Genomic DNA, 72,089 nt, shown 5'->3' on the forward strand with positions numbered 1-72,089 from the left:
CATTAAGGAAAGCGGTTTTGACATCCATTTGCCAAATTTCATAGTCATGAAATGCGGCTATGGCTAACAGAACCCGAATAGACTTAATCTTGGCTACCGGAGAAAAGGTCTCATCATAGTCCACTCCAGGAATTTGAGAGAAGCCCTTTGCAACCAGTCTAGCCTTATAAGTGTGTACTTTACCATCCATGTCGGTCTTCTTTTTGAAGACCCATTTGCACCCTACAGTCTTTCGACCTGGTACATTCTCAACCAAGTTCCAAACTTGATTGTCATACATGGATTGTATCTCGCTATCCATAGCCTCTTTCCATTTAGCAGACTCGGGGCCTGCCATGGCTTCCTCGTAGCTGTTAGGGTCATCTTGACTTACTAGTGTCTCATCACTAATAAGTGTCTCACCTTCTGCAGTAATATGGAATCCATAGTAATGCTCAGGTGCACTCCTAACTCTCGTGGAACGCCTCAGAGGTACAGATTCGTCAATTGGCTCAACAGGAGTTTCCTCCTCAAGTTGAGGGCTAGAGTTTGAAGTTCCTTCACCACTTGATTCTTGAATTTCTTCAAGATCAACTTGCCTCCCACTATCTCCTTGGCTTATAAACTCTCTTTCTCGAAAGACTCCTCTTCTTGCTACAAAGACCACGTTGTCACTAGGTCTGTAGAAGAGGTAACCAAAGGAATGCTGTGGGTAGCCGATGAAAATACACCTCTCGCTTCGGGGTTCGAGCTTATCATGAGTCTCGCGTCTCACGAAAGCCTCGCAGCCCCAAATCTTGATGTGGTCTAGTTTAGGTACTTTACCAGTCCACATCTCGTGAGGAGTTTTGGCAACTTTCTTTGTAGGGACTAGATTGAGGATATGGGCGGCAGTCTCTAAGGCATACCCCCAGAATGAGATTTGTAGCGAAGCTCGACTCATCATGGAACGAACCATGTCCAACAAGGTTCGATTACGCCTCTCAGCCACACCATTCAACTGCGGTGTCCTGGGAGGTGTCAATTGTGAGACAATCCCACATTCCTTTAGATAGTCGAGGAACTCTGAACTAAGATACTCACCACCCCGATCGGATCGAAGCATCTTAATGTTCCTACCCAATTGATTCTCGACTTCCTGTTTAAATTCCTTAAACTTCTCGAAAGTCTCTAACTTATGCTTGATTAAGTAGACATATCCATATCTACTGTAATCATCGGTAAAAGTCAAATAATAACGATTAGCATCCCTTGTGGCATGTTTGAATGGTCCACACACATCCGTGTGTATAAGGTCCAACAAACCTTCACCCCTTTCACATGAGCCTGTGAAGGGTGACTTTGTCATTTTTCTAAGTAAGCATGATTCGCAACTATCATTTGACTTTAGGTCAAACGACTCCAAGACTCCATCCTTTTGGAGTTGGCCTATGCGTTTCTTGCTTATGTGTCCAAGACGACAATGCCATAATGATGCTTTATCCAAGTTATTATTATTAGTAGAATCAATACACAAAACATTATTCCCTAAGTTATCTACAATAGATACAGCTTCATACACACCATCACAAGGTAATGCTTTAAAATAAAGTACATTATTAAAGAAAGCATTAATCGAACCAACTTCATTATTAAACGAAAAGGTGAAACCTTGTTTGTACAATGCATGAAAGGAAATAATATTTCTTGCCATTTCTGGCGAATAACAACATTTATTCAAATCTAAATTTAACCCACTACTTAGCGATAAAGTATAAACTCCAATCTTGGTGACAGGTGTAACTTTCCTATTCCCCATGATTAAGTTTATTCTTCCTTGCTCCACATTCTCACTTCTTCCTAGTCCCTGCAAGTCACAACAAATATGAATTCCGCAACCTGTATCAAGGACCCAAGATTTCGAATGGGGTGAGTTATTAGAAATGATAGTGTAAATACCTGCATGGTTGGGTTTGACTTTCCCATCCTTTACATCTTGCTGGTACTTTGGGCAGTTCCGCTTCCAATGAGCTTTTTCGTGGCAATAGAAGCATTCAGCCTCTTTTGGGTCAGAAGAAGGAGTAATGAAACCTTTCTTGGTTCCACTTGAAGTAGAGCCATCAAGGGTCCGAGCCTTGGTACCCTTTGAAGATCTCTTTCTCTTCCTCCCTCGACTCTGCCCGATTGCCAAGACCGGAGTTGTTTCTGGAGTAGGAGTGATAGCAACCGACTTCCCCTTAAGACCTGTTTCTGCGGTCTTGAGAAGTCCCTGAAGTTTGCTGAGGGTGACCTCTTCCTTGTTCATGTGATATGTCATGCGGAATTGATCATAGCACGATGGTAAGGAGTGCAAAATGATATCTATTGCAAGCTCCTCAGGGAAGTTCACATTGAGCTTCAGCAACCGATCCACATACCTTTGCATTTTCTGCATGTGGCTCGTGACGGACTCTCCGTCCTTCATCATGGTTGTTATCATGGAGCAGATGACTTCGTACCTCTCTTGTTGTGCACTTTGATGGTATCTTTCCATCAAATCTTGGTGCATTTCATAAGGGTAGAAGTCTTCATAAGACTTTTGGAGTTCAGCTGTCATGGTGGCTAACATGATGCAAGCCACCTTGGTTGCATCTCTTTCATGAGTATGAAAGTCAGCGATCTCCTGGGGAGTTGCAGTGGACTCGTCAATTTCCTTAAGCTCCTTGTCAAGGACATATTCTTTGTCCTCGTAGCGGGTAATCATCCTGATGTTTCTGATCCACTTATTGAAGTTGGATCCATCAAAGGTGACTTTCCCACATAGACTGATAAGAGTAAAGGAGCCATTAGGATTCGAGCCAGAAGCATTGTTTGAAGACATCTGAAAAGAAGAACAAGTTTAGTTTAGATTTAAGATAGTCCTTAATAAAACACCCAAATGTAATATTAAGGCTAGGATCCAATCACAATATAATATAACTTAGAAGAGGTATGCCGTAATCTAAGCTATACCATATTTGAAAGGTATGTGAATGACGATTCACCAATTTCCACCACGAAAACCGAAATATTAAATATTTAGTTTTTATTGGTTTTAGAAATTCCTAGATTCTTTGAGATCCAATGAACTTTTCAAAGGCATGTTTCGATCTCGGGAGTGCCCTCCAGGTTTTGTGACTGGGATGCCGAGGATCACAAAACGAGGTGTGAAGTAACCATGCAAATCACTTGGTACCCTTAAAGTTTATCACTCAATCGATGTGCCGGTAAACCACACACGCTCCACCGATACTATAATAAACCTTAAGTCACCCTTTACCTACCTTGTTAAGTCCAAGTTAGTGTGCCGGTTAACCACACACGCTCCACCAACGACTTTGACAAAGTGTAAAGTGTAATTTCATGGATTAGCACCTTATTCACATTTTTCCTAAAGTAACTAAGATTGGGAATTTAATAAACATTTAGTTACTTTATTATATTCATCATACTTTGAATGAGAATTTATAAGTCCTTGTCTTACCCGTTCGGCTAACGACCCTCCACCAGTCAAGCAAGCGGTGGGTGAGAATATACACCCATTAAGTCACCATTTTATAGGCAACAACCTTATACCCACCTTATAGACCGGCTTCGTGAATGAGGCGTACTAGCGGTAAGACGACTTGTTCTTATACATATATATATAATTATTAAATTATCATAATATAAGTATAAGGGTTGAATTTTAACTTTTAAAATTCTAGGGGTTGGAACTAAAGTTTTAACTTAACTTTACTTGTTCCAAAACTTGAGGGCAAGTTTTGTAACTTTCAAAACTTTTCATTTCTTGTAACTTATGAGTTTAATAGAGTCATAAAATGAAGACTCTTCATTTTTATAACTCTTGTGTTTTCTTAATGGTTTTTAACTCAAGTGACTCTTGGTTTTCCATAACTTAAGGATAAGTTATGGACTCCATTAAAACACATTATGATCAAGAATTAAACTACCAAATAGGTTACAAATAATTCCTATGATCATCTAAAACATTATAAGAACAAGAACATGAATATGAACATAATCAAAAATTACATAAAACTTTGTAATTTTGATAACTAGTTGTTGTAAATGAATTAGCAAAACATTACACCACCAAAAACAAGTTTATATTTACTAAAACAGTTTAGGGTAATGTTTCTAATTCATTTTCCAGCAACTGAATCGAAATTCTGCACTCATTCGACCCTACTTGCCGAGTGCATGAACATGACTCGCCGAGTTGGTTGAAGATACACATGGACTCGACGAGTCCCCCCTATAGACTCGACGAGTCCGATCGCAGACAGCAAATTTCCGATTCTGTTTTCAACTTTTAAGCACAAATAAGAACAAACAAGCCTAGGCTCTGATACCACTGATGGGTTTTGAGCATTCTAACACTTCCTAAGTGTACATGCAACCCTAATAACCTTGGATCTATGTTTGTCTAATTTGTGATGCAAAGTTGAATTCCAAGGTTATATTCCTATCTAGCATACATGGGGAACAATTTTAACATAAAGGATAGATAGAATAACTTACCTTGTTGTTGCTTGTGTTCCTTGAAACCTTGTGAGCCTAGCACCTCAAGTGGTGATGCCTCAAATGCTTCACACAACACCAAATGCTCTTGGAAGAACTTATGAGAGAATACACACTCTTCAAAATCGGCCAAGCCCCCTTTTTCCTTAGTGTGTATGTGTAACCGATTTGGGAGGAGATCATATTACTTATATAGTGTTGACACATCTAGGGTTAAACCCTAATGTGTCATGACTCTTCATTTCCATGACCCATGGGTTTGTAACTCCCATGGAGCATCCATGGAGCATCCTATGGGTGGAACCCAACTTGATGATCCATGGAGCCTTTTAGCCCACTATAAAAGATATGGATGATTTACTTAATCAACCCATATATTTAATTAGTTATCTTTTGATCACTTAATTAATTCTAAATTAATTCTTGATCAAACTAATCAAATAATATTATTAATATATTAGAACTTATAATATATTAATAATGTCCAAGCGTTATTTCTCTCATTTAGTTTATCCAATTGCATGGTGCCATGCAACCCAAATGGACCATGCCGGGTCGGGTCAAGTACATACCAGAAATAGTTATGGACTTAGACACCTTATCCAACATGAAGGAATTCGACACATCTTCTATAGTAAGGATACTCTGGTCGAATTTCATCCCCTTTCTTCTCTCTCAAATCATCCTCTTTGCTAGTTGGTGTTTGTAAGCCATTAGAGGAGTGATAATTGTGACTCTAGAGCTCCAAGACAACAAGATCAAACATGAGAATCAAAGGTATGTTTCTAGATCTGGTTTTGTGTTGTTCTTACACCTAATATGTCATTAGAAGCCTTGGATTGAAAGCGTGTTTAATAGAGAAACCTAGATCCAAGCATTAGGGTTTGTATGTGCACTTAGGAATGTTCTTATGTAAAAAACCCATCACAACGACCCTGCAGATCATGGATGGTCGGCAGGGCAAGATGGATGCTCCAGTGGTGAGGAGCCGAGCCTTCCAGTTGACCACTGAGGAGGTGTATGCCGCACCGGATGTGGTGACGGGTATGTTTTCTTCTCCCTAACTTTTTATTACATGTTAGTTGTGATATTTATGTGCTATGTTCATGTGTTTTGTTTGGGATCTTTCCATGTAAACGACATCCCAATATAGGTGTTATTTAACTCGGGGGCTACCCGGTCATTCATCTCTCTTGCTCTTAGCAAGAATTTTTCGGTGTCCTCAGACATGTTCGATTTTCCTTTAGAGGTCGAGATTGATGATGGCCGATCAATACAAGCATCAGAGGTTTTTAGAGATTGTGATTTGAGGTTGTATGAGGAGTGCTACCAAGTTGAGTTGGTTACCATTCCGTTGTGTGGGAACAACGGTGTCAATTTATGACATGGCGCGACAAAAATACACGACACGAAACGTAATCGGGATGAAATCAAAATTCGAATTCGTGTTTGTCTCATGTTTGTGTTAAGTTTAAAAAACACGATCACGTGTTGTGTCATGTTCGTGTTTACAAACCAAACAAATTGACACGATTGGGCATGTGTTTGTCGTGTTTTTCGTGTTTGTCATTTTTGGTGTGTTATATATGATTAAATATGAATTATATAAACTAATACTTATGTAATATTATCATTGTTGTGTTGTATCATGTTGTCATGTTTTAATTGGTTCGTTTTTGTGTTAGTGAAAAAAACACGACATCGTGTCGTGTCGTGTTCGTGTTACACAAAACATTTTCGTTTCATGTCGTGTAAGACAAAATCACAACACGACTTTCCGATTTGACAACCCTAGGAACAAGGTTATCATAGGCATGGATTGGTTGAGCCCTAATGGGGTAGTGACCGACCGTACACAACATATTTCGAACACAGCTTCCATTTTCTCTATCCATTGGGATATAGCCATCACTCCCCCAATCCTATTAAAGGGAATGAGTTTGTCGTTGGTGAAGTCTTTGTAAGTAAATTCCCCGAAACGACCTTGGCTTTGGCCATTTGTAAAGCTGCTTATTCCTCCTCCTGACTCGTTGTTACTCATTTGTGTCATCGTTGTGGTTACAGCGGCTGTTACAGCAGCCTGGAACATAGCTGCATCCATAGTTTGAGGGGGTGGTGGAAGTGGTGTTGGAGCTGTGTTTCTACGTGATGATCTACGGGGAGGCATGTTTTGGTAGAGAAATAACAATGAAGACCATAAGTCTTTAATGATTTGACAATCGTGCACTAGAGGGTTAGTTATATTTGTAATTTTTTTTGACTTTAGTTATTGGTTTCGAAGTAGATATAGCATTTTAGATAATCCGATGAATTTCGAGAGGTATGTAAAGAAATACTTCATATATATATATATATATATATATATATATATATATATATATATATATATATATATATATATATGTCAAACGTACGTTCTGTTACATTTTTCTTTGTGGTTAGGAAAATTTGACCTATCTAAAGGTCTCTGATTACAAGTTTAAGGAAGGTAAAAAGTTTATCCAAGGTCCTATTCTATATCAAAATTGTTGGAGTTGGGCAAGTCCTACTTGCGGCGTGTTGTGCGTTTGGAGCTAGACTATGCATCCGATTGTTTGACTCCCATTAAACGCCTCTCAAAGACCGCTTGTTGTTCCTTCATCTCTCTTATTTCTGCAAGTGCTATCTCCACTTGGCTTTGAAGCATCCCTATGTGGAGTTGGGTACGAATTCGGACCGCTGGAATTCCCGACTGGTAGGTCTGGTTGGCTATTTTGCCCACAAGGATGGGAAGCGCTCGATCGGCTGAACCTCCACCACTAATGTCATAGAACTCCCGAAACATGCCAAAGGGAGGGCGTACACCCAGTTGTTGGCTCCAATGGTGGAGATGGCTTCCCTAAATGGGAGTGGGACCTTGGTAGCCCATTCTAATTGCGAGAGAACGGGGAGCTCGTGGGTTGATTATTTCCGGCTCGGAGTCTTTTCCATCAGTACTTTTCTCTTCCTCCTCCATAGGCTCTTCTTCCTCATCGACTTCGAATTCCTCTTCCCCTTCCTCTTCGATTTCCTCTAGGTCTTCATCCGGATCTTCTTCTATCCATCCACCATTACCTTGGTTCGGGTAGTAGGGATCTCCTGGTATATGGAATCCGGTCATTATGTCTGTACTAGAATAGAGGTATGAGAATTTTATGAAAATTCTGGGGAGAAAAGAAATTTTTATTCGACGACATCCTAAGTTTAACCAAATCTTGAGGTGTGCACGATTTTTTTTGTCCTTATTTTTATAATACACTCCTACAATATTTCAAATTTGCAAGTTTAATATTTTTATTTGGTAAGTTTTTGACTTGTTGTCCACTACGACAATTCCTCGACGTACGTTGGTCAAATCCAGGATAAATATGGTTGATCAGGCTATATTTATTCTCGATTTGAATACATACCCCGAGGCCCAGTTGTAGTGTCACAACTTGCCTTAATACTTTTTAGAAAACTTTGCTATGATACGAGACTGATGCATGTGTGTAAAAATGTATATTTTAAAAAAAAAATTGTTTATGAAAACTTTTTGTAAGAGGGTTTTTGGTCCCTTTTGCATTTATAGTTTATATATCTTATGTGGTTCGATATACTTAGTTCACTATAAACAATGCTCTGATACCAATCTATCACACCGCCAAACCAGAATGGTGGAAACATTCGGGGGTGGGTGACTTCACGTAGTACCATAACAATTGAATATCGTAAAGAAAGTAACACAACCATCATATATATAACAAAAACGTACATTGTTGCGTAATACATGTTTCCAAAAGAATATTACAAATATGATGATTTACAATGTTTTAATAATAGACGCCTTAGCGTTCCTTCTTCAAAAGCTAGTGGTTACCTGTATTACTAATTCCCTAAGAAATACAAGTAGTTTCAAAAAGTGTCAACAATAAAGTTGGTGAGTTCATAAGTGTTTTTGTACTGAAAAAGTATGTCTGTTTAGAAGAAAACAGATGAATGTGACTTCCAGAATATCCAATATTTTCCACATATAGTTTGAAAAAGTCCCAAAAGTTGGAGGGCGTTAGTATCTTTCGTACCTAAATGATAAAGGTGAATTTATACTCAAAACAATGTAAATACTGAATGCATTCATGAGTCTCGTAAATCAAGCTTATTTTTATAGTTCCATGTGAGTCTTATAACCATTCTATTGACACAGACTGCCTGTAACAATGTTCTTCAGGTTGTCACCCCAGACCTACCGGTCTAACTGTAGCTAACACTTTAGGTGCGGGATTGTCAATCCCGTATAGGTCTATACACAAGTATCACGCTCTCCCTCCAAGAGATTATGGTTTATAATACAGGACTTGAAATGCATACTTGAGTGTACGTTGAAGTTGAATATCTCACAACCCTTAGTATAAATAGATTTACGAAAAGAAAGTCTTTATTTCACTTCAGATGAAAGTATTTCGTTTTTCAAGATGTTTACGTAAGAATGTGTTAATAACTTGCAAACTATACCCATTATATTTTTTCCGTAAGTGTGTTCCATTTGCTGATAATAACTCGATGAAATACTAACTTTTTATACAAAGTAAAATGTTGATATCGAATAATAATAATATAGAAGTTGTATTTAAATCTATATAAAGCGATACGTTTTCTTGTATTGCACTTGTATTCCCCCCCCCCCTCCCTAAAACATGAAAAGACGAGAAAAATAGGGGTATGAACTCACTTGTTTGGTTTGAAGAGAGTGAGACTAGAATCGAGCAGAACTTCAACTGTTGAAAGTTGCGTCTTCGAGCTTCTCGGAGATCTCGGTAGCGTAGAACCTTCATCGGGGCTCAAGTATGGAACCGAGGGTGTCGGGATGGCCTCTGGAGCTCACAAGTGAGTGAAAGTGGGAGAGAGTTTGAGAAAAGTGTGCCAAAACCCGGAGCTCATGCCCTCTATTTATAGGGTTGAAAGTGGGAGTACGTTGGGCGTACTTCGATTACGCTGGGCGTTCATATGCGTCATGGCTTACGACTCGAGTCCAGCTAAGTGTAGAGTCTGCTAGCCGATGGGACTCGACACTGCGCCTGAGTACGCTGGGTGTACTCTTAATTTACGCTGGACGTAATTCGTGTTTCAAACTTCTAAATTCCGTAACTTTCGCGTACGGGCTCCGTTTTTTGCGTTCTTTATATCCACGTGTAGGTGAGACTATGCTCTACAACTTTCATTTAGACTCCATCGGCTAGTTTTGACTTTATTTTTAATATTATGTTTTTAGTAGGCCGGGACTGCAAAAGTCCGTTAAAAATTCATAACTTCTTTATCCGATGTTTGTTTTCATCTATCTTTTTACCATCTTACTGCTGTTGTGGAGACCTTCAATTCTCGTTTAGGTTGTGTTAGCTAAAAATCATTCGATCTTTAATTCAAGTTTTTAGTTCTCTACTGCTGTTACAAAACTTAGAAAATTCGTAACTTCTTCGTACGAGGTCCAATTTGGGCGATCTTTTTATGCACGTTCACGGTTTAACGTAATCTACGACTTTTGTTTAGATACCTAAGGCTAAAATGCATTTTATTGGAATCTCACTTTTTACGTTTAATAATGTTTTACCGGGTGTGTCGTGAATATTTGAGTGGTCATAATCTTTTCATTATAACTCGGTTTTGAACGTTCTTTATGTTTTTGGAAACCTTGGCACGATATCTAACATTTGATGCATCCCAAATTTAGATTTTTGAACACTTTATTTTTGAGGTTAATTCCGTTGATTCCAAATACTTCATTGTATTTTACTTTTGAGTGTTACATTGATTTGGAAAAATCTAGGGTTGTCACAGAGAGCGTGTAAAATGTGTATAGATATATACGGGAAGTCATGATCCCGCGCCCTGATTGTTAGCTACAATCCTTTGGGTGACAGTTTGTCATAACGTTTTGACTCCTGAAGACCGTCGCCATAGGCATATTATGTTTAGTATGGTTATAAAACTCACCGGATGGACAATTATTATGGTATTATGCTTTTATGAATGAGTAGCTATTAAAATTATTCTTCAACTAACAAGTGCAATCTTCTTATAACTTTAATATATAAAACTATGCCTCAACCTTTTAAGCATGTTAGTTGCTTACGATTTCCGGTCTTGGACATTAGAGATTGCCCGTTACTTTAGGAAAATAAGGGATTTTCTTGTATCCAAAACAATCAACTAATAGGAAAATAAGGGATTTTCCTGGTACAATTATTTACATTTCATAGCACGAACATTCATATGTATTTCATACTTTTATAAGGAAATAAGGGATTTTCTTGGAAAACACACGAACTTTGGAATGGTGTACATTTTCTCAAAACCGCTTATAAACTCACCAACTTAATTGTTGATGATTTTTCTTTGAAATAACTTGTATTCTCAGGGAACCCCTAAGCAGGTTTGGAAACCAACTCTTGGGGATTAACGCTATGGCATTAATTACTTCTTTTGAAAGTTGTTTATGTATTTATCTTTTGAACATGTAACAAATACAATTATGTAAACATTTTGAAGCCTTTATGTATGGTGGTGTGTACTTTCCTTACTATGAACTGTTATGATACTGAATATGACGTCCTCCGCCCCCGAACGTTTCCTCCATTCTGGTTTGGGGGTGTGACAGATTGGTATCAGAGCAGCGTTTATAGTGAATTAAGTATATCAAAACCATTTTTGGTATACAACTATAAACACAACTGGGAAAAAACATTATGCGTAAGAGTCATACTTTTAAAATTAAATTTATTTAATTTTTTTAAAGTAGGCATGCATTCATTTCATATTAGTAACAGTGTCATAAATAGATCAATATAGAAGTATTATAAATAAATTGTGCAGTGCAGGTGCCTTGGGACATGTAATCGGAAATGGGATGAATATAGCCTGATCAACTATATTTAACCGAGAGCCGACTAACGTATGCCAGGGAGTGTCTGCAGTGGACAAAAAATTTAAAACTTACCAAGAGCATATCATTAAGAATACTATGGGAGTATTTGGTTATCTTCAACCATCAAACATAAGGGTAAATTTTACGTGCTATTAGCTTATAGTCAATTCTTAACCCTATTCTCGTATAGACTCAATGGCTAGATTTCATCACCACGGCGACCCCTACTACCCCAACCAAGGTAATGGGGGATGGATTGCAGATGACCCCGAGGAGGAACCCATGGAAGATAGCTCATCCTCAGAGCCTGAGGTAATCCTTTCAGGATGAGATTTCAAGGACAAACTCCCATCTGGGGAAGCCACATCCACCATTGGAGCCAGCAACAAGGACTGCATCCTCCTTACGGTATGTGTCGGGACTTCTACAATGTCAGTAGAGGAAGTTCAGCTGATCGAGCACTCCCAGTTGTGGTAGGCAAACTTACCAATCAAGCTTCTCAATCCGGAGTCCAAGCAAACCGGATTCGCAAGGTTGATATAAGGATGGAAGATAACACAGCTGATATCCGTTGCCTAGACATGCTACAAGGGAATGCTCAACTCCACACCAACTCCCTCCAGGAGCAAATGACTGCAGGTCTCTCTGAAATGAGGGATTTGAGGGAGCAACAAGCTGTCTTTGACAAGCGTCTCATGGGAGCCAAGCAATTAGATGCGGAGTCAAGCTCCAAGCATAATCCGCGCAACTAGTAGTGCTCGCCTAACTCCCAAATTTTGATATAGAATAGGATCATTGGCTAAAAGTCTTACTTTCTTTAACTTTCTGTAATCGGAGACCTTTAGAAAGGTCAATTTTTTTCTAACTTCGGATGTAACGCAACCATATGTTTAATATATATATATATATATATATATATATATATATATATATATATATATATATATCATGTGTTAATTCTGTGCATTTCATTCGATTTCATGAGTTTATCTTTTGCTATTCAAAATACATTTCTGAATCAAACTCAAAGCCCTGTGTAGGCCAAACCAAATTCTTGAACTATTAAAGATAGTTAACTCATTATCATTCAACCCTCAACCACCAAAACTAATAATCTTTCATTTTTATTTCTTGGTAGTGTGATGCCTCCTCGTCTAAACCTAAGACCCAGACAGGGCACGATACCAACAACACCTCCACCACCAGCTTATGATTCGGCCATGGTCTAGGCTGCTATCACAGCAGCAGTAACTGCCGCCCTTTCACAAATAAACTCCAACGGAAATGGAGGGGCAGGAAGCAGCATGAATCATTCCAACCATGACACTGGTCATGGTCACGTAAGGGAATGTACTTACAAGGAGTTCTCCAACGCAAAGCCAAAAACTTTTAATGACACTGGGGGAGTCATTGCACTGATGCAATGGTTCGAAAAGACTGAAATGTTCTTTGAGATCTGCTCTTGCCAAGAAGCGAGCAAAGTCAAGTTCGCCGCTTGCACCCTCACTGATCGAGCCCTCACCTGGTGGAAAAGCAATGTAAAGTCCATGGCTCTCACCGTGCCAACGCCATAAGTTGGGAGGACTTGAAGATCCTACTACTAGAGGAATACTACTCAAGGGGAGAGATACAAAATCTAGAGCAGGAGCTCTGGAATCTAAAGATGACTGGGTCTGACGTAGTCGCCTCACATCCAGGTTCAGCAACCTTGCTGCCTTGTGCCCTGCCATGGTCAACCCAGAACCAAAATATGTTGAAAGGTACATTTGGGGATGTCACCCCAGATTCAAGGTCATGTCTTGGCCTCCAACCCTATCACTTTCAACAGTGCTACGCGCCTGGCTCAGCGACTAATCAACCACGGGGTCAAACAGGGTATTGTTGCAGCTACTGTCAATTCATCAAAGGAGGTATAGGGCCAGGGAAGGCCTTGGAACAAGAGAAGGGGAGAAACCCTACAGGGGAACCCCAAGAAACAACAAGTGGTAGTGGCTCATGTTGTTACTGTTCCTACCACCACTACACCCACAAGTTCATATAGTGGCAAACTTTTGAAGTGCAACCAATGCAACTCCCACCACCACGGTCCTTGCCGTGACTTCCAATACATCAGGTGCAATAAGAAGGGGCATACGGTCCGCTTCTGCAAGGATCCAGTCCAACAAGCCGCCCCCACTGCTAATGCTGGAGTTAGCCGCTCCTGCTTTGAGTGCGGAGCCATGGGGCACTACCGCAGGGACTGCCTGAAGTCAAACAACAGGAATACCAGTGGAAGGGTCCTAGTGTTTGCAATGGGACAGGATGAAGCCGTTGCAGACCCCATTATTGTTACGGGTACGTTTCTTCTCGATAACTTGTATGAATGCATTTTGTTTGATAGTGGAGAAGAGAGGAGTTTTGTGAGTCATAATTTTAAAGGCCTGCTGAAACAAACACCCCAATCATTAAGTGAACCGTTTATAGTAGAAATGGCCAACGGTAAAACAGAAGGCACACAGGAGATATACTTAAACTATACCCTAACTCTAAATAAGTATCCATTTCCAATCAACCTCATGCCAGTCTCGATTAAGAGTTTCGATGTCATCATAGGCATGGACTGGCTGAGTTCTCATCATGCGGACATTTTATGTTACGATAAGGTCGTTCGCCTTAATCTGCCAATCGGCGAAACCCTCATTATCTATGGCGACAAACCCAATACCACTCTTCGTATTATCTCGTGTATCCAAGCTCAGAAGTACCTACGCAAAGAATGCCACACGTTTTTAGCACATTTTGTGGATGTGAAATGCGAAGTCCAGGACATCAAGAGTGTGCCTGACGTATGCCAGTTTCCCAATGTTTTTGCTGAAGATCTTCCAAGAATACCACCTGCGAGACAAGTCGAATTCAGAATCGATCTGATTCCCGGAGCTACCCCAATATCCAAAGCACCCTATCGATTAGCCCCAACAGAGATGTAGGAGCTATCCAGCCAACTAAATGAGCTACTCAGCAAAGGATTCATCAGGTCGAGCTTCCCGCCTTGGGGAGCACCAGTGTTGTTTGTGAAAAAGAAGGATGGATCATTTAGGAATTAGGATGTGCATCGACTACAGAGAGCTCAACAAAATTACCATCAAGAACTGATATCCCCTACCATGAATCGACGACTTATTCGACCAACTCCAAGGAGCCAACTACCTCTCCAAGATCGATCTGAGATCGGGATATCACCAGCTGCGAGTCCTGGAGAGTGATATTCCCAAGACGACCTTCCGAACAAGATACGGGCATTACAAGTTTGTAGTGATTCCGTTCGGACTAACCAATGCCCCTGCCGTGTTCATGGACTTAATGAATAGGGTATGCCGTCCATTTTTGGATAAATTTGTGATAGTATTCATAGATGACATACTCATTTATTCAAAGAGTAAAGAAGACCATGGTCAACATCTGAGACAAGTTTTAGAGACATTACGAGCTGAGAGACTCTTTGCAAAGTTCTCAAAATGCGAGTTTTGGATTAGGAAGGTGGACTTCCTAGGTCACATGGTCAGCAAAGAAGGAATCCACGTGGACCCATCTAAAATCAAGGCTGTCGAAAATTGGTCTGCACCAACTACACCAACGGAGATTCACCAATTTCTAGGCCTTTCTGGTTATTATCAAAGGTTCATTCCGAACTTCTCCAGCATCGCAAAGCCTCTTACCTCCCTAACTCAGAAAGGTGTGACCTACAAATAGGGAGAAAGGCAAGATGTTGCATTTTAGACTCTGAAAAAGGCCCTATGCAGTGCACCCATTCTTTCTCTTCCAAAGGGGATCGAAGATTTTGTGGTGTATTGTGATGCCTCTAATCAAGGGTTGGGATGTGTACTAATGCAGCGAGGAAAGGTTATTGCGTATGACTCATGACAACTGAAAACATATGAAGTCAACTATACCACTCATGACTTAGAACTTGGAATTGTGGTCTTCGCTCTAAAAATCTGGAGGCACTACCTATACGGTACCAAGTGCACCATCTTCACATACCACAAGAGCCTTCAACACATATTCGAGAGTTAAACATGAGACAAGAACGTTGGGTCGAATTTCTCAATGACTACGAATGTGAGATTCGTTACCATCCGGGAAAGGCGAATGTAGTGGTTGATTCCCTTAGTAGTAAGGAGTACTCTGGTCGAAGAGTGAAGTTATTAACCATGTCGATCCATTCGCATCTGTCAACACAAATCAAGGAAGCTCAAATAGAAGCCTTGAAACCCAAAAACGAGACAGGTGAAACCCTTAGAGGGATGGACAAGAATCTAGAGATCAAGAGTGATGGAGTGCGCTACCTCATGAGCTGAATCTGGACACCAAAGTTTGGTGGGTTCAGAGAGATAGTTATGAATGAAGCACACAAAACTCTATAATCCGTACACCCTGGTTCAGATAAGATGTATCTGGATCTCAAACAACTCTACTGGTGGCCAAACATGAAAGTAGAAATTGCTACCTATGTGAGCAAGTGCTTGACTTGCGCCAAGATAAAAGTAGAACACCAGAAGCCCTCATGTCTACTCCATCAACCCGAAATACCTGAGTGGAAATGGGAACAGATTTCCATGGACTTTATAACAAAACTACCCAAGACTCAGGGTGGTCACGATACCATTTGGGTGATCGTCGACAGACTAACCAAGTCTGCTCATTTCTTACCGATCAAGGAAATTGATAAGATGGAAAAGCTAATGAGAACCTACATCTAAGAGATCGTGCGACTTCATGGAGTGCTGATGTCTATCATGGGAACAAGGTTGGATATGAGTACAACCTATCACCCACAAGCTGGCAGACAGAGTGAGAGAACGATCCAAACTCTAGAAGATATGTTGCAGGCATGTGTGATCGACTTTGGTAAAGCGTGTGATGTTCACTTACCATTAGTTGAGTTCTCTTACAACAACAGTTATCATACTATTATCAAGACAGCTCCATTTAAAGCCCTTTACGACCGTAAGTGCAGATCAACTCTGTGCAGGGCGGAAGTGGGAGACACGCAGTTGGCAAAAGGTCTAGTCCATGATAGCACTCTCACTGGTCCAGAGATCATTAGGGAACCAACTGAAAAGATCGTCCAAAATCAAGAGTGCCTGAAAACCTCTAGGGATAGGCAAAAGAGCTATACCGACAAAAGACGAAAACCCTTGAAATTCTAGGTTGGTGACCGCGTGCTACTAAAGGTGTCACCCTGGAAGGGCATGATACGCTTTGGGAAGTGTGGAAAACTAAGTCCAAGGTACATTGGACCCTTCGAAATTACTTCAAGGATTGGTCCAGTGGCTTACAGACTTCAACTTCCAATCGAGCTTAACAAAGTACATCCACTGTTCCACGTATCGAACCTGAAAAAGTGTTTGTCTGACAAAACTCTTGTGATTCCACACGACAAAATCGAACTTAACGAAAATCTTAATTTTGTGGAAGAACCTATCGAGATCATGGATAGAGAAATCCAAACGAACTAAACATAGTCGCATACCAATAGTGAAGGTCACTGGAACGCTAAGTGAGGACCTGAATTCACTTGGGAGCGAGAAGATCAGATGCAACAAAAGTACCTGCATCTCTTCCCTAGTCCATTGGCACTTATTTTGTAATTAATTCGAAATGAAATTCCCTCTAACGGGGGGATGATGTAACAACCCGTTATTTCAGGTCAATGTAATGTTTAAAAGTCAAGTCTTGTAATCTCTTTGTGAAGTAATAAGAATATCATCAAAAATGAAATGTTCAAAAAGCACCGTTTGATAGCACTATGTGGTAGATATCGAGATAAGGTTTCCAAAAATATAAAGAACACTAAAATCCGAGTTATAACGAAGGAGTTATGTCCAATCAAAGATTCGTAACACTACCGATAAAGCGTTGTTAAGCATAAAACGAGAAATTTCAATAAAATACTTTTAAACCTTAAGTATCTAAATGAAAATAGTAGATATCATTAAAACCGTAAACATACATAAAAAGAACGCCCAAATCTGATTTCGTATTGGGAACTTATGATTTTTCGAAGTTTCGGATGTAGCAGTAGACAGCTAAAAACTCGAAATAGAGATCGAGAATTTTTTTACTGAAACAATATAAATGAGAATCGAAGACCTCAACAATGGTAGTACAATGGTAAATAGTCTGTCGAAAACAGACATCGGATAAAGAAGTTACGGAATTTTAACGGACCTTTCGTGTCCCGACATGTTAAAAACAATATAATTAAAATAAAGTCAAAATTAGACGACAAAGTCTAAATGAAAGTTGTAGAGTACATTCTCACATACGCGTGCATATAAAGAACATCAAAACGGAGCTCGTATGCGAAAGTTACGGATTTTACAAGTTTAAGGTGCACAAACCGACACGAGTTACGCCCAACGTACCCTCGTACGCCCAGCGTACTCGGGTGCTAGGCTTCGGATCGTCCACATCGCCCCTCTACGCCTCTATGCCCCATCCCATCCGAAGTCTGCCAAACGAGGATGCGCTCATGCATGACATCCGGTAAGCCCCGCGTAACCCCGTACGCCCCGCGTACCAAGGGTTTCCAACCCCTATAAAAGGGATGCGAGGGTTCCGGGCAAAACTACTCATTTCCTCTCTTTTTCCTGTGTTTTTACTCTGTTTTGAGTGCAAGCAATATCCCTAAGCCCCGGTTTTCATATCCAAGTCCCGAAGGAAGTTTTACGCTCCCGAGATTCTTGAGAAACCCATTTTCTCCTGTCGAAGTTCTGCTCGGTTTCCATCTCACCATCTTCACTCTATCAAGTGAGTTCATACCCCTTTTTATACACCTTCAAATACTTTATAATGTACTTTTAATACATTTCGGGGGAGAATATAAGTAAACACACGCTTGATCCCGAGTGAAAACGTGAAAACTCTTGTTATACTTTGCATGCATTAGATTTATACAAAATGCATAGTATCCAGTGTAGCCATCCTTGTTAAACCATTTTATGCATTAAAAAAACTTATGATTATGCTTTGTCAAACATTGTGAAAGAGGATAAACATTGTATACAAAACTGTTATTTTAATACAGACTTAGTTGAGAATCCATGAGACGATTACATCTTTAATGCTACCTTTTCGTTAAAAGGTACTACCTAAAGTCCTGTCTATTATAACCAGAGTCTCCCGTTTGGAGAGTGTGTCAAATGTGTATAGATCTATACGGGAAGTCATGATCCCGCGCCTTGACTGTTAGCTACAGTCCTTTGGGTGACAGTTTTTCATAATGTTTTAACGCCTGAAGACCATCGCCACAGGCATATTATGTTTAGTATGGTTACAAAACTCACTGGATGGGCAATTATTATGGTATTCTGCTTTTTATGAATGAGTAGCTATTAAAACTATTCTTCAACTAACAAGTGCGTTCTTCTTATAGCTTTAATAAATAAAACTATGCCTCAACCTTTTAAGCATGTCAGTTGCTTATGATTTCCGGTCTTGGACGTTAGAGACTGCCGGTTACTTTAGGAAAATAAGGGATTTTCCAGTGTCCAAAACAATCAACTAATAGGAAAACAAGGAATTTTCCTGGTACAACTATTTACATTTCATAACACGAACATTCATATGTATTTCATACTTTTATAAGGAAATAAGAGATTTTCTTGCAAGATGCGCGAACTTTGGAATGGTATACATTTCTCAAAAACGCTTATGAACTCACCAACTTAATTGTTGACATTTTTTCTTTGAAATAACTTGTATTCTCATGGAACCCCTAAGAAGGTTTGGAAACCAACTCTTGGGGATTAATGCTTTGGCATTAATTACATCTTTTGAAAGTTGTTTATCTATTTATGTTTTGAACATGTAACAAATACAATTATGTAAACATTTTGAAGCCTTTATATATGGTGGTGTGTACTTTCCTTACTATGAACTGTTATGATATTGAATATGACGTCCTCCACCCCCGAACGTTTCCGTCATTCTGGTTTGGGGGTGTGACAAAAGGTCTTAATATGACGCTTAATGGTGGAGGAAACTTAAGCCCTAGTGGTGTTTCCTTTTTTAGTAATGAACTTTTTTTCTCTCATAAAAATAATGTACTTTAAATCATAACTTGGGTTTGAAATTTTTATTTTAACCTCTTAACATCTTGCTACTATTAAGAGCTTAATTTCCATCTTTTTAGTTGATTTTGGTTATGACTTAATGGGTTAAGTTGTCAATTAACCCTTAAAATGCAATGCAGGAAAATTCTGAAAAATTACCAATTTGTCCATGTTTTTGAAAAAATATTGAAAAATAATCAAGAGTCGTATTAGGGATACATAAACATTCAAGGTTTTCATTTTGATTCTACTTTGTCCATGATTTTTCCCACGATCTGATATTGTCTCTAACCAAGGTGAAAATCATGTTTTTCCCTGATTGGTCAGAAATTAGTTGCACAGACATTTTGTCTTGTAAAATTCATAGAAAATTCTATAAAAGCATCAAGACTTGTACAAGAAATTTATGAAAAGCTGAAAGTCTAATATATTGGGATATGAAAAACGATTTCAACTTATTCAAGTCTATGTTGGGCTAAAGTGACTTTGAACAGGCTGTTGTTTCAGGTCAAAATCTGAAAATTTGACTTAATAACCAATTTGCATGTTTGGGTAGTAAATGTCCACTCTTTGTTCATTTAAACTTCTAGTAATCCATATACTTGTGTTTAACTAGGGTAAGGTTTGATACCTCAGGTCCTACAATATTTGAAGTGTGGAAAGGGTGCTTATTTGATAAAGGTGAGTCAATCTTTGTGGTTGTTTAAAGTACTTGTTAGGGATTACACATATTTGAGGGATTGGAATGAACCAAGGTCACTTAGGTTGAATTTTCCCTAATTGTGAATGATATTTTGAATTGAACGATGTTTCCTTCATGCTATACTTTGTGGTTGCTATTTTGATGTGATGGTGTGATAGGTTCATAATAAAATGAGAGATTTGTGTTTCTTATGTGTGAATATATGCATGCAATAATTTATTGGTAATATTTTTCTATGTTGGATAGGATGATGCATGTTAGTGATATAATATGCTTTAATGATGAAGTAATGATATGAGCATGATAATATAAAAGATGTAAAATGCCCTAACTTGTGATTCCTTGTCTATGTTTACAAAATGTAAAGTATGGAAGTTAATATGCCATCTAATATTATGTTTTACATGCAAAAAGTTGAGGTTATTACCTTTAAAATGACTACTCTCATGTTTTCATACGATTTTTCTACTATTTTTGGCGAATTTTACAAAACTGCCTATCAAATTTGAAATAATTTCGGACCAACCTGTGAAGGTGAGCAATTTCACACTTGTTAGAGGCCAATAAAAATTATGAAAAAAATTGTGAACAAGTTCGACAAAATTTCCAAACTTCCAGAATTTACGGATCCAAATTTCGACTTACGATGATTTTTCTACAAATTTTCCAACAACTAGGTCAAAAAAGCCAAAAACCAGGAAAATGTGTATTTCACAAAAATCAAGCCAAAAATGATATTTTTGACAAAAATGGGTTTAAAATGTTATTTTTACCACAAACTAATCAAAAAAACAAGTTTTGAACAAAATGGGGGCTAAAGTGTTATTTTCACTATAATTGGGCCTTAACTGAAAACTTTGTGGCTTATTGGGCCAAGAACGTCACTTTTACAAAAAGTGCGCTTTTATATCAATTTTGTAAATAATCAAGCTAAAATAAACAAAACAATAACAAGCGGGTTAAAAACGATATTCTTATCCTTATTGGGCCTGGAAATAATATACATGTTTAGTGGGCCTTAGTGTCCTTTTTACATGTATATTGGGCCCAAGGTAGACATTCATATTCCTTGTGCCTGGAAATAATAGATACGTATAGTGGGCCTTAGTGGTCCACTTACATGTTTATTGGGCCTAGGAATGAGTTTTATATGTGTTATTCTTTCTTTTCCATGTAAATTTTCTATTAAGGGTCTAGTGAGACCTGTCGGTTGACACCTTTAAGTGTACAATCATAGCATGTAGCTATAACCAGAGTTTCCTGGAGAGAAAGCGGGAGATTGTGTATAGATCTATACGAGGGTGACACCCCACACCTGAGTTGTTTGCTACAGTTAGACTAGGCCAGTCTAGGGTGACAAAAACCTTATTCTATTCCGTTGGCGTCCCAACGACGCAAAGACAGGCGAAATTGTCATTATTTAGTATGGTTATAACGACTCACTTAGAGTAATTAACGTTATAAGATTTACGAGAAACCATTCTATTTTCTTTTTGGGATAAAACAAGAAACCATTCTATTTTCTTTTTGGATAAAACGGGAAACCATTCTATTTTATTTTTGGATAAAACGGGAAACCATTCTATGTTCTTTTTGGATAAAACGTGAAACCTTCTTTTTGATCAAATGGAAATCTATTCGCACCGGTACTAAACCACGGGGGTTGAGATTCCAGTATCACCTATCGCAGACAACATTGGCTTGTCTGGAAATCATTCTCTTTCTATTTTTCGTAAACATTAACACACATGCATTAATATAAGATCAAACACAAATATTTCAAACCATTTCTTTTTAAAAAATATCGGATTTCTAAAAACGCTATGAAAACTATTTTAAACAGGTAAAAAAAACATTTTTATACAAAACTGATTATGAACTCATCAAATTTTTAGTTGATGCTTTTCAAAACGACTTGTATTATCAGGAATTCTAGTGGCAGGTAATAAGTTCGACTATTAGATCAAGTGGTGCGACTTCAAGAAATTTTACTTTCTTACTTTTGTGTAACTGATGAACAAGATTCAATATGTAAACTATGTAAGTGCGTATTTCCAATGTATGATGTTTGGTTTCTATGCTTCATTTATATTCAATTGTTATGATAGTGTACATGAAGTCATCCGCCCCCGGACGTTTCCGCCGTCCAGGTTTCGAGGTGTGACAAGTTATGATAGATTGCTAGATAATATGTGATATCATAGTTTTCATTTAAAGTTGCATTGTAAGGAAAAAGTTTTTCCGCATTTTATAAATAAATAAAGTTTTGATTTTATTTTAGTTTATATCTCCTTGCAATGGCTTTTATTGAAATTTGATATTTGTATGTTTCTAGCAATAATGGAAATGTGAACTTGATTCTTTTATTTGTGGTAATGTCTAAATTTACCAAATAAGGAAAGATTCTCATCACTCAAGTTTCAATTGGACCGAAACTTGGAATCATGCAAGTTTTAGAGTATGATGAATGAGAATTTTGTTCTTTGGAACAATTAAGACTAATTCCTTGTTCACATGTATATGTGAGTCAAGTGAATGACCGATGGATCGAGTACATATTCTTGTGCACTGATCAAGTCCACCAAAAAAGATCTATCAGTCTATTCGTCATGATTTACTAAAGTTTAGTAAATATTGTTATACTTACAAGTTTAAGTATAATTCTGAAGCATTGGAAAAGTTTCAATGTATGGCAGAACGAATGAGAAGAATCAAATTAGGTAGAAAGATAAAAGTTTCTTAAATCTGAAAATATGGGAGGGTACTTTAGTATCATGTTTTATGATCATTTTAATGATTATGAAACCATATCACAATTAATCCTCTAGGGACACCTTAGTGCATTCTTATAGCTAAGAAGCGGAGTCGAGAATTGTTGAAATGGTTAAATCAAGAAGATAATCATACTTCGTTCCAAATCAAGTCTTAGAGTCATACTCCAAGATTGTAACTTGAGTGATACATCTTAAAGAAGGTTTATTAAAACTAGTCAAATGTAAGAGTAAATTGTGTTTCTACTCTTGTACATTTGAAATTGGTAAATTGTGATGTTTTGGATAAAACAAAGACCAACTAAGGCCAATCATGTGAACTGCTTGTCTTGATAAAGAATTCGCACTATCTCTTGAATATTTGGCAAGAGAGTCTTATATGTCAAGAGGACAGTGGGAGTCTTAAAGATTTTGAAAAAACTTCAAGATCTAATCAAGAATAAAAACATGTAGTTTATCACTAGCACACAACTTGAGGTTTATAACCTATCGTGGTGACACATTCCATTTCTATGCCCATTCCAGTTAAAGTTGGCTTTGCATATGAGTTCTGAGAATTCTCAATTGGTTGCATAACAACTCGGAAGCAATGGAAGGTCCGTATGCTTATAGGCGGTAAAAATTTAAGATTGCACAAGTTCAGTCCATATGAGTTTGGATTTGTCACTAACTTTGTCTTGTAATTATGGTTTTGACAAATTCACATGGATAGGAACTCATACACCATAAATTATAAGTGTCATAAGGTTCCTCTCTGATTCATGAAAATGATGGTGAGGAAATGCTTTCACTAAGTAGATTTCAAGTAGATAGCAATTGTGATATTTGCATTCTCAAAGTCGTTAGTGGAGCGTGGGTGGTTAACTGGCACACTAACATGGACTTGTAAGGAATGTCAAAGGTCTAATCATTTGAGACTATGATTACGACATCCCTTTTCATAGTTCTGAAATTGTTTAGATACAAATGTGTGCTATCTAAGGAGAGGTGTATCATTTTTGATAAAGTTTTATCAAAGCATCTCGTATCAGAAGTCTGAACTTTGGTAAAAAAAAGTCAATAAGGTATTGATTTCTAGAAGTCCAGCTGATTTTTGAGTACATGTCAAAGCTAGTAGGAGCATAAGTGTTATGCTAACAATTATCATATTAGTGGGAGCATGATAATTATGATAAGTGTTGCAAGTTAGCAATATTAATTATAGAAAACAAAAGTTTCAATTGGGAAAAGGTGTTTGCTATAATTAAGGGAGAGGAATTATACTTCATTTCAAGTCTAAAAGCTTAGATTGAGGTTTTAATCATCTTTAGTCAAGGATATATATGTATGTATATATATATATATATATATATATATATATATATATATATGTTGGAATGACTCAACCTAAGGAAATTCTAAATGTTGGTACATTATTTGCGTTCTAAAATTTGATTATGATTACGGCATCCCTTTTCATAATCTGAATTATGAGAACATGGCAAATAGAAATAGAAATATTATAGCGAAAAGACTAGTCTAGTATCATGTCACTCCCCAAAACCAAGAAAGGTGGAAACATTCCGGGGCGGAGGACGTCATGTAAAGTATCACAACACAGTAAATGTAAATAAGCAAACAACATCATCCATTGCATTAAATATATATAATTTTAATACAAGCGTGTTCTGTACAGTTTTTAGACACCAAAAATATAATGTGAATCAAAATAGTATGATGAGTCTTGAATGCGCTCCCCCTTCTCAAAAGCTAGCATCGATACCTATCTACTGATGACCTGAGAATACAAGTTATTTTGAAAGAGTTTATCAGCATTAAGCTGGTGAGTTCATAAGTATTTTAGTGTCGATGTTTGTTATCAAAACGTTTGAACCTGTCGTAAGTATAAGCTGTAAATTGTATGTAAATGTTTGTAAAAGTTTGAATCTCTCAGAAAAACCTATATTTTCTATTAAAGTAGCCTTCTACCAAGGCCTAACTGTTTTGTATGCTCGTTTGATGTAAAAGTGTGTAATTTCCCAAGTATAACTATCTTTTAACAAAATATAGTTTGTACATTAAAGTTTAAGTGAGGTTATCACTAAAAATGTAATGGGTAAATCATTGTAGTACTGTAGTTTTGTATTATAGGAACTACTGCTGTACTAACTACCTTAAACCGGATTTATATTAAGGTATCATGTGATAAATTTGCACCATACTATCGACTAGTAACAACGACAATGTATAGACGGAAAATAAGGTATGACGTTTGGCACCCGCAGACCTGTCGGTCCTGCTGTAGCTAGCAGCGAGGTGTAGGATAGTCAATCTAGTATAGATCTATACGCAAACTCACACTCTCTTTCCAAGAGACTCTGGCTACAACTCGGGTCATGACAATTAAGACATGCTCCCATACAGTGGATCACAATTGTTAACGTATTAATGTAAGGGTAATGTTTCTCGTTCTAGTATAGTTGTATATGTAATGTCCTAGAAAGTATTAACTCATGAATGAACTGACTCATTGTATGATATCGCGTTCTAGTAACGGTTCTAGTATCTTCCTAAACTACCCATATGGTAGTTTACTAGCAGTCTAACTGGTACGTATGGTCATGGATGTATACCCTTACAAACTAAGGGCATGGGATGAACTGGAAAGACCTTTTATGACTATATATGTACACATGATATATAACTAATATTTAAACGACTTTCGGATGAATACCTAATATCCCACCAGACCACATCTCAAGGCGCGAAAAGGAAATAGGGTGGATAGCATTCCTATGTCTTTTAAACATTTCTTATATAACTATACATATAGAGGCATGCAATTTATAATATAAAAGCATAAATAAATTTTGTAAGACATTTGAAACATATATATTATTTTAAGAAAAGATCAACTTGATGTCGATCTATAAAACAATTTGAAGGCATAAGTATGATAAAACAGTTTTGAGTATAAGAAAACATTTGATTGAAACACAGTTGTAAATAAGTTTGAAAGGTAATGTACCGAGTAAGATGTACAGTGTAATAAGTAGTTTAAAAACATATAAAATGTTTATAAAAATCAATTGAAGGAAACTGTTTGGTAAGACGGCTAATGAGTAGCCAAATCTTTTGAATGTTGTATATTAATCACATGTGATTGATGTAATAACTAGCGTAATTCTACTTATTAATCGCATGCGATTGATATAATCCTAGCATGATTCCACTTGTATTCCCCCCCCCCCATAAAACATTTAAAAGTAGTTTAAAACATTAGTTATGGGGGTATGAACTCACTTGAAAGTTTGAAGATAGCGAGATGGAAAACCGGGCAGAGTTTCATCTCGAGAAACGGATTTTTCTCGGGATTCTCGGGAATCTCGAGAGTAAAATCGACCCTCGGGACTTGAGCAAAAAGACCAGAGCTTCGGCTTTGAACGGGCATGGAAATCGAGGCAAGATCGTGAGAGAAAGAGAGAGAATGAGCAAAATTTCCGGAAAGCCTCGCATCCCTTTTATAGGGGTGCTGAACCGCCTCCGTACGCAGCGCGTACCCGTGCATCATCGCTTACGTACTTCGGACGGGACGGGTCGGATGGGGCGGGTCGGATGGGACGGGTCGGTAGCTTCGCATAGGGCGATGTGAACGATCCGAGGCCTTGGCCTTGAGTACGCGGGGAGTACGAGGGTACGCGGCGCGTACTTCGGCCCTAGGCTGACTCCTTCAGATAATACCAACTTTTTAATAAAAATTATATATAAATTAATTATCAAACTTCAAAAATTCATATCTCCTTCATACGAACTCCGTTTTCGATGTTCTTTATATCCCCGCGAAGGTGAGACTACGATCTACAACTTTCATTTAGATTTTGTTGGCAAATTCCGAAATTATTTTTATTATTTATTTATTAAAATGACGTGATTAAGGAATTTCTTTAAAAAATCATAACTTCTTTATCTGACGTCGGTTTTTGTCAGACTTTTTACCGCCGAAATACCATTGACGAGACCTTCAATTCTCGTTTAGTTCATTCCGGCCAAAAGTTGCTCGATCTCCGATTCGAGTTTTTAGTTGTCTACTGTTATATCTGTAACTTACAAAAATCACAACTTCCTCATACGAAGTCAGATTTGGACGTTCTTTTTATGTACGTTTACGGTTTGATGATATCTAAAAATTTCATTTAGATAACTAAGGCCAAAAACTATTGTATTGAAACTTCGCGTTTTACGTCGATCAGTGTTGCCGGTTTTTGCCAAGAATCTTCGGTTGGTCATAACTTCTTCGTTATAACTCGGATTTTAGTGTTCTTTATATGCTTGGAAACCTTGATACGATTCCTACTACTTTATTTAACCCAAATAAGATTTCAGGAAAGTTATATTTTGACCTAAATTTGATTGGTTTTACATTACATTGTCTCGAAATATCAGGTTGTCACATCATCCCCCCATTAGAAGGAATTTCGTCCCGAAATTAGGATTTAAGCAAGGAAGCATGCACGAATGATCGAGTCGTGAGGAGGAAACTTCCTAATCAATTGGTTCTAGCGCATCTAAGTGATAACGGGTTCTCGGTTGGCGTTCCAACGAACCTTCACTAACTGGCGATGGCGTTTCTTCATCCGCTTGACCTCTCGGTCGAGGGTCACTACGGTTCTAATACGAAGGCGAGGATCTCGACGAGTGAACTTGCAAGAGTCCTAACGGAAAGGTATGGTTTCACAATCGAGATGCGAAGAGTAGAAAGTACGTTACTGAGTTCACGGATTAGGTCTAGTTTGTGTGAGGCACAGGACCGATTCTGATAAGAATCTCGGAGGTCCTGTCTAACTTGGATTTAGCTTTCCACGCTTTACGAAGCATATTAAGCCATTCCCAGAGTGAGTTATCCTAAAGAACTTGGTCACTCACTTGGAATCTCAAAGGTTCCTTTTATTGCGTAACTTCCCAGTCAAAGGCCACCCCTTGCTGGGTCAAAGTCGTACGAGTTTCTGTAGCTTGCGAGGAGTTCGGAATGAACTAAGGCGGTAGGTCGGTAAGACCTAAAATCTGGCGAAAGAAAAAAAAATTGTTGGCGTCTCTGGTGTCGATAAATGCTCAACAGTTTTGACAATTTGAAAGAGTACTCATAATTTCTCACATTACTAACAGTGTGTCCTAGAAACTTGACTCTTCAATTTCAAAACTCGTGCCTAGAGAACTTTGCTAAAAGTTCCTCTGTAGGAATGTTACCATGGGCTTTCTTCTTACTACGAAGGTAGATAAGTAAGTCATTACATAGAGAAATGATGACTGATCCCAGTAAGAAATACGTAACTCTATTTATTTAGCTCATGAAAACTATCGGCGTATTGGTCCTATCCGAAAGGTATCACTACGAACTCGAAGTGTCCACATCGAGTTCAGGAGATAGTCTTCCAGACATCCTCCCCTAACACTCAAACTGGTGATATTCGGATTCCAGATCCATTCCTGGAAGTAGTTTCTTTCCTTGCATTTGCTCAACCATATTGTCTATGCGAGGCAGAGATAACGATTTCTATGAAAATCTTGACGGAGTCCTCGATATCCGAGGCACATACGTTGCAATCCGTCGATCACCGCGAGAATATGATCGGGGTTCTCTAGGGTGAGAATCCTAGTCTACTAATTCTCTTTCTGTGTAGTTCGTCAAGTGGTTTGTACTGTTCTGGTATCTCCGAGGGTGTTTAAACTATAGGGCGATCTGTTTTCGGGAGTTGTACTGGGTTCTAAGTTTGTTCACATGACGATGTGATTACTCGTATACTTAGGTAGTTCTCCGTCCTGAAGTCCATTTTAGAATTTATACAGGGCTTCACGATCACAATCTCGTGTATACGAGGCGTATATAATTAAGATTGAAAAGGTAGTCGAATAACTGATTCTTCCTTACCCTCACATCCCATCCGGGAAAAGAAGTTAAAATGGAATCATCAATTCTAAACCTGTAGAACCTTGATTATATATCACTCTTATGCATACATTTCTCAGTGATAGATCAATCGTATAAATCCTTGGATTGAACTTGACGTACTGCACGAGTGGTACTTCGGGGATTTCTTTGGAAAGAAAATAACTAAGTGGTACTCCTGGCATGAGTACTACGGTGTTCTGATATGACGGCTTCGCTGGAAAAAAGATCTAGAAGAAAGAGATGTACGTATGAAGCTGTTTTGGCGTCAATCAAATTGAATCTGATTGTATGATGGTGATGGAATCATACAGAAACTTTAAAGACATTAAAATTAAACATATACCATTACAGACAAAACACAACTGTGCAACCATGAACAAAGTTACAGTACTTTAGATTTACCACAAGACTATTGTTGCGAATAAGATATACTACAAAAGACAAGTATACATAGCAAGAGAATTCCTATACAGATAGGATCTCGCAAAAGGTAAGACTCTAGTTGCACTAGTTCTAGATAGTTTATAAGTCTGTTACAACGAAACGCCCAAATTACATTTAACGTGGTTCCGGAGTAGGCTCTCCTGCAGCTGTGATCCTGAGAATTTTCCCATCTGCGCTAGAGTTCTTTGTTATCGGGCAATCTTTCTTGAAGTGCCCTACCTCACCGCATTGGTGGCATGACTGGCTAGTACTAGCCTTGGAGACGGGATTGCGGTGTTTAGCCAATGTTATGTGGACACGAGTGCCTTCCTCGTTACTCCACTTTGAAAACTGCTTCTTAAATCGTTCGGTGCTATAACAAATCTTGTGTGTAGGTTTAGTCCCGATGAAAGGGACTTGAGTGATAGGTCGCGCCGGTGCTCCACAGTTACGAGCATGGTGCCCTATGTTTAGGCAATTGCAACACTGCATCTCATGGCAAGCCCCATGATGATGGAAACTACACTTATCACACTTCGGGAGTTTTCCCTCGTATGGCCTGCTCGGTACTGGGATGGCAGGGGTTTCCACTTGCTGCTGTTGTATAGCCAGCTTTTGGGATCTCTTGCGTTCCTTCCGGGCTTGACGCTTTCGTTTCTTGTTTCTGTTTTTCGGTTTTGCGAGCCTGTGACTGTTACTGTTTGATGACTTCCTGGATGGATACCACGATTGGAAACTTCATTCCCATCAGTTGCATTGATTGTGCTGTTAGCGCTATGGTGTGCAAGGACCGCGGTTACGGAAGCCACCACAGCAGCTGTAACTGTTGTTTGAAAGGTAGTGGCGTCCATAGGAAAAGTGGGGGTTTCGCTGATCGACTGATTGCTTCTGGATGACGACATGATTCTGTAACACGAAAAGTAAGGATTTTGTGAGGGATTCTAGTTGACCCTGATGTACTTAGATTGCTCATGTAAAGAGTACGACGATGTTCTCGAAAGTTTGACCTACATCCCTGTGATGCAGTCCTAGTACAGAATGAAAGTATGTTCGCGAAGGTTTGACCTACATCCCTATGATGCAGTCCTAGTACAGAATGAAAGTATGTTCGCGAAGGTTTGACCTACATCCCTATGATGCAGTCCTAGTAATGAGTAGAGGTAAGTTCGTAGAATGGTCTCAAGACGTTTGTTGTACAAGTTGAGGTACCGTGGGTTGGTGAATAACAAAATCCAACCACTGAAAGAGACTTGGAAATGTCTCCGTATCTAACTTGCTATGGTCCAATGACTTAACTAAAGAAGGTTTCAGATAGACTCCAATGAGAGTACGGTAAGAGTACTTGAATGAAGGAAATGACACAAAAGTTAGTCGACTGTCAATATCTTGGATATTTACGACGTAAAGGTTCTGGAAAATGACTTTGTAAAGATCTTACATCATATCCACAGGAGATAGTTCCTGACCGCATAAAAACCTAACTAAAGTACTTACGGTACAAGATAATTTCATAGAAAATGCCACATCAGGCATAGACAGAAAAATACGATTCCTCCTTATAAGGAAATGAAGTAAAGCGTCTACTACTGGCGACGGTCCTCCCTCTGGTGAACGCTTAGTTCAGCCAATTGACGTTCCACGTCACGTAGGTGTCTTTCGCACAGCATCTGGCGTACTTGGAGCCCTATGACTTCGGCTCGTGATTCAGTCAGTGCTTGCAGTAGGGTTTCATGGTTTCTCTCTGATCTCTCGTGAGCATATTCTAGATGAATTGTGTGGAGGGTATGCATTCTAGCATAGGCGACTATTTCTGAAATCTGCTGTAGGGCTGTCCTGCCTTGAATCTCATCTCGGGTCTCTCTACGGACCAAGATTGGCAAGACTATATCTGCTAAGCCCTCATTGCTCAAGTCGTAAAAGCTTCGGTCGCCATCAAATAGTATAGACTGATCTTGTCCTTGGCTCCATATTTCCAAGCATTCCACTCACTCAGGGTCGGGTCATGAAAAACCGGACGAGGTTTAAGAGTTGGAACGGGAGTTGCTCGGGGTAGGTTCTCAACTTCTGGTTCGGAGTTAGCATCATACGAAAAGTCTTCATCATGGTGATCATCCAAGGGGATAGGATGATCATTCACTGGTTCTGCTTCAAGCCAACCAGCTATGACTTCATTCGGAAGATACTGGTTGTTGAGGGGATGGAGTCCAGCTATGATTTCTAAGCGAGAATTTAGGGTAAGAGGATAATTATTTGACGAACTATCTAGATAATTATTTAGAAAACCTTCATTAGTTACATCGCTATTTGTGAAGTGCATACCAGCTATGTGTAATCTAAACAGGATAGACCTTCGAATAAGTGACCTTAATTCCAAATTCACACAGAATAGGGGCAAGGCAAAATTATCACAGATTCTAAGTCTATAACATCCTAATTACATATAGCCTCAGTGTATCCACTTAGCAACTATCAACTTAATAATGAAGATCCCATTTTAGTTCTCAAGTATAAAGTACTTATAGTAACACCAAATACTCCTATAGTATTTTAAATTTTTAATGTTATGTTCTATTGTTCTCATTGTGGTGGGGTTGGTAAGATTTTAGCATTGTTGCAACCACACAATTAAACTTAGGCACATGCTAGTCAACCCTCGGATAATATAGGTGATCAGGCTATACCTTCCCAGTTTTGACCATATGTCTCTAAGCCCCCTTGTGTTTCCCAACAATCGAAATTCTTTTGTACTGCCCTAGTGACACTGATTTTAGTATGAATGCAGGCACGTATACTTACTTAAATATTTTATTATTTAAAGTATAAACTCTAAATCAGAGTATTTTTAATCCCATTGTATTTATAGTTAGTATATCTTTTATGGGTTGATATACTCAATTCACTATAAACAATGCTCTGATACCAATCTGTCACACCCCAAAACCAAGAAAGGCGGAAACGTTCTGGGGCGGAGGACGTCATGTAAAGTATCACAACACAGTAAACGTAAATAAGCAAACAACATCATCCATTGCATTAAATATATATAATTTTAATACAAGCGTGTTCTGTACAGTTTTTAGACACCAAAAATATAATGTGAATCAAAATAGTATGATGAGTCTTGAATGTGCTCCACCTTCTCAAAAGCTGGCATCGGTACCTGTCTATTGATGACCTGAGAATACAAGTTATTTTGAAAGAGTTTATCAGCATTAAGCTGGTGAGTTCATAAGTATTTTAGTGTCGATGTTTGTTATCAAAACGTTTGAACCTGTCGTAAGTATAAGCTGTAAATTGTATGTAAATGTTTGTAAAAGTTTGAATCTCTCAGAAAAACCTATATTTTCTATTAAAGTAGCCTTCTACCAAGGCTTAACTGTTTTGTATGCTCGTTTGATGTAAAAGTGTGTAATTTCCCAAGTGTAACTATCTTTTAACAAAATATAGTTTGTACATTAAAGTTTAAGTGAGGTTATCACTAAAAATGTAATGGGGAAATCATTGTAGTACTGTAGTTTTGTATTATAGGAACTACTGCTGTACTAACTACCTTAAACCGGATTTATATTAAGGTATCATGTGATAAATTTGCACCATACTATCGACTGGTAACAACGACAACGTATAGTCGAAAAATAAGGTATGACGTTTGGCACCCGCAGACCTATCGGTCCCGCTGTAGCTAGCAGCGAGGTGTAGGATAGTCAATCTAGTATAGATCTATACGCAAACTCATGCTCTCCCTCCAAGAGACTCTAGCTACAACTCGGGTCATGACAATTAAGACATGCTCCCATATAGTGGATCACAATTGTTAATGTATTAATGTAAGGGTATTGTTTCTCGTTCTAGTATAGTTGTATATGTAATGTTCTAGAAAGTATTGACTCATGAATGAACTGACTCATCGTATGATATCGCGTTCTAGTAACGGTTCTAGTATCTTCCTAAACTACCCATATGGTAGTTTACTAGCAGTCTAACTGGTACGTATGGTCATGGATGTATACCCTTACTAACTAAGGGCATGGGATGAACTAGAAAGACCTTTTATGACTATATATGTACACATGATATATAACTAATATTTAAACGACTTTCGGACGAATACCTAATATCCCACTAGACCACATCTCAAGGCGCGAAAAGGAAATAGGGTGGATAGCCTTCCTAAGTCTTTTAAACATTTCTTATATAACTATACATATAGAGGCATGCAATTTATAATATAAAAGCATAAATAAATTTTGTAAGACATTTGAAACATATATATTATTTTAAGAAAAGATTGACTTGATGTCGATCTATAAAACAATTTGAAGGCATAAGTATGATAAAACAGTTTTGAGTATAAGGAAACATTTGATTGAAACACAGTGGTAAATAAGTTTGAAAGGTAATGTACCGAGTAAGATGTACAGTGTAATAATTAGTTTAAAAACATATAAAATGTTTATAAAAATCATTTGAAGGAAACTGTTTGGTAAGATGGCTAATGAGTAGCCAAATCTTTTGAATGCTATATATTAATCACATGTGATTGATGTAATAACTAGCGTAATTCTACTTATTAATCGCATGCGATTGATATAATCCTAGCATGATTCCACTTGTATTCCCCCCCCCCCCATAAAACATTTAAAAGTAGTTTAAAACATTAGTTATGGGGGTATGAACTCACTTGAAAGTTTGAAGATAGCGAGATGCAAAACCGGGCAGAGTTTCGTCTCGGGAAACGGATTTTTCTCGGGAATCTCGGGAGTAAAATCGACCCTCGGGACTTGAGCAAAAAGACCAGAGCTTTGGTTTTGAACAGGCACGGAAATCGAGGCAAGATCGTGAGAGAAAGAGAGAGAATGAAAAAAATTTCCGGAAAGCTCGCATCCCTTTTATAGGGTGCTGAACCGCCTCCGTACGCGGGGCGTACGCAGCGCGTACCCGTGCATCATCGCTTACGTACTTCGGACGGGACGGGTCGGATGGGGCGGGTCGGATGGTTTCACACCCCGAAAACCAAAGGCGGAAACGTCTCCGGGATTGACTCCAAGTTGAGTATCAAATCCAATGTACATAGTAAGCAAAGTAAACAACCATTACATTACATATCAAAGTTTACATTTGTTCAAAAGTAAAGTTATACATTCGTAATACATAGTATATATGAACAAAAGTAGAGACGAGTCTTCTGTACGCTCCGTCTTCTCCAAAAGATTCGCTAGGTACCTGTCTAATGTTGACCTGAGAATACAAGCAGTTTGAAAATCAGCATAAAGCTGGTGAGTTCATAAGATGTTTGCTTTGTGAAAATGTACGAGTTTCCTTTAGTTTACCGAAAATTTGTTATCCAAGAAAATCCCATATTTTCTTAAGTGAGAAGATTGATGGAATGTTAGGTTATACGGTTCTGATTGTTTAACTATGATCCCAAGAAAGTCACATACTTTCCTAATTGTATATTACTAATTGTGAAAGATGTAATGTTATTCAGTTTGTTACTCTTTCTGGTTATATAAGTGTTACCCAGGAAAGCCCCATGCTTTCCTGTATGTTGGCTTCTAATGTGAATGATGTTAAAGATGTAAAAGATGTAAACATGATTAGATAATGTTTTGTTTTCCCCAGGAAAGTCCCGTACTTTCCTAAAAGTAATTTTTAGTTATTGAACTTCGATATACTGATTTATTTCCTTTAGTACCTACTGTATTAACTAGGTATTCTGATATCCTAATGTTAATATCTCGGAATATACTTAGATACACATCTTCATATTCATGTTCTTATTCTTAAACATATTCTTGTACTTGTTTGTGTTCATATTCGTATTCGTTACTGTATTCGTTTCCCTATTCCTACTCCTATTACTATTCGTGTTCGTATTCGTATTCGCATTCGTTTTCGTATTCGTAGTCGTATTCTTCTACCTATTCCTACTCCTATTACTATTCGCAGTCGTATTCATATTCGCAATCGTATTCGTCTACCTATTCCTACGCCTATTACTATTCGCAGTCGTATTCGTATTCGCAGTCGTATTCATATTCGTTCTGTTCCTAATTATAGTTTCGTTATCCATTCTATTCCTAGTTATAAATGTGTTATTCGTTCTATTTCTAGTTGTAGCTTCGTATTCGTTTTCGTATTCGTAATTAGTTATAATTGTAAATTACTATAAGTTATTCGTAGATTATCAAACATAGTTTAGATTAGAACATTTTATCGAGAAATCTATGATTAGTTTGAAAGCTAAATTCGTAATTCGAACTATTTGATAAACACAGTTATTGATATTAGAACATACATAATGAAAACGATTAAACTGAAAACAATGAATTTGAGTACAAGATTTCCTTGTACTTTTGCTTGTATTCCCCCCCCTGAAAACAGTGAAAACAGTTGAAAAAGGGTAGGGGTATGAACTCACCGGACGAGAAATGTGGCGAATTCGGATGCTAAGTGTTGGTCCGGGGCTTGTAAACACATGAGGTTCCTAATTATAATGTAAAGATACACATTTGTATCTAATTAGGACTTAGATTGGTTATTTGATAAGGACAATTGTTTCTAGTCGCGAAAACACCCCGATACAAGTGTTTGGAGGGACCCAGGTGGCGTTTAGGGACACACATAGTTAGGATAATGAGTTGGGACATCAAAGGAACACTCCCTAAGGAGTTTACGGCCACAAGACCCTCTACCCATGAGTTTACGACCGTAAACTCATGGTGGGGTGAGTTAAGGGCAAAAATGGCTTGAATCACTTAAGGGAATTTTTCTAGGTTTGGATTAAAGTCTTGGAATGGATTTTAAACATTAAAATGACCCATTTAAGGGAGTTTACGGCCTAGCATAAGCTCCTGGCCGTAAACTCCTAATTACTCAAGAAAGATTGTGTTTTTGGTTTCCAAACAAATCATATGTGATTGCTAAAAATTCCCACAAGCCTAGAAATGAATTTTGGGCACCATTTGGCATGTTTTTGGGAGTTTACGGCCATGGAGCATGTTCTATGGCCATAAACTCTCATTTGTGGGGTTTTGATATGTTTAAAGCCCTAAAACTATTTTCGGTTGGTCCTTTGATTTATTCCAAGGATTTTGGTGGTGTTGGATGGCTTTCTAACACCTTAGAATTGAATTTATACCCATTTTTAAGGAGTTTACGGCCCAAGCATATGCCTTGGCCGTAAACTCACACAAACTCTTCAAAAATGATGTTTCAAGTGTCCAAATGCTAATACCAATATTCTATAATTCATATCTAAGCCTTGTTTGTGGTTTGGAAGGGTTTAAGGTCAAGAAAACCCTATTTATATGAGTTTACGGCCCAAGCACATGCCTTGGCTGTAAACTCCTTCAAACCTCACAAAATCCATGTTTTAAATGTTTAAAGCCCATATCTTGAATTCATTTAACCATATCTAGGTCCCAAAATTGTCAAGGAGGAGTTTAAGGGCTCAAAACCCTTCAAACTTGGTGTTTACGGCTTAGGCACCTTCCTGGGCCGTAAACTCATATTTGGTGTCCTATTTCATGATTAAGTCTCGAATTTGGAAGTCAAATAAGCTATACAATGAGGTTAGGAAGTTACCATAAGGATTTGAGACCTTAAAATTGAGTTTTGGACCCTTAATCTTGGATTTTAGGAGAGAGGTTAGAGAGAGAGAGTAGAGAGAGAAGGAAAAAGCTTCAAATGAGAGGTTTAACATGTTTATATAGTTCCCAAAACTTGGACACGGTGGAATTCTACCCGATACCGGCATTAAACGGGGCTTTTGGTCGCACCCGATTAAGTTACCGTCACCCGGCGGGAATGTTTCTAACTTTTTGGAGTCAACACTTTTGGGTTAATTTCTTGAGTTCCTAAGGGATTTGAACACTCATTAAATTATAATAAACATATAAATTTAATTAATTAACCCAAAGCGAGAACGAAACGAATCGACTAACGGCGAAATCTCACGGGTAGAACAAGTTTTCGACAATGGAAAACTTTGGGTTGTTACATTATCCCCCCGTTATAGGGAATTTCGTCCTAAAATTCAAAGATTTGAACTCAAATTGCATGTTGAAAAGAGGACCGAGGATGAGTCTATTACTTCGGGTTTTTACGCGTGGAATCGGGTCTCCGCTTGATGTTCCAGCGAACCCTCACTTTCAGGACGTGTCTTGGTTTCGTTGGGTGGATATTTCTAAAAGACCGAGGCGTGAAGTACCATAGGAATGTTTCAAAGTTTCGAGGTTAATCGAAGTTTGTAGGTTGCGGAATCAATCCTAATGAGGATTTTGAAAAGTTCTACGTTTATGGAGAGATTCAAATGAATAGATAACAGTTTATCTTTCTTGGAGGCATCTTGATCTAATAAGATAAGGAAGAGAGGATGATAAGCCCTCTAAATTGAATCAAGAGATATGATACAAAGGATATTTCTTTATGGCATGCATAGAATTCTGTTAAGAGATAAAGCAGGAAGGAGTTATCAAACAGATAAATTATCGCTAAAGGAATGATTAAGGAGCGACGTTGGGATGAGGAAATTTGATAACGGATTTGGCTCGAGAAATACTCCCATAGTATTTCATGATTCGCTACAGCGACGATTCGTTGTTTGGGATATTGGGTAAGTTTTAGGCATGCTGCGTACCACAGTCACTCCCAAGCACACGTTGGTCGTGTCTCGAATGAATATAGTTGGCCAGGCTATATTGATCCTAGACACGACTACATAACTGCCCAGGTTTAACCGCAGTGTACAACACCAATTTACTCATGTTTTGTTCTACTTGTAGTTACAGATTTCGACGGTTTGGTATACTTGTATACTTTTGAAAATACTTATATTTGAGGTATACTTTTAGTTCATAGCATTTAGGCCCTTTAGTGTTTATAGTTTTATACCATGTAAGGTTTGGTATACTCCATTCACTATAAACAAGGGCTCTGATACCAATCTGTCACACCCTGAAAACCAAAGGCGGAAACATCTCCGGGGTTGACCCCAAGTTGAGTATCAAATCCAATGTACATAGTAAGCAAAGTAAACAACCATTACATTACATATCAAAGTTTACATTTGTTCAAAAGTAAAGTTGTACATTCGTAATACATAGTATATATGAACAAAAGTAGAGACGTGTCTTATGTACGCTCCGTCTTCTCCAAAAGATTCGCTAGGTACCTGTCTAATGTTGACCTGAGAATACAAGCAGTTTGAAAATCAGCATAAAGCTGGTGATTTCATAAGATGTTTGCTTTTTGAAAATGTACGAGTTTCCTTTAGTTTACTGAAAATTTGTTATCCAAGAAAATCCCATATTTTCTTAAGTGAGAAGATTGATGGAATGTTAGGTTATACGGTTCTGATTGTTTAACTATGATCCCAGGAAAGTCCCATACTTTCCTAATTGTATATTACTAATTGTGAAAGATGTAATGTTATTCAGTTTGTTACTCTTTCTAGTTATATAAGTGTTACCCAGGAAAGCCCCATGCTTTCCTGTATGTTGGTTTCTAATGTGAACGATGTTAAAGATGTAAAAGATGTAAATGTGATTAGATAATATTTTGTTTTCCCCAGGAAAGTCCCATACTTTCCTAAAAGTAATTTTTAGTTACTGAACTTCGATATACTGATTTATTTCCTTTAGTACCTATTGTATTAACTAGGTATTCTGATATCCTAATGTTAATATCTCGGAATATACTTAGATACACATCTTCATATTCGTGTTCTTATTCTTAAACATATTCTTGTACTTATTTGTGTTCGTATTCGTATTCGTTACTGTATTCGTTTCCCTATTCCTACTCCTATTACTATTCGTGTTCGTATTCGTATTCGCAGTCGTTTTCGTATTCGTAGTCGTATTCTTCTACCTATTCCTACTCCTATTACTATTCGCAGTCGTATTCGTATTCGCAATCGTATTCGTCTACCTATTCCTACGCCTATTACTATTCGCAGTCGTATTCGTATTCGCAGTCGTATTCGTATTCGTTCTGTTCCTAATTATAGTTTCGTTATCCATTCTATTCCTAGTTATAAATGTGTTATTCGTTCTATTTCTAGTTGTAGCTTCGTATTCGTTTTCATATTCGTAATTAGTTATAATTGTAAATTACTATAAGTTATTCGTAGATTATGAAACATAGTTTAGATTAGAACATTTTATCGAGAAATCTATGATTAGTTTGAAAGCTAAATTCGTAATTCGAACTATTTGATAAACACAGTTATTGATATTAGAACATACATAATGAAAACGATTAAACTGAAAACAATGAATTTGAGTACAAGAGTTCCTTGTACTTTTGCTTGTATTCCCCCCCTGAAAACAGTGAAAACAGTTGAAAAAGGGTAGGGGTATGAACTCACCGGACGAGAAATGTGGCGAATTCGGATGCTAAGTGTTGGTCCGGGGCTTGTAAACACATGAGGTTCCTAATTATAATGTAAAGATACACATTTGTATCTAATTAGGACTTAGATTGGTTATTTGATAAGGACAATTGTTTCTAGTCGCGAAAACACCCCGATACAAGTGTTTGGAGGGACCCAGGTGGCGTTTAGGGACACACATAGTTAGGATAATGAGTTGGGACATCAAAGGAACACTCCCTAAGGAGTTTACGGCCACAAGACCCTCTACCCATGAGTTTACGGCCGTAAACTCATGGTGGGGTGAGTTAAGGGCAAAAATGGCTTGAATCACTTAAGGGAATTTTTCTAGGTTTGGATTAAAGTCTTGGAATGGATTTTAAACATTAAAGTGACCCATTTAAGGGAGTTTATGTCCTAGCATAGGCTCCTGGACGTAAACTCCTAATTACTCAAGAAAGATTGTATTTTTGTTTTCCAAACAAATCGCATGTGATTGCTAAAAATTCCCACAAGCCAATGAATTTTGGGCACCATTTGGCATGTTTTTGGGAGTTTACGGCCATGGAGCATGTTCTATGGCCGTAAACTCTCATTTGTGGGGTTTTGATATGTTTAAAGCCCTAAAACTATTTTTGGTTGGTCCTTTGATTTATTCCAAGGCTTTTGGTGGTGTTGGATGGCTTTCTAACACCTTAGAATTGAATTTATACCCATTTTTAAGGAGTTTAAGGCCCAAGCATATTCCTTGGCCGTAAACTCACACAAACTCTTCAAAAATGATGTTTCAAGTGTCCAAATGCTAATACCAATATTCTATAATTCATATCTAAGCCTTGTTTGTGGTTTGGAAGGGTTTAAGGTCAAGAAAACACTATTTTTATGAGTTTATGGCCCAAGCAACTGCCTTGGCCGTAAACTCCATCAAACCTCACAAAATCCATGTTTTAAATGTTTAAAGTCCATATCTTGAAGTCATTTAACCATATCTAGGTCCCAAAATTGTCAAGGAGGGGTTTAAGGGCTCAAAACCCTTCAAACTTGGTTTTTACAGCCTAGGCACCTTCCTGGGCCGTAAACACATATTTTGTGTCCTATTTGATGATTAAGTCTCCAATTTGGAAGTCAAATAAGCTATACAATGAGGTTAGGAAGTTACCTTAAGGATTTGAGACCTTAAAATTGAGTTTTGGACCCTTAATCTTGGATTTTAGGAGAGAGGTTAGAGAGAGAGTAGAGAGAGAGAAGGAAAAAGCTTCAAATGAGAGGTTTAACACGTTTATATAGTTCCCAAAACTTGGACACGGTGGAATTCTACCCTATACCGGCATTAAACGGGGCTTTTGGTCGCACCTGATTAAGTTACCGTCACCCGGCGGGAATGTTTCTAACTTTTTGGAGTCAACGCTTTTGGGTTAATTTCTTGAGTTCCTAAGGGATTTGAACACTCATTAAATTATAATAAACATATAAATTTAATTAATTAACCCAAAGCGAGAACGAAACGAATCGACTAACGGCGAAATCTCACGGGTAGAACAAGCTTTCGACAATGGAAAACTTCGGGTTGTTACATTATCCCCCCGTTAGAGGGAATTTCGTCCCGAAATTCAAAGATTTGAACTCAAATTGCATGTTGAAAAGAGGACCGAGGATGAGTCTATTACTTCGGGTTTTTACGCGTGGAATCGGGTCTCCGCTTGATGTTCCAGCGAACCCTCACTTTCAGGACGTGTCTTGGTTTCGTTGGGTGGATATTTCTAAAAGACCGAGGCGTGAAGTACCATAGGAATGTTTCAAAGTTTCGAGGTTAATCGAAGTTTGTAGGTTGCGGAATAAATCCTAATGAGGATTTTGAAAAGTTCTACGTTTATGGAGAGATTCAAATGAATAGATAACAGTTTATCTTTCTTGGAGGCATCTTGATCTAATAAGATCAGGAAGAGAGGATGATAAGCCCTCTAAATTGAATCAAGAGATATGATACAAAGGATATTTCTTTATGGCATGCATAGAATTTTGTTAAGAGATAAAGCAGGAAGGAGTTATCAAACAGATAAATTATCGCTAAAGGAATGATTAAGGAGCAACGCTGGGATGTGGAAATTTGATAACGGATTTGGCTCGAGAAATACTCCCATAGTATTTCATGATTCGCTACAGCGACGATTCGTTGTTTGGGATATTGGGTAAGTTTTAGGCATGCTGCGTACCACAGTCACTCCCAAGCACACGTTGGTCGTGTCTCGAATGAATATAGTTGGCCAGGCTATATTGATCCTAGACACGACTACATAACTGCCCAGGTTTAACCGCGGTGTACAACACCCATTTACTTATGTTTTGTTCTACTTGTATTTACAGATTTCGACGGTTCGGTATACTTGTATACTTTTGAAAATACTTATATTTGAGGTATACTTTTAGTTCAGAGCATTTAGGCCCTTTAGTGTTTATAGTTTTAAACCATGTAAGGTTTGGTATACTCCATTCACTATAAACAAGGGCTCTAATACCAATCTGTCACACCCTGAAAACCAAAGGCGGAAACATCTCCGGGGTTGACCCCAAGTTGAGTATCAAATCCAATGTACATAGTAAGCAAAGTAAACAACCATTACATTACATATCAAAGTTTACATTTGTTCAAAAGTAAAGTTGTACATTCGTAATACATAGTATATATGAACAAAAGTAGAGACGAGTCTTATTTACGCTCCGTCTTCTCCAAAAGATTCGCTAGGTACCTGTCTAATGTTGACCTGAGAATACAAGCAGTTTGAAAATCAGCATAAAGCTGGTGAGTTCATAAGATGTTTGCTTTTTGAAAATGTACGAGTTTCCTTTAGTTTACCGAAAATTTGTTATCCAAGAAAATCCCATATTTTCTTAAGTGAGAAGATTGATGGAATGTTAGGTTATACGGTTCTGATTGTTTAACTATGATCCCAGGAAAGTCCCATACTTTCCTAATTGTATATTACTAATTGTGAAAGATGTAATGTTATTCAGTTTGTTACTCTTTCTAGTTATATAAGTGTTACCCAGGAAAGCCCCATGCTTTCCTTTATGTTGGTTTCTAATGTGAACAATGTTAAAGATGTAAAAGATGTAAACGTGATTAGATAATGTTATGTTTTCCCCACGAAAGTCCCGTACTTTCCTAAAAGTAATTTTTAGTTATTGAACTTCGATATACTGATTTATTTCCTTTAGTACCTATTGTATTAACTAGGTATTCTGATATCCTAATGTTAATATCTCGGAATATACTTAGATACACATCTTCATATTCGTGTTCTTATTCTTAAACATATTCTTGTACTTATTTGTGTTCGTATTCGTATTCGTTACTGTATTCGTTTCCCTATTCCTACTCCTATTACTATTCGTATTCGTATTCGTATTCGCAGTCGTTTTCGTATTCGTAGTCGTATTCTTCTACCTATTCCTACTCCTATTACTATTTGCCGTCGTATTCGTATTCGCAATCGTATTCGTCTACCTATTCCTACGCCTATTACTATTCGCAGTCGTATTCGTATTCGTTCTGTTCCTAATTATAGTTTCGTTATCCATTCTATTCCTAGTTATAAATGTGTTATTCGTTCTATTTCTAGTTGTAGCTTCGTATTCGTTTTCGTATTCGTAATTAGTTATAATTGTAAATTACTATAAGTGATTCGTAGATTATGAAACATAGTTTAGATTAGAACATTTTATCGAGAAATCTATGATTAGTTTGAAAGCTAAATTCGTAATTCGAACTATTTTATAAACACAGTTATTGATATTAGAACATACAGAATGAAAACGATTAAACTGAAAACAATGAATTTGAGTACAAGATTTCCTTGTACTTTTTCTTGTATTCCCCCCCTGAAAACAGTGAAAACAGTTGAAAAAGGGTAGGGATATGAACTCACCGGACGAGAAATGTGGCGAATTCGGATGCTAAGTGTTGGTCCGGGGCTTGTAAACACACGAGGTTCCTAATTATAATGTAAAGATACACATTTGTATCTAATTAGGACTTAGATTGGTTATTTGATAAGGACAATTGTTTCTAGTCGCGAAAACACCCCGATACAAGTGTTTGGAGGGACCCGGGTGGCGTTTAGGGACACACATAGTTAGGATAATGAGTTGGGACATCAAAGGAACACTCCCTAAGGAGTTTACGGCCACAAGACCCTCTACCCATGAGTTTACTGCCGTAAACTCATGGTGGGGTGAGTTAAGGGCAAAAATGGCTTGAATCACTTAAGGGAGTTTTTCTAGGTTTGGATTAAAGTCTTGGAATGGATTTTAAACATTAAAATGACCCATTTAAGGGAGTTTACGGCCTAGCATAGGCTCCTAGCTGTAAACTCCTAATTACTCAAGAAAGATTGTGTTTTTGGTATCCAAACAAATCACATGTGATTGCTAAAAATTCCCACAAGCCTAGAAATGAATTTTGGGCACCATTTGGCATGTTTTTGGGAGTTTACGGCCATGGAGCATGTTCTATGGTCGTAAACTCTCATTTGTGGGGTTTTGATATGTTTAAAGCCCTAAAACTATTTTTGGTTGGTCCTTTGATTTATTCCAAGGCTTTTGGTGGTGTTGGATGGCTTTCTAACACCTTAGAATTGAATTTATACCCATTTTTAAGGAGTTTACGGCCCAAGCATATGCCTTGGCCGTAAACTCACACAAACTCTTCAAAAATGATGTTTCAAGTGTCCAAATGCTAATACCAATATTCTATAATTCATATCTAAGCCTTGTTTGTGGTTTGGAAGGGTTTAAGGTCAAGAAAACCCTATTTATATGAGTTTACGGCCCAAGCACATGCCTTGGCTGTAAACTCCTTCAAACCTCACAAAATCCATGTTTTAAATGTTTAAAGTCCATATCTTGAAGTCATTTAACGATATCTAGGTCCCAAAATTGTCAAGGAGGGGTTTAAGGGCTCAAAACCCTTCAAACTTGGTGTTTACAGCCTAGGCACCTTCCTGGGCCGTAAACTCATATTTGATGTCCTATTTCATGATTAAGTCTCGAATTTGGAAGACAAATAAGCTATACAATGAGGTTAGGAAGTTACCATAAGGATTTGAGACCTTAAAATTGAGTTTTGGACCCTTAATCTTGGATTTTAGGAGAGAGGTTAGAGAGAGAGTAGAGAGAGAAGGAAGAAGCTTCAAATGAGAGGTTTAACACGTTTATATAGTTCCCAAAATTTGGATAGGGTGGAATTCTACCCGATACCGGCATTAAACGGGGCTTTTGGTAGCACCCGATTAAGTTACCGTCACCCGGCGGGAATGTTTCTAACTTTTTGGAGTAACACTTTTGGGTTAATTTCTTGAGTTCCTAAGGGATTTGAACACTCATTAAATTATATTAAACGTATAAATTTAATTAATTAACCCAAAGCGAGAACGAAACGAATCGACTAACGGCGAAATCTCACGGGTAGAACAAGTTTTCGACGATGGAAACCTTCGGGTTGTTACATTATCCCCCGTTAGAGGGAATTTCGTCCCGAAATTCAAAGATTTCAACTCAAATTGCATGTTGAAAATAGGACCGAGGATGAGTCTATTACTTTGGGTTTTTACGCGTGGAATCGGGTCTCCGCTTGATGCTCCAGCGAACCCTCACTTTCAGGACGTGTCTTGGTTTCGTTGGGTGGATATTTCTAAAAGACCGAGACGTGAAGTACCATAGGAATGTTTCAAATTTTCGAGGTTAATCGAAGTTTGTAGGTTGCGGAATCAATCCTAATGAGGAGTTTGAAAAGTTCTACGTTTATGGAGAGATTCAAATGAATAGATAACAGTTAATCTTTCTTGGAGGCATCTTGATCTAATAAGATCAGGAAGAGAGGATGATAAGCCCTCTAAATTGAATCAAGAGATATGATACAAAGGATATTTCTTTATGGCATGCATAGAATTCTGTTAAGAGATAAAGCAGGAAGGAGTTATCAAACAGATAAATTATCGCTAAAGGAATGATTAAGGAGCGAAGCTGGGATGAGGAAATTTGATAACGGATTTGGCTCGAGAAATACTCCCATAGTATTTCAAAATTACAAGGTTTTATGTAATTTTTGATTATGTTCATATTCATGTTCTTGTTCTTATGAAGTTTTAGATGATCATAGGAATTATTTGTAACCTATTTGGTAGTTTAATTCTTGATCATAATGTGTTTTAATGGATTCATAACTTATTCTTAAGTTATGGAAAACCAAGAGTCACACTTGAGTTAAAACCATTAAGAAAACACAAGAGTTATAAAAATGAAGAGTCTTCATTTTATGACTCTATTAAACTCATAAGTTACAAGAAATGAAAAGTTTTGAAAGTTACAAAACTTGCCCTCAAGTTTTGGAACAAGTAAAGTTAAGATAAAACTTTAGTTCCAACCCCTAGAATTTTAAAAGTTAAAATTCAACCCTTATACTTATATTATGATAATTTAATAATTATATATATATATATATATATGTATAAGAACAAGTCGTCTTACCGCTAGTACGCCTCATTCACGAAGCCGGTCTATAAGGTGGGTATAAGGTTGTTGCCTATAAAATGGTGACTTAATGGGTGTATATTCTCACCCACCGCTTGCTTGACTGGTGGAGGGTCGTTAGCCGAACGGGTAAGACAAGGACTTATAAATTCTCATTCAAAGTATGATGAATATATAAAGTAACTAAACATTTTATTAAATTCCCAATCTTAGTTACTTTAGGAAAAATGTGAATAAGGTGCTAATCCATGAAATTACACTTTACACTTTGTCTGAGTCGTTGGTGGAGCGTGTGTGGTTAACCGGCACACTAACTTGGACTTAACAAGGTAGGTAAAGGGTGACTTAAAAGTTTATTATAGTATCGGTGGAGCGTGTGTGGTTTACCGGCACATCGATTGAGTGATAAACTTTAAAGGTACCAAGTGATTTGCATGGTTACTTCACACCTCGTTTTGTGATCCTCGGCATCCCAGTCACAAAACCTGGAGGGCACTCCCGAGATCGAAACATGCCTTTGAAAAGTTCATTGGATCTCAAAGAATCTAGGAATTTCTAAAACCAATAAAAACTAAATATTTAATATTTCGGTTTTCGTGGTGGAAATTGGTGAATCGTCATTCACCTACCTTTCAAATATGGTATAGCTTAGATTACGGCATACCTCTTCTAAGTTATATTATATTGTGATTGGATCCTAGCCTTAATATTACATTTGGGTGTTTTATTAAGGACTCTCTTAAATCTAAACTAAACTTGTTCTTCTTTTCAGATGTCTTCAAACAATGCTTCTGGCTCGAATCCTAATGGCTCCTTTACTCATATGAGTCTGTGTGGGAAAGTCACCTTTGATGGATCCAACTTTAATAAGTGGATCAGAAACATCAGGATGATTACTCGCTACGAGGACAAAGAATATGTCCTTGACAAGGAGCTTAAGGAAATTGACGAGTCCACTGCAACTCCTCAGGAGATCGCTGACTTTCATACTCATGAAAGAGATGCAACCAAGGTGGCTTGCATCATGTTAGCCACCATGACAGCTGAACTCCAAAAGTCTTACGAAGACTTCTACCCTTATGAAATGCACCAAGACTTGATGGAAAGATACCATCAAAGTGCACGACAAGAGAGGTACGAAGTCATCTGCTCCATGATAACAACCATGATGAAGGACGGAGAGTCCGTCACGAGCCACATGCAGAAAATGCAAAGGTATGTGGATCGTTTGCTGAAGCTCAATGTGAACTTCCCTGAGGAGCTTGCAATAGATATCATTTTGCACTCCTTACCATCGTGCTATGATCAATTCCGCATGACATATCACATGAACAAGGAAGAAGTCACTCTCAGCAAACTTCAGGGACTTCTCAAGACCGCAGAAACAGGTCTTAAAGGGAAGTCGGTTGCTATCACTCCTACTCCAGAAACAAATCCGGTCTTGGCAATCGGACAGAGTCGAAGGAGGAAGAGAAAGAGATCTTCAAAGGGTACCAAGGCTCGGACCCTTGATGGCTCTTCTTCAAGTGGAACCAAGAAAGGTTTCATTACTCCTTCCTCTGACCCAAACGAGGCTGAATGCTTCTATTGCCACGAGAAAGCTCATTGGAAGCGGAACTGCCCAAAGTACCAGCAAGATGTAAAGGATGGGAAAGTCAAACCCAACCATGCAGGTATTTACACTATCATTTCTAATAACTCACCCCATTCGAAATCTTGGGTCCTTGATACAGGTTGCGGAATTCATATTTGTTGTGACTTGCAGGGACTAGGAAGAAGTGAGAATGTGGAGCAAGGAAGAATAAACTTAATCATGGGGAATAGGAAAGTTACACCTGTCACCAAGATTGGAGTTTATACTTTATCGCTAAGTAGTGGGTTAAATTTAGATTTGAATAAATGTTGTTATTCGCCAGAAATGGCAAGAAATATTATTTCCTTTCATGCATTGTACAAACAAGGTTTCACTTTTTCATTTGATAATGAAGTTGGTTCGATTAATGCTTTCTTTAATAATGTACTTTATTTCAAAGCATTACCTTGTGATGGTGTGTATGAAGCTGTATCTATTGTAGATAACTTAGGAAATAATGTTTTGTGTATTGATTCTAATAATAATAACTTGGATAAAGCATCACTATGGCATTGTCGTCTTGGACATATAAGCAAGAAACGCATAGGCCAACTCCAAAAGGATGGAGTCTTGGAGTCGTTTGACCTAAAGTCAAATGATAGTTGCGAATCATGCTTACTTGGAAAAATGACAAAGTCACCCTTCACAGGCTCATGTGAAAGGGGTGAAGGTTTGTTGGACCTTATACACACGGATGTGTGTGGACCATTCAAACATGCCACAAGAGATGCTAATCGTTATTATTTGACTTTTACCGATGATTATAGTAGATATGGATATGTCTACTTAATCAAGCATAAGTCAGAGACTTTCGAGAAGTTTAAGGAATTTAAACAGGAAGTCGAGAATCAATTGGGCAGGAACATTAAGATGCTTCGATCCGATCGAGGTGGTGAGTATCTTAGTTCAGAGTTCCTCGACTATCTAAAGGAATGTGGGATTGTCTCACAATTGACACCTCCCAGGACACCGCAGTTGAATGGTGTGGCTGAGAGGCGTAATCGAACCTTGTTGGACATGGTTCGTTCCATGATGAGTCGAGCTTCGCTACCAATCTCATTCTGGGGGTATGCCTTAGAGACTGCCGCCCATATCCTTAATCTAGTCCCTACAAAGAAAGTTGCCAAAACTCCTCACGAGATGTGGACTGGTAAAGTACCTAAACTAGACCACATCAAGATTTGGGGCTGCGAGGCTTTTGTGAGACGCGAGACTCATGACAAGCTCGAACCCCGAAGCGAGAGGTGTATTTTCATCGGCTACCCACAGCATTCCTTTGGTTACCTCTTCTACAGACCTAGTGATAACGTGGTCTTTGTAGCAAGAAGAGGAGTCTTTCGAGAGAGAGAGTTTATAAGCCAAGGAGATAGTGGGAGGCAAGTTGATCTTGAAGAAATTCAAGAATCAAGTGGTGAAGGAACTTCAAACTCTAGCCCTCAACTTGAGGAGGAAACTCCTGTTGAGCCAATTGACAAATCTGTACCTCTGAGGCCTTCCACGAGAGTTAGGAGTGCACCTGAGCATTACTATGGATTCCATATTACTGCAGAAGGTGAGACACTTATTAGTGATGAGACACTAGTAAGTCATGATGACCCTAACAGCTACGAGGAAGCCATGGCGGGCCCCGAGTCTGCCAAATGGAAAGAGGCTATGGATAGCGAGATACAATCCATGTATGACAATCAAGTTTGGAACTTGGTTGAGAATGTACCAGGTCGAAAGACTGTAGGGTGCAAATGGGTCTTCAAGAAAAAGACTGACATGGATGGTAAAGTACACACTTATAAGGCTAGACTGGTTGCAAAGGGCTTCTCTCAAATTCCTGGAGTGGACTATGATGAGACCTTTTCTCCGGTAGCCAAGATTAAGTCTATTCGGGTTCTGTTAGCCATAGCCGCATTTCATGACTATGAAATTTGGCAAATGGATGTCAAAACCGCTTTCCTTAATGGGAAGTTGGCTGAAGATGTTTACATGAGTCAGCCAGAGGGTTTTGTCAGTAACGAGTACCCTAATAGAGTGTGTAAGCTTGAGAAATCCATTTATGGATTAAAGCAAGCCCCTCGCAGATGGAATCTTTGCTTTGATGAAAAGGTCAAGGAATTTGGCTTTTCTAGGAGTGAAGATGAATCTTGTGTATATGTCAAGGCTAGTGGGAGTATAGTTAGCTTTTTGGTATTGTATGTGGATGACATACTACTCATAGGAAACGACATTCCAACCTTGCAGGAAGTAAAGTCCTGGCTTGGAAAGTGTTTCGCTATGAAGGACCTTGGTGAAGCTGCCTATATTTTGGGGATAAGAATTTTGAGAGATCGGAGTAAAAGACTAATTGGACTTAGTCAAAGTACCTACTTGGAGAAAGTTCTGAAGAGATTCGGAATGCAAGACTCCAAGAAAGGAGAGTTGCCCATCCAGAGTAGCGCCAAGCTGAGTAAGACACAAAGCCCTAGCACTGAGGCTGAGATAGCAGAAATGAGTCGAATACCTTATGCTTCGGCTGTAGGTTCGATCATGTATGCTATGACGTGTACTCGACCTGATGTAGCCTTTGCCTTGAGCATGGTTAGCAGGTTTCAGGGGAACCCTGGCAAGGCACACTGGATTGCGGTAAAGAATATTCTCAAGTACCTGCGAAGGACTAAGGACTGGGTCCTTACCCTCGGTGGGAGTGATGACTTGAGAGTTGTAGGGTATAGTGATGCTAGCTTTCAGACTGATAGGGATAACTTCCGCTCTCAGTCGGGCTGGGTCTTTACCCTAAATGGAGGAGCAATTTCTTGGAAGAGTTCCAAGCAAGAGACAGTGGCTGATTCTACTTGTGAATCAGAGTATATTGCAGCTAGCGAAGCAGCAAAGGAGGCGTTATGGCTGAGAAACTTCATTGGAGACCTTGGAGTTGTACCAGCTATTAAAGAGCCGATGGAAATTTTCTGTGATAGTGAAAGTGCTGTTGCCTTAGCCAAGGAACCAAGGGATCACGGGAGATCCAGACACATCGACAGAAAATACCATTTCATCAGACATCGGATCGAAGAAGGACTCCTCGTGGCAAAGAGGGTATCATCGGATGAGAACCCAGCAGATCCCCTCATGAAGGGACTGACTCGGGTTAAGCATTTCCAGCATGCTCGGAGCATAGGGCTGAAGGATGATATTAGATTTAGTAGTTAGATAATCTTGAAATTTGTAAAGTGTAATTGACATTTGATGATGAATAAAAGTGTTTATTTATGAGTAAAGTGTTGCTATCTCTTGTCAATCGTTTACTATATTTCTTTTGCATGTTTTGACTTCCAGAATAATTTTGTTTGGTTTAACATATTATTCAAACCTCCACAGTCGGTCATACGTCGGAAGTAGGTATGAATCAAGACTGTCATGTTTGGTTGTAGAGGTCTGGGACAAGGCTACAACAATCATGAGTGCTCATAAGTTCTGAGCATTGGACACAACCCACGCTCACTGGAATCACTTCATGGAATTCTATCTCGAGTGATCGTGAGACGGTAATATCATATAAGTCTTTAAACCTAGAGATATGATTTGTTACTTACGAGTTGGTTATGCATTGATTGTACGAAAAACGCATTGGTAACTCGATGTTATAAAATCGTGCTCTTATGTATAATTCAATGAGTAGTAGAACAAACATATGAGTCGAAGTTTATCTGTTCCTTCTTGGATTAGAAGCTGATATCTGGGCCCCTCGATGATTTTGTTTTGACCTATGTACCGGGCCCGGTCAGAACTAGATTGATGTGTTCAATAAAGTTCTTTGTCAAACAAATCGGAAATCGGGAAACATGTGTTGGACAATAAGTAAGACATTGTTCCATGTATTTGTCCGACTGATATCTAGGACAGAGGATTATATGATCACTTATCTTAAATGGCGTACCATCATCTTCTCAAGTTTCGAGAAACCTTGTAAAGAGCTACGATTGCAGTAATAGTTACTAGACTTATCCAAGTGGGAGACTGTTGGATAAGGTGTCTAAGTCCATAACTATTTCTGGTATGTACTTGACCCGACCCGGCATGGTCCATTTGGGTTGCATGGCACCATGCAATTGGATAAACTAAATGAGAGAAATAACGCTTGGAGATTATTAATATATTATAAGTTCTAATATATTAATAATATTATTTGATTAGTTTGATCAAGAATTAATTTAGAATTAATTAAGTGATCAAAAGATAACTAATTAAATATATGGGTTGATTAAGTAAATCATCCATATCTTGTATAGTGGGCTAAAAGGCTCCATGGATCATCAAGTTGGGTTCCACCCATAGGATGCTCCATGGGAGTTACAAACCCATGGGTCATGGAAATGAAGAGTCATGACACATTAGGGTTTAACCCTAGATGTGTCAACACTATATAAAGAATATGATCTCCACCAAATCGGTTGCATCAAAGTGATAGAGGGCTTGGCCGATTTTTGAAGAGTGTTGATTCTCTCATAAGTTCTTCCAAGAGTATTTGGTGTTGTGTGAAGCATTTGAGGCATCACACTTGGGGTGCTAGGCTCACAAGGTTTCAAGGAACACAAGCAACAACAAGGTAAGTTATTCTATCTATATATTATGTTTAAATTGTTCCCCATGTATGCTAGATAGGATATAACCTTGGAATTCAACTTTGCATGACAAATTAGACAAACATAGATCCAAGGTTATTAGGGTTGCATGTACACTTAGGAAGTGTTAGTATGCTCAAAACCCATCATTTATGACTTTGTGCATAATCATTACAAGAAGATCAGTGCATATAAGTTTAAAATCTAACAAGTTTCGGTAAATGGCAGGAATTTGGAATTCTTGATGCAATTGTGAAATGAGAATCATTGGAACAATGTTCAAGCGATGTATTTCACAAAGTGAATATCATAGGAAAACATAGTGTGCATACTTGGTGTATGGCATGACTAGTGTTTAGAAAAACATAGTGGACATGCTTGGAGCATGAGACAACTATTGTTTTAATTCAACTATAAAGTTGATATTTTGAAACAGTATATAATGAATAATGTGTAATCAATATGGTGATAAGTAAAAGTTGTTCTATTTATATTCATAAGTTTTGAGACCATATTGGATTCGATTATTCTTGTGTTTCACTTTGCATGTTTTGACTTCAAGAATAACCAGGTTATTCTTTCCGAATGACTAAGTTATTTAAACTCTCCACAATCAGTAATATGTTGGAAGTAGGTATGAATTAAGACTGTCATAAATTAGGTTTGTAGATGTCTAAGATGTTAGACATAGTAAGAGTTGCTACAACATTCATGAGTACTCCTGGAATAGGGATTCGAGTATTGGATTCAACCCACACTCATTTGACTCACTTCATGGATTTTATCACGAGTGATCATGAGATAGTAATATCTTATATTCTTCAAACCTAGAGATATGAGTTGTTTCTTTTGAGTTGGTTATACATTGATTGTATGAAAACGCATTGGTAACTTGTCACACCCCCAAACCAAGGATGGCGGAAACGTCCGGGGGTGGAGGACTTCATGTACAGTATCACAACAACGAATATAATAGTGCTCAAAGTAAATACAACCATCATAAATATAATTGAAGAAGTTACACCAAGATATATGTTTACATGATTCAAAATCAATTACATTATGATGACAAAAATAAATTGTTGACGGTTTAACGTCCCATCCTCAAAGCGATGAAGTTTTCCTATTTCACAGATTTCATGAGAATACAAGTAGTTTTGAAAAGTGTCAACAATTAAGTTGGTGAGTTCATAAGAGTTTTGTTTGAAGTAGAAACCGTTTTCCTTGTAAAATCAATATAGTTTGATTTCCAGAAAATCCAATATTTTCTTAGTTAAGTGTGAATAAAAATATTCCTATATGATGCATTAATGAACCCTAGAATGACCCGTAGAGTTCCTCTATAATCGTCCAGCGTATATAAGTTATATAAGGTTTAAATTAGATAAAACATTGAATATAGTGGGTCTGCCCTAGGTCCACAACGAAACAAGGAAGATGAGATGAGGCGGGCACCACTAATTCTAGGCCAATCGAGACTAAATTCTTATATGACTCAAACATATACGCTCAGCGATTATAGTTGAAGTCTAACAATTCTAGATGAAATATAGTTTTAATATCATAATAACTATCTTAAGTGAACCTGGTACTTTGTATCGGTACCCCCTTTTTGTATAAAGACCCGACACTTTGTATTTGTACCCCTTTTTGTATCAAAAAAAACCCGGTACTTTGTATTTGTACCCCTTTTTGTGTATAAATCCGGCACTTTGAATTTGTACCTCTTTTTGTATAAAAACTGGCACTTTGTATTTGTACCCCTTTTTGTATATAAACCCGACACTTTGTATTTATACCCCTTTTGTATAAAAACCCGGTACTTTGTATTTGTACCCCTTTTTGTATATAAACCCGGCACTTTGTATTCGTACCCTTTCTTTTTGTACGAGTGTGTTATGTAAATGATCATAAACTATACCTATTATAGTTTATTAAAATGTTTTAAATGTATATGTACCCTAACTATACCTATTATAGTTTAGTATGTTTCTTTGTAGTGTTTAAGAATCCCACTCTTTGTAAATCGAATGTATACTACAATATAGCTATGTTTAACTTGCTTTGTTTTGTACTAATGATTATGATGGAGGATTCTTATATATTTAGTAAGTAATTTCCTATTATACAAATATATCATAACAAGAAATACATGTAATATATGAAGTCATCAAAGACTTAACACTTTGCTCAACATGTTACAAAGTGTTTTGATAGTTAGAAGCTGTTAACTAATTCTTAATCTTTCTGCATTGTTTTAGAAAAATCATTGAAAAATCATACGAAGTTGAAAACTAGATCCATAAATTCTGAGAGTTCCTAAAATGAGTCTAGTTTACTCATAATTTTTATCATGATTTTTGGAAGCCTTTAACTTGTCTTAAAATGCTCATATTCACAGACTGGTCCGGATTTGTGTTTGAAAAGACAGGCTGTTTTGTAAAAATCACCATAAATTGTAGAAAATCGTATGGAGATGTGCAAGTAGTCATTTTAAAGCTAAGAACTTGAACTACTTTCACCTTGTACAGTTTTGAAAACAAAAGTGTTTAAGATGCCCAAAACAGTCCGTGAATGGAGTTGAACTTTTCTGATGAAGGCTGTTAGAAACTTTTAGTTATGTTCTTGGTGTTTTAACTTGTATTCCCCCCTTAAAAACTTGAGAAAACATGAAAATATAGGGGTATGAACTCACCTTGAGTGATTTCAGTAGATAAGTGTTGAAGAAGAGAAGTGTTCAACCCAAGAACACTTGAAGAATCACTTGAAGATTCGAAGCTCTAACAAAATTATGATGGGGTTTGTGTAAGATATCCATGATTTGAGTGGAAATAAGTGAGATGTTCATAAGGAGAATGGATTATGCTTACCAAATGTGAAAGAAAACTTGATAATCAGCCTTGGAGACTTGAAATGGAGAGAAGAAGTTTGAGAGAAAAGTGGTGTTTGATTCTTGGTGAAATGAGAGCAAATAAGAGAAGTGAGGAGAGAGGATGAATATTCAGCTCTCAAAAACGTGGGAATGGGTGGTAATTGAGTGTAAGGGACATTGATGCGACCTAGGTAAGGTGGGGAGGTGTGGCTGGTCATAGAGTGGGTGTGGGAGTGGTTGCTTGTGTCATAAGGTAAAGCAAAGTCAACACTCCACCTCTTTGTACTTTACCCACTTGTTTTTATTATTTAAATAAAGATTTCTATGAAAATATGATTAAATTGTGAATATTTAGGGTTTATTATGTTAAAATATGATTTTGGGCGAAAATCCCGCGTTAAAATAATTAAAAACGGGCCTTAAACGCAAAACTAGTCGAAAACCGGGAGAAAATGGGTTTCCAGCGATACCTCTCGGTCCTAGGCTGAGGTTCGGTCCTTGCTATGGCCGAATCCGAAATGAAGCGAAATAAAGGGAAACTCGATGTTATAAAACGTGCATTTGTCTATGATTCAACAAATAGTAGAACAAGCATATGCATCGAAGTTTATCCATTCCTTTTACCTTTAAAGGCATTGGTACATAGGACCTTTCGAGATCCTCGCTAGGATCGGTCCCATAGCCTACAAACTCCGACTACCTCAAGAACTTGGCAACATCCATCCTGTATTCCACGTCTTTAACCTTAAGAAGTGCCTATCCGATGAGACCCTCGTGATCCCTCTTGATGAGATTGACATCAACGAAAACCTGAACTTTGTGAAAGAACCAATCGAAATCATGGATCGAGAGATCAAACGTACGAAACAAATCTGCATCCCGATAGTGAAGGTTCGCTGGAATGTCAAGCGGGGACCTGAATTCACTTGAGAGCGTGAAGACTCGATGAAGCAGAAATATCCGCATCTCTTTCCAACTCCATATTTTTATCTTAATTCTAAATTTCGGGACAAAATTCCCTCTAACGGGGGGGGGGGGGGGGGGGGGGGATGACAATTTATTGAAATTTTTCGTTAACTTTTGGATTAGGTTAATTAAATTGAAACTTTTTATTATATCTTCATGAGTGTCCAAATGAATTAGAAACACGTGAAACACCCCCAAATTCTTTTAGAAAGATTTATAGTTTACGACCAAGTCGGGTTGCGAACATTTAATCGGGTATGACCATAAGCTCTGTTTAACATCGGTATCGGGTAGATTTCCACCGGGCTGCAAACTCAACCCCTATATAAGGGATTGAGTGGTCATATTTGAAGCTTTTTCCCACTCTTAATACTCTCTCTCTCTCTACTCTCTCTCTCTACAAGTCGATTTCGATCCAAAAACACCTCTTTCAAGCTCCAAAATCGTTAGTGATCTATCCTAGCTTGTTGTTTAGCTTGTTTTGCATGCAAATCCATGTTTAAATCATCCAAAACCCTTAAAAGCATGTGTTTACGCCAAGGAACACTCCAAAACCGTAAACACCCATAAGTGGGGTTTTGAAGCCCCAAAACCTTTCTAGTGCTTAGCTATGACTTAGGGACTTGCATGTATGAGCTTAGAACCCCAAAATCATATCATTAGGGGAGTAAACATGAGTTTACGGCCCAAGAACATTCTTGGACCGTAAACACCCCTTCATAGACCGTAAACACCTTTTAAGGTGTTAAATTGCCCTTTAAACACCTCCTTTGGCTTGGGTTAATGTCTAGAACCAACCACCATCGAAGTAGGGACCTTAAACATCAAAGAAACCAAGACTTTAAGAGATTACGGCTGTAAACCCCCCAAGGATTGGTCCTTTGGCCGTAAACTCCCTGAAGGAGGTCAAATGGTGCCCTAACTTCCCTTCATGGCTTGTATAATGGACTAGAAACATGTACGCTTAACCTAGAACCATCAAAACATGACATGAAGGGGCAAGTAAGAGTTTATGGCTGTAAAATCTATGTTTACAGCCGTGATTCTCTTTTCACACTCCCAAATCCTTACTGTAAATACAAGAATTCCAAATTCATGTCATTTACTGAAATCTGTTAGATTCTAAAATTATATGCATTGATTCTCTTGTAATGATTATGCACAAATTCACAAAGACTTGGCAACAATCATTACAGAGTATTCCAAAGGAGATCAACTCCTTGGAAACATCCTTCTTGCATTAAATTTCCTAATCTTAAACAGATTGAAAATTCTAACTTTGAAACATTTCCAGATTCCATTTCGACTATCACTTCTGAACAAGAGTTGCCTCCTTATAGATTATGTCAATATGGTCCTTCCAGAATTATCACTATACTTCCAACTGTCCTTGAGCAACCAATCTTTGGTAAACCTTAGATTTTCCTCGACAATTGTTTAATCCTTTTAGTCACATCCAGTTCTAAACCTTTTCCCTTCTTAATGCCCCAGGCATTTGGAAACTTTTAGAACGGATAACTATAGCACATGTAATCGATCCTATATCCGAAGCATATGGGACACGATTCATGATGTCTCACATAAAGACTAAACCAGTCTTTTGCTATAACATTTCCATTTCTATTTGCCAAGTTCTCATAATTCATATTATGAAAAGGGATGCCGTAATCATAATCGAATTTTAGAACGCAAATAATGGACCCATATACAGAATTTCCTTATGTTGAGCCATTCCAACATGAAATTCATATATATTCTTGACTAACTGATTAAAACCTCACGATCTAAGCTTATAGATTTGAGATGAAGTATAATTTCCTCTCCCTTAATTATAGCAAAACAACTTTTTCCCAGTTGAAACCTTTTGTTTTCTATAATTAACATTGCTAGCTTGCAATACTTATCGTAATTATCATGCTCCCACTAACATGATGACTATTAGCATAACACTTATGCTCCCACTAGCTTTGACATATACTCAGAAAGCTCGACTTCTAGAAATCAATACTTTATTAACTTTCTTACCAAAGTTCAGATTTCTGATACTAGATTGTTTTGATAAGACTTTATCAAAAACATACACCTTCCCTTAGATAGCTCATGGGTGTGTCAAAACAATTTTAAGAACTATGAAAAGGGATGCCGTAATCATAGTCTTGATCGTTTTGACCTTTGCCATTTCTCACAAGTCCAAGTTAGTGTGCCGGTAAACCACACACGCTCCACTAACGACTTTGAGAATGCAAACATCACAATTGCTATCTAGCTAAAATCTACTTAGTGAAAGTGTTTCCTCACCATCATTTTCATGAATCGGAGAGAAACCTTATGACACTTAGATTTAATGGTGTATGTGTTCTTATCCATGTGAATTGTCAAAACCATAGTCACAAGACAAGGATAATGACAAATCCAAACTCATATGGACTGAACTCAATCTTAATTTCTTGCCACCTGGCAGCTCAAGGGCCTACCATTGCTTCCAAGTTATTGTGCAACACATTGAGAACTCTAAGAACTCATATGCAAAGCCAACTTTAACTAGAATGGGCACAGAATATGTCAACACGATAGGTTATAAACCTCAAGTCGTGTGCTAGTGAAGAACTTCAGGTTTCATTCTTGATTAGTTCTTGAGAATTTCAAGACCTTTAAGACTCCCACTGTCCTCTTGACCTATAAGACTCCCTTGTCAAACATCCAAGAGATAGTGTGGATTCTAATCAAGACAAACACTTCACACAATTGGCCGAAGTTGGTCTTTGTTTTATCCAAAACATCACAACTTACCAATTTCAAATGTACAAGAGTAGAAAACTTTTACTCTTACATTTGTCAAGTGTTTTAAACCTTCTTTAAGACATGTCACTCAAATTACAATCTTGGAGTATGACTCTAAGACTTGTATTGAAACGAAGTATGACTCATCTTCTTGATTTAACCATTTCAACAATTCAAGATCCCTTCTTCTTAGTCATAAGAATGCACTAAGACTTCCTTAGAGAACTAATTTTGATATGGTTTCTTAATCATTAAGATGATCACAAAACTGGTACTAAAGTACTCTCCCATCTTTTCAGATTTGAGAAACTTTTATCCTTCTGCCTAACTTGATTCTTCTTATCCGCTCTGCCATGCATTGGAACCTTTTCCAATGTCTCAGAGTTACACTTAAGCTTGTAAGTATAATCATATTTACTGAGCTTTAGTAAACTATGACGAATAGCCTTACATCTTTTGTGGTGGACTTAATCAGTGCACATGACTATGTACTCGATCCCTTAGTCCATTACTTGACTCACACATCCATGTGAACAAGTAATTAGTCTTAATTTTTCCAATACTTGAAAGTTCTCATTCATCATGCTATACAACTTGCATGATTCCAAGTCCCGGTCCAATTGAGACTTTGGATGATGAGAATCTTTCCTTATTTGGTAAATTTAGACATTACCACAAATGAAAGAATCAATTTCATACTTCCACTCTTGCTATTAATGGAATCATATAAGCAACAATTTTTCCTTAAATGCCATTGTAAGGATATTTTTAAAATAAATAAAATCAAAATTTTCTTTTATTTTCAAAACTATGCGGAAAAACTTATCCTTACAATCCATATGAAAACTTGTTGTTATCTATTCCTTAGCAATATCTCATAACTCCTAAGAAGTAGCTCAAGAATCCGATTTTTCAAACTACGCGATAGAAATCCATCTATGCCATCAGATTCAGCATATTCTTTCTTTAAGTTCCTTTACTTTTCTTTGATTCTTAAAACATTACCATGTGACCCAGTCACATCATGTATCCGGAATCTCAGAATAGAAACTTAACAGAGTTAGATTAGTGGACTTTACCTGAAGTAGAGTCAATCTTATTGACTTTAACATCCTTAGGTAAATTTGGCAGCTTCGCAACTAATGACCCTTACTTTGGCAATATAAACATATGGACCCTTTGATAATGGTACACGGGACTATCACAGACTTAGTTTTTCTCTTTACCATTTGTTCAACCGAGTTGACTATGGCCGATCCCTTTCCATTGGGAAGAGAATGCTTTTTCTGTATTTCCAGTGTCACCATTGTCAATGTCCATAAAGTTTCAGGAAGTTGATCTTAACAATAGATAAGATCATTAAGGGTCTTGTCATAGTCTGTTTCATAGATATCCCAAAGGAACTCACTATGTGACTTAGAAAGTGATTAAACCACCAACTTTCTCAAGACTTTGACACCCAACTCTCCCGGCTTGTCAATATGTGACTACATCTCCAAGATGTGATCACACCTAGACCTTGCCTTGCCAATAGGGCTTGAGTGACCTTAAACTTTTCAAGAACTTGTGGGTTAAGGAGAATAATTGGAGGAGGAGAAAGAAGTATGATATCCATGGGACATCATCTTCATTAGGAAAGCTTGTTTCAAGATATTTGGGAAGATCATAAATGTCTAAACCAGACATCTTTTTGGGAGATATTCAAGTTAGTTGATTTTAAAGTCCTTAATATGACACCCAATATGAAATATTAAGGCTAGGACCCAACAAACTATTTTATAACTTAGAAGAGGTATGCCGTAATCCAAGCTATAAAACAATTTGAAGGTAGGTGAATGACGATTCACCAATTTCCACCAAGATAAACGAAATGTATTATTAGGTTTTAATTGGTTTTTGAAACTCCTAGATCTTTTGAGATTCATTGAACTGTTCAATGGCATGTTTCAATCTCGAGTGTTCCCTTCAGGTTTTGTGACTGGGATGCCGAGGATCACAAAACAAGGTGTGAAGTAACCATGCAAATTACTTGGTACCCTTAAGTGTTTACCCCTCAATCGATGTGCCGGTTAACCACACACGCTCCATCGATACTATGATAAACATTAAGTCACCCTTTGCCTACCTTGTTAAATACGAGTTAGTGTGCCGGTTAACCACACACGCTCCACTAACCGACTTAAACAAAGTGCAAAGTGTAATTTCATGGATTAGCACCTTATTCACATTTTCCTAAGTAACTAAGATTGGGACTTATTAAGAGTTTAGTTACTTAGTATTTATCATTAATACTTTTAATGAAGGGAGAATTATAGTCATGTCAAACCCGTTCGGCTAACGACCCTCCACCGGTCAAGCAAGCGGTGGGTGAGAGTGGACACCCATTAAGTTGCCATTTTATAGGCAACAACCTTATACCCACCTTATAGACCGGCTTCGTGAATGAGGCGTACTAGCGGTAAGACTGACTTTACTCTTATACATATATATATATATATTATTAACTTATAATATTATAAAGTATAAGGGTTGAATTTTAACTTTTAAAATTCTAAGGGCTAACTTGGAATTAAAGTATTCATAAGAGAAAACTTTACAAATTCCAAAACTTGAGGGCAAGTTTTGAAACTATTCAAAACTAATTAATTCCATAACTTATATGTTTAAAGTAGTTTTAATCCAAAAACTCTTCAAGTTCCATAACTTGAGGACAAATTATGGAAGACTTTAAACTAATAAAGAATTAACTTTTTCTTTATTTTATAACTTATGAAATTAATTAAGGTTACATTATTTTTTTTATATATATATTTAATGAAGAGACTCTTGGTCCTCCATAACTTGAGGACAAATTATGGAGTCATAACTCCAATTAATTAGAACTAGACTCTTCATTTTTGTAACCTTTGCCAACTTTATGAGTTTTATGAGTCTTTAATGTGACTCTTCATGTAACTTGAGGATAAGTTACACAAACACATTTTATACTCAACTCTTAGATTAAAATGGATTGAAAACAACTATTTCATTCAACTTTTCTATTAATCTAAGAAACTCATAAGAACAAGATAATTCAAATCAAACTTTTTCATGTAATTAGTCTAACCTTTAAACTAATACAAAACATGAATCTATTGACAATTATCTTTGAAAATGGATTAGCATGAACATTACCACATTAAAAACAAGTTTATAAGTTCAAAAACTACTTAGGGTAATGTTCCTAGTCCATTTCTAGCCAAAAACCTCGAAGATATGCTGTCTGGGGTCCAACTCGTCGAGTGCATGAACATAACTCGGCGAGTTGGATGCATTTTGCCTTGGACTCGTCGAGTCCCTTCATGGACTCGGCGAGTCTGCTGGGCTGACAGCATCAATTTCGATTTTTCAGCTTCTATTGCAAGTATAACAAGAAAACAAGCCTAGGCTCTGATACCACTGTTGGGTTATGAGCATTCTAACACTCCTAAGTGTACATGCAACCCTAAATACCTTGGATCTATGTTTTCTCTATTATACATGCAAATATGAACATCCAAGGTATTATCCTAATCTAGCATACAAAACTATCAATATAACAAGATAGAATACATACCTCTTTGATGTAGAATGTCTTCATGAAGCTTGAGTGCCTAGTGCCCCAAGTGTGACACCTCAAATGGTTCACACAACACCAAATACACTTGGAATAACTTGAAAGGATTCTACACTTCATAAAATTGGCTAGCCCTCTCTAGAATAATCTAGTGGCTGATTTTGGTCAAGAATAGGATGCTTATATAGTTATACAATTAGGGTAAACTCTAATTGTCATGACTTTCCATTTCCTTGGATCCATGGGTTCAAATACACCATGGAGCATCCATGGAGCATCATATGGGTTTTGGCCCAACTAGATAATCCATGGAGCATTAGCCCACTATATAAGTATGGATGATTTACACAATCAACCCATATATTTAATTAGTCTTCTTTTGATCACTTAATTAATCCTAGATTAATTCTTGATCAATACTGTAACGACCCGTTCTCGGTATGTTAATAAATTGTCAATTGTCTAAGTTTTCAAGAGGGACTCGGCGAGTTCTAGCCTGACTCGCCGAGTTGGGTCGCGTATTTGTGCACGCGGGAGCCGGGGACTCGGCGAGTCCATATCCCGGACTCGGCGAGTCCGTCCGTCTGGGTGAAACCCTAAATCCCCGGGTTTGCCCACTATTTAAACCCCATTATAGCCTCATTCTCGCCACTTCCACCCTGAGAGCTCTGTGAGAAACCCTAATCCTCCCATTTGAGAGCTTAAAAGTGATTTAGTGCCATTTTTGTGAAGGTGTGAAGAAGGAGAAGAAGAAGGAAGCAAGGAAACGAGTTGTAGTGCAAAGATCCAAGGTCAAATCTGAGTTTATTGAGGTATTTTCGGAGTTCCCTTCTGGTTATATGCTTAAACTTCCATTAGAGCTCTTTTAAGAGCTATTTGATGTTTGTTCCAAGCTTTATGTTTGCATGAATGACTTAATAAGTCGAAATACCTTTGGATCTGAGTGTTGGGGTGTTGTAGAGCCCAGATCTACTGTCTTTTTGATGTTACATTGCATATTAGCCATGGATCTACTCTTGTTGTGCATCTTTTAGCCTTATTTCCCTTATTCATGAGGTTGTGCACGTAAAGTTGGAAACTTTACGTGGTAACACAGCTTATTGGACCCAGATCTATCATTTGCATGTGTTGGATTCAGGAGAAATCAAGTAAAAATCTGTTGCATGGCAGCGACTCGGCGAGTCGGAAGAACGACTCGACGAGTCGGGTTGCGAGTCCCGAGTTCTCCAGTTTCATCAGTGCCGAGTGGACGAGGTGAGTTAGGGAGTGGACTCAGCGAGTTGAGAGTAGACTCAGTGATGGAGGGACTCGGCGAGTTTGTTCATACAACTCGGCGAGTCCAAGGCAATCTTCTTGGGGACCAAGAACAACTCGTCGAGTCTGTTCATCCGACTCGGCGAGTCGGATGAAGATCATCTGAGTTCTTGGATTCAGAGGGCACTCGTCGAGTCGATGCCACACTCGACGAGTATCAGCGTGTAAGAGTTGAGAGGAGAGTCTAGGACTCGGCGAGTTGGGTATCCCGACTCGGCGAGTCAGCCCTGAGTAAGTTGACTTTGACCCAGGGTAAAAGAGTCATTTTACCCCGAGTGTAGTGTTAGTGATTGATTGAGTGTGTTTATGGATTTTTAGCCGAGGAGATTCAGGAGCAGCAGCCGTTAGCTTTCCGAGCCACACACTCATCCGCTAGCTTACGAGGTGAGTTTCCTTCCAGTAGGGATGGGTCTAAGGCCACAATGCCGGCCCGTCCAGTTAGCAGTAGTTTCCGGACTTGATCCGATGCAGTAGTTAGTATGTTTGATGCCTTCGTGGCTCAGACAGGATTTGTGAGCTATGCTTTAAGTGTTATGTATTATGTGTTCCGGGCTACGGCCCGATGTAGTATGCAGTATATGCGTTCATGCTAGTTGTTATGATATGTTACGCTATGCTCAGTTCCGGACTTCGGTCCGATGCAGTCAGTTCCGGACTTCGGTCCGATGCAGCCAGTTCCGGACTTCGGTCCGATGCAGTTAGTTCCGGACTTGGGTCCGATGCAGGGGACAAGGTCCCAGTCAGTTCCGGACTGCGGTCCGATGCAGTTAGTTCCGGACCTTGGTCCGATGCAGGGGATAAGGTCCCAGTCAGTTCCGGACTTCGGTCCGATGCAGTTTCCGGGCTTGTCCCGATGCAGTGGGCAAGGCCCGATATGTGTTTATATGATATTGTTATTGTATGGTATGTGGTATTCTGGGGGAGCTCACTAAGCTTCGTGCTTACAGTTTCAGTTTTGGTTTCAGGTACTTCCGCAAGCAAAGGGAAGAGCTCGGGATGACGGCATCGCACACACCACCGCCTCAGCTTTAGCCTGGGATTGATTTAGTTGTTTGATTTGATGTAGTATGATACAGTCTTCCGCACAGTATATCATTATGTATTGGAATACATCACGCATGGTTTATTATATGATTCTCTGATTACGGTTTTGATTATATTAAAAACAAAATTTTTGGGTCGTATTTTTGGGTCGTTTCAAGTTGGTATCAGAGCCCTGGTTTGAGGGATTCGGATACACTTCCGGGTGTATCTGAACTCAAACTAAGGGAAATGAAAGATTTTATTAAAATAAAAACGTTTTATAAAAAGGAATTTTGAAAGTACTTAGAAAGAAAGAATTGTTTTAACAAGATAGAGGTGTGTGCATGCGGTCAGCCGAGCTCAAGTAAGTACTCCCAAATTACCCATACAAATTAATTGTTCAGTTTCAGTTTCAGTAGAACAGCATGCTAGTATAGGGCTAAGGATCTAGGAGAATGCCTTATGTGCCTGTTTATGTGTTACAGCTTTATGAGTATTGCATGCTAGGATTGAATAGACAGCAGTAAGATAGCCTGTTTAGGTTATGCCTGATAGTACGAGCTTAGCATTCTATGCTAGTGCGGTTCTTGTTATAAGAATAGTTTTGCCTGAGTCTGTTTTCCGTGTCCGAATGCTGCTTGCTTTGTGCTTAGTGGGGTTCCGAGTGATGGGAGTTAGCCATTAGGTGAACACGTCACACCACATGTGACCAGGATTGAATAATCTCAGAGTACTGGAACTGGCCCTATTGCGCAGCTCTTGTTTGAGTCCAACCGTTATAGGGACGGGTCTTTTACTCGAAGGATTATCTGATCCTCATCACATGTGATGGTGTTTAGGTAATGGCTAATTGGCGTTATGAGGAAACCTTCAGCAGCTGAGGACCAGTTGTGTTGAGCCTGAGATTTTCCTAGGGCAAGCCTAGGATGAGAGTAGCAGAGAATAGCAGTAGTAGAAGTGACTTGGGGAAGTCAAGGCAGTTCTTGAGGAAAGTACGGATAGATGTGGAAAGTAGTAGGGGCCCATACTACTGAAAGCAGAGGATCCGTACTCGAATCAAGGAAGGCCAAGACAAGACCAGGAAGCTAGTAGTCGTATCATGATCCCTTGAGATATTTCAATGTTCTGATGTTGTTATGATATGTTTCAGAATGGTAGTTTTGCGCCCAAGACCAGCAGGCGGCAGCTCAGATGCCGGAGGGGGATCAGGATCGGGATCAGGCCCGGAGGTCGGGCAGATGGATGAGCAGACCAGAGAGTTCCTTTCTTCTGAGGTTACCCGCATCATATTGGAGCAGACTCCTGTGATCTTCGGTTCGATCAAGGAGGGTATTTTGGAGATAATGGATGAGAGACTGAGTACTTTCCGGGCTGAGATGGCGGCCGTGATGGGGTCGTGCACTCTTACATTCAGGGAGTTCAGGGCGTGCGGAGCTCCTGACTATCATGGGGCACGGGACCCCATAGCGAGTACCAGGTGGTTGGCGGATGTGGCCAACGCATTCCGCACTAGCAGATGTCCCGAGGGGGACAAGGTTAGATTGGCGTCCTGTCTTCTGAAGGATAGGGCACGAGACTGGTGGGAGGAGGTCGGACACGCCATCGGGGATGATGCGGCGTTGGATGCTATGACCTGGACTGATTTCTCTACCAGGTTCAGGGCGGAGTTTGCACTGGTCATTGAGGTGCAGCAGCTAGCCAGGGAGTTCCAGGATCTTAATCAGACTACCGAGTCAGTGGCGGAGATCACCGCCAAGTTCAGGGAGAGGGCCCTTCTTGTTCCTCAGTATGCAGTCGATGAGGAGATGAAGAAGGCCCGTTATCATGAGATGTTGCGGAGCGATATCCGCATGTTTGTGAGCCGGTCCAGCTGTAAAACGCTGGACGACATGATTGCTAGAGCCAGGGAGAGGGAGATTGATCTCGAGATGGAGAGGAAGAGGAAACCGGAGGCGGTTTCGAGTTCAGGTAGTGCGGGCAAAAAGCCCAAGGTTTCAGATCACAGGCCCAGGAGTCAGCAGAGCCACGGTCGGTGTGGCAAGTGTGGGAGGATGCACGAGGGGGCGTGCAAGGCAGGGAGTTCCGGATGCTACAAGTGCGGTCGGATTGGGCATATGAGCAGGGATTGTACGGCCCCTGCTACTACGGTTCCAGCATCAGACCTGATTTGCTTTCAGTGCAATCAGAGGGGACATAAAAAGTCCCAGTGTCCCAGTCTAGCTGCAGCAGGGAAGGTGGTTGCGCCTGCCCCTGCCACCTTGAGGATTACAGATGGCCGGCAGAGCCGATCTGATGCACCAGCAGCAAAGAGCCGGGCGTTTCAGATGACAGCAGAGGAGGCGCGAGCGACTCCTGATGTGGTGACGGGTAGGTATCTTTCCTTCACCTTTTGATTATTATTGTTATCGTTTGTATATTTCTTGATGATATGCTTTATTTAGGGTCGTTCTTGGTGAACGGCATTTCTGCTTTGGTATTGTTCGATTCGGGAGCTACTCGATCATTTGTATCGCTTGCGCTTAGCAAGAAATTTAGCAGAGATCCAGGGGAGCTGGATTGTCCGTTAGAGGTTGAGATAGCAGATGATAGGACCGTGAGGGTCGGCAGAGTGCACAGAGGGTGTTCTCTTCAGATATTCGATGAGCAGTTTTCAGTGGACCTGGTTCCTATTCCCCTGCGAGGGAATAAAGTTATCGTGGGCATGGATTGGCCAAGCCCTAATGGGGCGGTGATTGATTGTGAGCTTCAGCTAGTGAGGGTTCGCACTCCCAGTGGGGGAGAGTTAGTGATTCAGGGCGAGAGGCCACAACGTGGTCCGATCTTTTGTTCCGCCGCAAGGGCGAGGCGCTATGTTCAGCAGGGTTGCGCCGGTTTTATCGCATACGTCTTGGGTGCCCGGGAGAAGGGCAAGACGACGATTGATGATGTTCCTATTGTTCGAGAGTACCCGGATGTGTTTCCCGAGGATTTGCCGGGGATACCTCCAGAGAGACAGGTTGAGTTCAGGATCGATCTAGTTCCTGGTGCAGCTCCGATAGCCAAAGCACCATATCGGCTAGCTCCCCCTGAGATGCAGGAGTTGTCTACACAGCTCCAGGAGCTGCTAGACAAGGGTTTCATTCGGCCGAGCAGTTCGCCTTGGGGAGCGCCGATCTTATTTGTGAGGAAGAAGGATGGGTCGCATCAGATGTGCATTGACTATCGGGAGTTGAACAAAGTAACGGTGAAGAACCGTTACCCACTTCCGAGGATAGATGATTTGTTTGATCAGCTTCAAGGAGCGTCTTGGTTCTCCAAGATCGATCTACGCTCTGGATATCATCAGATGAGGGTTAGAGATGAGGATGTACAGAAGACTGCGTTCAGGACCCGGTATGGTCACTATGAGTTCGTGGTGATGCCATTTGGGCTCACCAATGCCCCAACCGCGTTCATGGATCTCATGAACCGCGTGTGCAGACCGATGTTGGATCGGTCGGTGATAGTATTCATAGATGACATCTTGGTATATTCCAAGACTTAGGGGCAGCACGAGGAGCACCTGCGGGAGGTGTTGGAAACTTTGAGGAGGGAGAGACTTTTCGCAAAGTTCTCCAAGTGTGAGTTCTGGTTGCGCGAGGTGCAGTTTCTTGGCCATCTCGTCAACCAGAAGGGTATTTTGGTAGATCCGGCCAAGATTGAGGCCGTGATGCAGTGGGAGGTCCCGAGGTCTCCATCTGAGATTCGGAGCTTCCTAGGGTTGGCAAGGTATTATCGGAGATTTATTCAGGACTTCTCCAAGATAGCAGTGCCACTCACCCGACTAACCAAGAACTCGGTGGTTTTTCGTTGGGGGCCTGAGCAGCAGGCGGCGTTCGAGACTCTCAAGCAGAGATTGTGCGAGGCCCCGATTCTTACCTTGCCAGAGGGAGTAGAGGATTTCGTAGTCTATTGTGATGCTTCGATCACAGGTATGGGAGCAGTATTGATGCAGCGAGGCCATGTGGTAGCTTATGCCTCGAGACAGTTGAAGCCTCACGAGGCTAATTATCCTACCCACGATTTGGAGCTGGGGGCAGTTGTGTTTGCCCTCAAGATTTGGAGACATTACCTGTATGGGGTCCGTTGTACTATATACACGGATCACAAGAGTTTGCGGTATCTTATGGATCAGCCGAGTCTGAACATGAGGCAGAGGAGGTGGTTGGACGTACTAAAGGATTATGATTGTGAGATCCTTTATCATCCAGGGAAGGCCAACGTGGTGGCCGACGCCCTAAGCCACAAAGTGTCGGCGGCCCCTATCAGGGATCTGTGCATGAGGATGACAGTGATCACTCCACTGTTGGAGCGGATCAAGGAGGCTCAGGTGGAGGGCCTCAAGGAGGAGAGGCAGAAATGTGAGAGGATAGTGGGTCGAGTAGCATCGTTTGATTACGATAGTCGGGGTTTGTTGACGCTTCATGGTAGGGTGTGGGTACCGTACTGGGGTGGAGTACGGTAGGTATTGATGGACGAGGCTCATAAGTCTCGATTTTCTATCCACCCAGGGGCGACGAAGATGTATCGAGATCTTCGACCTAATTATTGGTGGCCCTGCATGAAGCGGGACGTCGCTTGGTACGTTGAGAGATGCTTGACCTGCCGGAAGGTCAAGGCGGAGCACCAGAGACCTCACGGCAAGATGCAGCCGTTGGACATTCCCGTGTGGAAATGGGAGGATATCGCCATCGATTTTATCACCAAACTTCCCAGGACATGGAGTGGATTCGATATGGGTAGTGGTGGATCGGTTGACGAAGAGTGCCCATTTTATCCCGATCCAGGAGAGTATATCGGCGGAAAAGTTAGCCGATATCTATGTGCGAGAGATTGTGGCACGTCATGGAGTGCCGGTATCGGTGGTGTTGGACCGGGATGTTCACTTCACGTCCAGATTCTGGAAGCGATTCCACGAAGAGATGGGTACTCGTCTCCATTTCAGCACCGCTTTTCATCCTCAGACTGACGGGCAGAGCGAGAGGACGATTCAGACTCTCGAGGACATGCTTAGGGCATGTGTTTTAGATTTTGGGGGCAGTTGGGATACGTATCTTCCCTTAGCAGAATTCTCGTATAACAACAGCTATCATGCGAGCATTGATCGACCTCCTTTTGAGATGTTATATGGCAGGAAGTGCAGGACCCCGATTTGTTGGGGCGAGGTCGGTCAGCGGGTCATGGGGAGCACTGAAGTGGTGCTCAAGACGACGGAATTGATCCAGCAGGTCCGTAGTAGACTGCAGACTGCGCAGAGTCGGCAGAAGAGCTACGCCGACAGGAGGCGTTCAGACTTGGAGTTCCAGGTGGGAGACATGGTTCTTCTGAAAGTCTCACCTTGGAAAGGTGTCATCAGGTTCCGGAAGAGGGGCAAATTGGGCCCCAGATTTATTGGTCCTTTCAGGGTTTTGGCCCGGGTGGGTCGGGTTGCGTACCGGTTAGATCTTCCTGAGGAGCTCAGTTTGATACACAACACCTTCCACGTATCGCAGTTGAGGAAGTGTTTAGTGGACGAGACAGCAGTCGTTCCCTTGGAGGACATCCAGGTTGATAGCAGCCTGAATTATATCGAGAAGCCGATCGCAATTCTGGAACGGAAGACCAAGACCTTGAGGAACAAGGTAATTCAGCTGGTAAAGGTGCAGTGGCAGCACCGGAAGGGGTCCGAATGGACATGGGAGACTGAAGAAGAAATGAGAACGCACTACCCGGAGTAATTCGCAGATCCAGCCGTTGCAGACTTCGAGGACGAAGTCTGAATCAAGTGGGGGAGAATTGTAACGACCCGTTCTCGGTATGTTAATAAATTGTCAATTGTCTAAGTTTTCAAGAGGGACTCGGCGAGTTCTAGCCTGACTCGCCGAGTTGGGTCGCGTATTTGTGCACGCGGGAGCCGGGGACTCGGCGAGTCCATATCCCGAACTCGGCGAGTCCGTCCGTCTGGGTGAAACCCTAAATCCCCGGGTTTGCCCACTATTTAAACCCCATTATAGCCTCATTCTCGCCACTTCCACCCTGAGAGCTCTGTGAGAAACCCTAATCCTCCCATTTGAGAGCTTAAAAGTGATTTAGTGCCATTTTTGTGAAGGTGTGAAGAAGGAGAAGAAGAAGGAAGCAAGGAAACGAGTTGTAGTGCAAAGATCCAAGGTCAAATCTGAGTTTATTGAGGTATTTTCGGAGTTCCCTTCTGGTTATATGCTTAAACTTCCATTAGAGCTCTTTTAAGAGCTATTTGATGTTTGTTCCAAGCTTTATGTTTGCATGAATGACTTAATAATTCGAAATACCTTTGGATCTGAGTGTTGGGGTGTTGTAGAGCCCAGATCTACTGTCTTTTTGATGTTACATTGCATATTAGCCATGGATCTACTCTTGTTGTGCATCTTTTAGCCTTATTTCCCTTATTCATGAGGTTGTGCACGTAAAGTTGGAAACTTTACGTGGTAACACAGCTTATTGGACCCAGATCTATCATTTGCATGTGTTGGATTCAAGAGAAATCAAGTAAAAATCTGTTGCATGGCGGCGACTCGGCGAGTCGGAAGAACGACTCGACGAGTCGGGTTGTGAGTCCCGAGTTCTCCAGTTTCATCAGTGTCGAGTGGACGAGGTGAGTTAGGGAGTGGACTCAGCGAGTTGAGAGTAGACTCAGTGATGGAGGGACTCGGCGAGTTTGTTCATACAACTCGGCGAGTCCAAGGCAATCTTCTTGGGGACCAAGAACAACTCGTCGAGTCTGTTCATCCGACTCGGCGAGTCGGATGAAGATCATCTGAGTTCTTGGATTCAGAGGGCACTCGTCGAGTCGATGCCACACTCGACGAGTATCAGCGTGTAAGAGTTGAGAGGAGAGTCTAGGACTCGGCGAGTTGGGTATCCCGACTCGGCGAGTCAGCCCTGAGTAAGTTGACTTTGACCCAGGGTAAAAGAGTCATTTTACCCCGAGTGTAGTGTTAGTGATTGATTGAGTGTGTTTATGGATTTGTAGCCGAGGAGATTCAGGAGCAGCAGCCGTTAGCTTTCCGAGCCACACACTCATCCGCTAGCTTACGAGGTGAGT

The sequence above is a fragment of the Lactuca saligna genome, chromosome 5 (genome assembly GCF_052625555.1).
Source record: "Lactuca saligna cultivar CGN05327 chromosome 5, ASM5262555v1, whole genome shotgun sequence".
Classification (NCBI taxonomy): Eukaryota; Viridiplantae; Streptophyta; class Magnoliopsida; order Asterales; family Asteraceae; genus Lactuca; species Lactuca saligna.